Raw genomic sequence first — 72,089 nt, 5'->3', positions numbered from 1 at the left:
ACTGTCTCTAGTTATTCTTGATACCGGACAGCAGCTGCATATACCTATACTGGCCCACCCCACCAACCACCCTCAGGTACGGTACGAATATTTCATCTTGTCTGGTTTAAATTTAATTCAATATGGTATTACTTATACACTATTACCATTAGTTACCACACAAAATATAACACTTATCTCCTTGATTGCTAATACCCTCTGATTTTTGCTACCAGGACACTACCATCTCTCCCGGGCCCCCCACTGGGAACTTTGGACCGGACCCAGCCTTTATCTCTGGGACTCGTATACCAGGTACTCACTCCATGCTGACCGGGGATCCTCTGTTTTATGAGGGTGTCCTACTCTTCATCTCACTCCAAATTGTCAGGCCCCCCCCCCTCATATCTAACCTTCCCCTCCTCTTATTTCTGTCCAGACCTTGCTGCTCCCGAGTGTGGACTACCATTTATCTCATACCCATCTGCTACCGGGTTACCTACGCACAAGTTATTACTTATTTTACACCATTATATAATCCTTCACCTCCCCTCATAACCCCCCCCCCCCATCCTAACTTCTCCATCCTCTTTTCCTTATCCAGATCTTCTGAGTGGGAACTACCATCCACCAAGGATCTATCAGTCACCGGTTTATCTTTATACAAGGTAACTCCTGTCCACTGGTTACTCCCCTCCTATCACACACCTACTTATTTTATAGTCTCAGTGTATTACCTACCTCTTTATGCTTTATCCTAGATTATGCACCAATAACTGAACTGTCCAGACCTTTGTCACCAGATCACACAACAATTGAAGAGTATCTAATGTACGCACTCTCTCAAGCTTCTATACATGTGATGACACATAGCAACCATGTGTAAGGTCTCCAGTGACCCCTCTCTAAGTATTCCCTACTAGTCCCTGAGGAGCTACCTGTAGCAATACAGAGTAGCAAAACGCGTTGGTTTGTTGTGGTTTCAACCTTAAATGCATATGTATATCTTCAACTATGCTATACAGACAACTGCCCATGTCTGATATCTGAATACTATGCTACACCCCTGGTTATTTTCCACGGGTTTTTCTATTTTGCCTCTACCACATGTTTGTTCATTTTGGAAATTATCAGTGCGATTTATGCTTAACCCCCTACCTTAGGGACCATTCTCCTGCTGAATCTAACTGATGTATTATCAGATGTGAGTCCCCTCTTTAGCCTAGGGTTTACTAGGAGGTTCCGTTGTAGACCCAGGTCATTAGGACAGGGGACCTACAGTATTGCTAGGCAGGATACACAGATAAGGGATAAGACAAGTTGTCCCCATCTGATCTGTTCTCCTTAAGCATTGTCTTGCTTATACTATAAATACAGTACAATTGTCTTAAACCACTTTTACCACTATTATAGTGTTGTTAATAAATAAATATATTACATTTGGAATATGTTGTACTGCTCCTGCCACTCCAACCCTCCCCAGCAGCCATGGCAGTCGAAGGTGAGCACAGGGGGCCCTCTGAGTCAGAACTGCGAGAGGATGGACGATGGCACAGATGGGCATCGGCCAACTGACTACGTAGGATGTCTCTGTAGTAGGTCAGTTTGTCCTCCCTCTCAGTGGGTGTAAAAAAGGCCCCCATGTTGTGGCGGTAGCGAGGGTCCAATAAGGTGGAGAGCCAGAAGTCATCCCGCTGACGAATGGTGACAATTCGGCGGTCATTAGGCAAGCAAGTGAGCATGCATTGTGTCATTTGTGCAAGTGACTCGGAGGGACTCCCTGCCTCCATCTCCCCTGCATACTGCCACAGTGTGTCTGGGTCCTCTGTCTCGCCTTCCTCATAACCCTGGATCCACTACCAGCCTGCCGAATCCTGACAACCTTTACATCGTGCACAGGGCCAATTTCTCTACTTCCTATAGGTAACATTATTAATTTTGTCCAATTAATCGCTGATCCAACATATGACCCATATTCTTTAATGATGTTCATAACTCTGGCTAATGACCTACTTGGTTCGTCTGAAAATAAAAACAAGTTCTCATTCGCATATAAATACATTTTTTCCGTTCTTCCCCTCGCTCCGAACCCTTCCACAAGATGATCTGCTCTTATACAAGCCGCCAAAGGTTCCATGACTAATGCAAATAGCAGGGGGGAGAGGGGACAACCCAAATTCTCTAACCTACTACCCTCTATTGTGATTCTAGCCTCCGCTCCTGAGTATAATAATTTATTTAAATTTGCATACTCACTCTTAAATCCATATTTTTCCAGTACCCCCAAAGGAAAGCCTAATCCACCCTGTCAAATTCCTTAACAGCGTCTAAAGACAGGATGGAGTGGGATCCCCCCCCCCCCCTCACATAACTGGATATTTCTTAACACCCTATAAATGTTATGTTTAGTCATTCTTCCTGATATAAAACCACATTGATCTTCATGAACCAACTTACCAATTATTCTCTCTAATCTCAATGCAAAGGCTTTGGAAAGGATCTTTGCGTCTGTATTTAAAAGCGATATAGGTCTATATGACTCCATTATGGTTTTAACTTTATTTGATTTTAATAGAAGTACTACAGTATATCGGCCTCTCCCATTGATTTTGGAAGTTTACCTTCTTTGAATGAATTATTTATTGTTCTCAACAGTGCTAGTATCATTACTCCCCCAAATTTTCTGTAAAATTTCAAATGGGAACCTGTCCCCACCTGGAAACGTGTTCCCCTTGATCATGTTCAATGCTAACTCTAACTCATTTAATGTAAGGGGGTCACTAAACAGATCTACATATTCCTCTGGTATTTTAGGATTTTAGGTAACGCTATACCTTCCAAATATTTTACTATCTCCTCTTTAGTTCGCGTTACTTCTGATGTATATAGTGTTTTAAAATAATGTGCAAATTCCACAATAATATCCTTAGGTTCCTTACACATTTCTCCATTTCTTCCCCTTATTGCTGAGATGTGACAAGTATTTTGTTGACTTTGTATTATATTCATTAGTCTTATATTTGGTTTAACTGATTCCAAAATCTCATTTTATTCTTTCTTTTTTATCCTTAAATATTCATTTAGTCTGTCCTGATTTTCTCTCCAACTTCTCTCTTTTTCTCTATTCATTGGTTCAATAATGTAACTGTTTTCTGAGTTGCTGACCTCTGTTATTAAAGGAAATCTGTCATCAGTATCACCTGCACTAACCTGTCATACAGGCTTGTAGTGCGGGTGATACTGATCAAAATGATACTTACAATGTCCTGAATGGCCCAGCCATTGCGCTATTATGGCTGTTTTTCTTTTTATGTAAATTAAGTCCTTGGGGCAACTCCGGGCACCCCACATGATCCTCTTCTGGGCGGGCGCTCCGCCCGGCTCACCAATATGGATGGCCTCCCTCCCTGCTTTCGCGGCAGGTATTCGCCATGGCCCATGCGCCTCTCCCAGAGTACACCTGGAAGCGGCGTCAGTTTCAGCCTCATGAGGCTGAAACTGACGCTGCTTCTGGGTGTACTCTGATAACGGTGCATGCGCAGTGCCCCGAAAGCAGGGAGGGAGGCCATGCATATTGATGAGCCGGGCGGAGCGCCTGCCTGGCAGAAGATCACGTGGGGTTCCCGGAGCTAGCTCCGCCCATGCCCCAAGGAGTTAATTTACACTGTATGACAGGTTAGTGCGGGTGATACTGATGACAGATTTGCTTTAAATCATCCTCTTTTTTTTTTCAATTCTTTCCTTTTCTTTGAGATGGCCTATAACACTTCTCCTCTCAGGAACAATTTGTCTGCATCCCAGATTGTTTGGTCAGAGGATGTGTCCCAATTTAAACAAAGTATTTTCTCCATATGATCCTCTATATTCTTAATATTGATTAATTCTAACCAGTGTGGATTGATATTTTTTTACATCCTACTATTGACCACTAAGCCCGTATTGATAGCTATTTCCAATGGTGAATGATCTAGTAACATAGTAACATAGTTCATAAGGTTGAAAAAAGATCAAAGTCCATCAAGTTTAACCTATATCCCTAATGAGTTCCTACTGAGTTGATCCAGAGGAAGGCAAAAAACCCTCATACTAGAGGTAAAAATTTCTTCCTGACTCAAATATGGCAGTCAGAATAAATCCCTGGATCAACGTTCTGTCCCTATAAATCTAAAATCCATAACCTGTAATGTTATTACTCTCCAAAAATGCATCCAGACCCCTTTTGAACTTTTTCACAGAGTTCCCCATGACCACCTCCTCAGGCAGAGAATTCCACAGTCTCACTGCTCTTACAGTAAAGAACCCCCTTCTGTGCTGGTGTAGAAACCATCTTTCCTCTAAACGTAGAGGATGCCCCCTTGTTATAGATACAATCCTGGGTATAAATAGATCATGGGAGAGATCACTGTACGCAGGGCCGGCGTTAGGGCGGGGCAAACCGGGCAATTGCCTAGGGCCCCCATCCCCCAGGGGGCCCCCTGCCGGCTGCTCAGTAGTGGATCAGTAGCCCGCTGCAGCCCGGCCACTGCAACTTTAAAACAGTGACCAGCGCAGGGGCTTATCGAATGAAATGCTCCCTGGGTCCATTCAACCCAGGGAACATCCGTTGCTGGTCACGCACCGCTGGCTATTTGCAGAGCCTGTTTGAACTGCGTGCGCATGCACGCACACAGTTCAAAGACGGCCGTGATCGGGTGCGCCGGGCCGCTGTCCGGCCCCTGGTCCCCCGCACAAGGCCCCCTTTTCAGATTGCGCTAAAGGGGCCTCTTAGCTGGCCGCTCCTCCAGCCCAGGCATTTACAAAAGTGAACCGGGGCAGGGTCACTGCAACTTTAAGGGCAGAGGACGTCCGTGCGCAGGCACGCCTCTAACGTCACGCTACGTGTCCCTGCCCCGGCTTCTCCGCTCTCACCAGGAGGAAGAACATGGAGCTCTGCGTGCTGCAGCCTGCCTCCAGCATAAGATGAGAGGGCAGAGAGGTGGTGTCTGGGGGGAGGGAGGAGAAGAGGCATAAAAGGTAAAAGAAGAAGAATGATGGGGAAGAGGGTAGAAGGGGCACAAAAGTTAAATGAAGGATGACTGGGGGAGGGAGGGGAAGGTTGCAGAGGAGTCTGGGGGAGGGGAAGAAGGGTGCAGAGGGGTCTGGGGGAGGCTAAGAAGGGTGCAGAGGGCTCTGGGGGAGATAAGGAAGGGTGCAGATGGCTCTGGGGGAGATAAGGAAGGGTGCAGAGGGCTCTGGGGAAGATAAGGAAGGGTGCAGAGGGCTCTGGGGAGATAAGGAAGGGTGCAGAGGGCTCTGGGGGAGTTAAGGGAGGGTGCAGAGGGCTCTGGGGAAGATAAGGAAGGGTGCAGAGGGGTCTGGGGGAGGCTAAGAAGGGTGCAGAGGGCTCTGGGGGAGATAAGGAAGGGTGCAGAGGGCTCTGGGGAAGATAAGGAAGGGTGCAGAGGGCTCTGGGGGAGGCTAAGAAGGCTGCAGAGGGCTCTGGGAGAGATAAGGAAGGGTGCAGAGGGCTCTGGGGGAGATGAAGAAGGGTGCAGAGGGCTCTGGGGAAGATAAGGAAGGGTGCAGAGGGCTCTGGGGGAGATAAGGAAGGGTGCAGAGGGGTCTGGGGGAGATGAAGAAGGGTGAAGAGGGGTCTGAGGGAGGGGAAGAAGAGTGCAGAGGGGTCTGGGGGAGGGGAAGAAGAGTGCAGAGGGGTCTGGGGGAGGGGAAGAAGGGTGCAGAGGGGTCTGGGGGAGATGAAGAAGGGTGCAGAGGGGTATGGGGGAGATGAAGAAGGGTGCAGAGGGGTCTGGGGGAGATGAAGAAGGGTGCAGAGGGGTCTGGGGGAGAGGAAGAAGGTTGCTTGGCAGGCTTAGGTAATGCGGGGGGTCTTGTGGGCTGTGTGGATAATATGACGAGTCTCGCCTCCTGCGGCTCCTCTGCGTGGCGTCAGGGACATCACTTATAATTTTCTGCAGTGCGGGCTGCTTAAGTTTAGCAGTCCGGCCGCAGTAAATAATAAGTGACGTCCCTGTCGCCGTGCAGAGGAGCCGCATATTATCCACACAGCCCACAAGACCCCCCGCATTACCTGAGCCTGCCGAGCGTGGCCAAGTAAGGAAATATGAAAAATCAGGGGGAGAGGGGGGACCTAATGTGGCAGAACTATACTGCCAACCTAATGTGGGGGAGCTACAACCTAATGTGGGGGACTACACTGCCAACCTAATGTGGGGGGAACTATACTGCACCTAATGCGGGGGGAACTATACTGCACCTAATGTGGGGAACTATACTGCACCTAATGTGGGGGAACTATACTGCCAACCTAATGTGGGGGAACTATACTGCCAACCTAATGTGGGGGAACTAGACTGCCAACCTAATGTGGGGGAACTATTCTGCCCCTAATGTGGGGGGAACTATACTGCCAACCTAATGTGGGGGGAACTATACTGCCAACCTAATGTGGGGGGAACTATACTGCCAACCTAATGTGGGGGAACTATACTGCACCTAATGTGGGGGAACTATACTGACAACCTAATGTGGGGGAACTATACAAAAAAATAAAATTGTACTATTCTGATCCCTATAACTCTGTTATCTTTCTGTATATGGGGATGTGAGGGTAATTTGTGATTTGTAGTTTTTATTGCTACCATTTTTGTTTTCATGGGAATCTTCAATTGGTTTTTAGATCTTTTTATGGTATTTGAAGTGACCAAAAATGTGAAAATCTGGTTAGTTCACTATTACGACTTTGGGGCCCCTCATTTAATTTTGCCAAGCCCTAAGCCTAAAACCGGCCCTGACTGTACGGTCCCCTGATATATTTATACATAGTTATAAGGTCTCCCCTAAGCCTTCTTTTTTCTAAACTAAATAACCCTAATTCTGATAATCTTTCTGGGTACTGTAGTCCTCCCTTTCCCCGTATTACTCTGGTTGCTTGTCTTTGAACCCTCTCCAGCTCCACTGTATCTTTCTTGTACACTGGTGCCCAGTACTGTACACAGTATTCTATGTGTGGTCTGACTAGTGATTTGTACAGCGGTAGAATTATTTCCTTGTCGTGGGCATCTATGCCCCTATTGATGCACCCCATGATTTTATTTGCCTTGGCAGCAGCTGCCCGACACTGGTCACTACAGCTAAATTTACTATTAACTAAGACCCCTAAAAGACCCCCTGAAAAGTTCGCTCATCTCTAGAAGCGATCCATGACAACGATCAGACGCACGCTTTAATACGGATGTCCGCAATGCATCGGAACAGATGGAGAGCGGAGTTTCCGGACTTGCGCATACAGTTTGTTTACAAACAGAAACTTTGTGGCGTGGACGCAGCGGAAGGGGAGGTGAGCACATGAATGACGGCCCAGAGAGATCAATAGATACACATTATTTATGTATAATTTTTATCTATGGTGATGTGAATAAGATGTCTTAAAAACGGGATCTGTCACATATTGTAACACTGAAACACTTGATGTATCTGTATTTTAATATACTAATGTTGATGATGTACATTTGCACTTTATTATACCTTGTTTTGATATGTAAATTAAGCAGTGATGTCACACTGCTTGTGGGATAAAAGGAAGTGATGTAACACTTGTTGATTGCTTGAGAAAAGCCTCATTGTGAGGCTGAAACGTCGCATTTTGCACAAGATGGGTAAATAAACATAGCCATTTATTCATTTTAGAGTGCCGCTTCTTCACTTGTCTTTGGATTTCGTGGTTTGGGGTCAAAATCAGAGGAGCAGAGCACCCACCTGAGAGCTAGAAGCTCATTTTGTACAGTGCCGATTTTCCACCTTGGATGACTGGTTGGTCACCTGTCAGATGTCTTCCAAGTATTGATTAAACATGGGCTAAATGTCAAGCCATCCAAGTGCCATCTGCTTAAACCTCAGGTACACTACCTAGGTCATGTTGTCAGCGCTGAGGGAGTCCAGCCAAATCCTGACAAGGTGGAAATCGTCAAGAACTGGCCTACCCTGTGCACTGTGAAAGATGTCCGGAGCTTCCTGGGTTTTGCCAGCATTTACCACCGCTTCTTTCCTCATTTCGCCCAGATTGCAGAACCCCTCACAGCTCTCTTGTGGGGCACAGCAAGGATAACTGCAGTGGGAAGTTATTTGTGGAGTGGAGCAAGAAACAGCATTCCAAGCCCTGAAACACCTGTTGACAAAACCACCCATCCTGCTGTATCCAGACTACACTCAGCCATTCCGGCTATACACGGATGCCAGCTTTGAAGGGTTTGGGGTGGCCCTATCCCAAGTCCAAGGAGGACAAGAGCGAGTGATAGCCTATGCTAATCTACGAGGAGCTGAGAAGAATGATGCCAATTACAGCTCTTTCAAGTTGGAACTCCTAGCCCTCATATGGGTTGTGACTGAAAAATTTAAAGGGGGGTATTCCAGGATTTTTTTTTATTTGACTATGCTACAGGGGCTGTGAAGTTACTGTAGTTCATAATATAGTGTCTGTACCTGTGTGTGACGATTTTCTCACAATTCTTTTGTGATTTTCACTCCAATATTTATTTTTACCAGCATACAAAATGACTGTTGTGGCCGAGACCTGACTCACTAGTCAGCTGATGACAGGGAACCTGTCTGCTTCAATGGGTGGAGGGATCAATCTACAACTAATGCAACAGCTGCAGGTACCATGATTGAAAACCGCACTGATTGAATGGATGCAGCTCATTTATGTTTCAATGGGTGGGGTGGCTGATGTGTGGGAGGGAGGAAGATGAAATTGTGGGATTTGTAGTCAAAAAAATAAAAGTCAAACAGGAAATACTGGTTCACAGACAGCTAGTCACAGTGTTAAGGTAATCTCACAACATAGCCATTTAGCCCCAAGACAAGCGCAGATCCTTCCTAAGCTTGTCCATTACTGTCTGCCAAGTACGTACTAAAATCACCTTATGCTTAATAACCCCTTTAAAGATTATTTGGCTGCCACACCGTCCACTGGCCCACCTGAACACTGCAAAACTGGGTGCCATTGAACAGCGATGGGCCTCAAGGCTAGCCAATTATGATTTCACTATCAAGTAAAGAAGTGGCAAGTCAAATGTCAACGCCGATGTACTGTCTCGGATGACCCCCGGCGAAGAACCACCTGTCGAAGACAAGTGGGAAGACGTGGAGATGCACCCAGTCTACCAGAGATTCGTTAGTCAGAATACTGCGACCATCCTTGAAGGTCCTAGAAGGTCCAGGAAGACTTATATACCTGGAGGACTCTGCAAGACGAAAGTTGAGTCATGGGGGTTCTGTTAGACTACCTTCTAATGAAAAAGGTGCCAACCCATCTACACCGGGCTCAGAGCGACTACGAATTGAAACGTCTGTGGCAAAAAGTAAAAAAAATGGTATTTTACACCTCTTAACCCTCCTGTTGCACGGGATGTACGATACCTGTATCCAGCTGTTTAGTGAAAGTTGCACTACAGACATCTCGGCAATGAATAATTGCTGTATGCACCCTCGGCTTAAGATAGCAATGTGCCACCGGTACTTTGAGCTCATAGAGCGCGATGTGCGGGGACAGGGCAATGCTTTGTCCTGGTCAGGAACTGTATGCTTGTGACTGGGGTTGGAGAATCGGCAGGGTGTCAGATGATCTCCCCGCTCTATATCACAGGGATTGAAAGGTCACTGCCTTGTGGTTTCCCGGCGGGAGTTGGACCTGTCAATCACTGGTAGCGGTGTCGGGCCCAGCCGGGCCCTCTTGGGATCTGGGCCCCTTACTGGGGTACCGGTTGTAGCCCCCTGATGGCAGCCCTGCCTGCCCAGCTGAGTCAAGAGCTCCTGAAGAGATTGCTGTTCCTGAGAAATGGTGCTGTGTAGGTCCCAATGGTCCACGCAAGGGCAGATATCCGCGAGATACAAAGATTAAAGTACACCATTAATGTACACATAGTACAGTATACACAAGTCAAGTATACCTCAGTCACATAAAGTAGTACTGTATCACTAACATTTCACAGACTACTCAAAGTTACATGTCAAGTGTATGTAATGTCATATGTCATTCTGTTTGTGCACAGGATACTTTCCTGGCCAGTAAGTATTCCTGAAACTAACCTAAAGCATGTAGTCAGTAAAAGGTAATATAAATGTCAAAGAGTTATCTGTGTTCATTGTCTAGCTTAAAAATGTCTAGAACAATAAACTAAAAATAGTATTGTGGGGAGATGTGTTTTATGCCAAGGGACCCCAGTAGCCAAGGCATTGGGCTGAGAGCCTCCGGTAACCCAATCTGCAACAAAAAGTCTAAAGTTATTAGTCTAGTCATGTATACAATGTCTAGTAAATAATGTCTAGTATATAGTCTAGTCGTGTACATTATATCACATGCATAGTATGTCATATGCATGGTCAAAAATGTCATGTTATGTTTAGTAAACAGTTATGCAAGTCAGTAAATGCATAGTCCAGTTATAAAGTGCATAGTAAAGGTCCTTACAAGTAAAGTAAATGTATATGTACCAGTTATATTTAACCACAAATCCTGTTCACAATCCTGTTCAACTAAAAACAGAGCGTGTATGGACTATTATACAAAGTCTCTAATGTTATTCCTTATTTCCCCAGCCTGAAATGGACATTTGTGCATAAAATGCCTCAGGACTGTATCTGGCCCACGGACACTTCGTTCCTCAAGCCTGACAGAACCTTACGTCGAGGACAACTTATGTTAAGCAAGGGGGTTTGTGATGTCCCAGTACAGATACATGGTCCTGTACTACCTGTAGGCCCTGTCAGGTTGAGTCCCTCAGCGACCTGGGGGCTCCCCTGCAGGGTCTCCCCCTGTTGTCTCCCTGTTGTTTTATATGGTGTGTATGTCACTTTAATGCATAGACAGGATCCCTATGTAAAGATAGTGTGGGAGGTTTCAAGGATCTGTGAGTAAGCCTGTCACATATTATGTTATGCAGTCACATGATTTGTTGTCACATGTACTCCCAGAGAGCACCAGTTAAACCTATGACCCACAGCTTGACCAATGGGCTTTAGTGCAGCCCCCCACTATATAAAGGGGCGGCCATTACAATTCATGCTCTTAGACCCTACCATCTGCTCTGAGAACAAGACTTTGCTGAAGTAGCAACCACCAGAGATCTCAGGACAAGTGATCATGATCAGCATCTGGAAGGCCACAAAGCTACTGTCTGTCCAGTTAGTTTTAAGTCTATGTCTGCTGCCACTGAAACTAGTCAAGTCCTGCACATAGTCAAGTCAAGTCCTGCACATAGTCAAGTCAAGTTTATTACAAGTATTGGTCCAGCAAGCTGCGAGGTCCTCTGGGTCCTGGCCACCTCTCTGGGAAATCTGGCCTTAGCTATGAAGATAATTACACTTGTCTTCTACTCAGTAAAGCCTCCGTTTAACCATAACTGATTGTGGACTCTATATCCACTACTAGCCCATGGGATGACAGAGAATCCGGGTGTGTGGTATTCCGGGAACCCGCAGACCACACTGGTGTCTCAAACACATAGGGGTTAATACCATCCGACCCCGGGGGTTAATAACATCAGATCCCACCACTCCCACTGCAAAACCCGTGGTCCCGCCATTCACTTGTTGCTTCACCACAGTAGCATGTATCCTGACCTTTTTTGCTCCTTTTCTAATTATCAATAACATTGTTTGATCATTGTAAATAACCAGAAGTCTTGAAGGGAACAAAATTGAGAATTTGATCCCATTCTTATCTAGCCTTTTTTTTTTTTAAACTGTCTTGAAAATAATCCTTTTATTTTTTTTTGTCTCTCTCTGTTGCATAGTCTGGAAAAAACTTTATCTTGCTGTTATTGTACATGACATTTTTTCCCCCCGCATCACTTGCATAATATTATTAATAGCTTCAAAATCATTGCTCTCGCGTGGCTACCAGGCGGCAGTGAGTGATCTTTACCCCCCACCCCTTCTGGCAGGCCAACTATTCTTAAATTACTCCTTCTTGACTGATCTTCTAGGTCTTGGATTTTTTGACTCAGGGCTTTATTTTCCGTCAGAATTTTTAAAACTTCTATCTTAACTATATGCATCTCATCCTCTATGGTCGAGATCCTTTGTTCCATCTCCAAACACCTCTCTGATATTTTTTTTAATCATCTCTTATCAATGTTATGTCACCTCCTATTGCTCCAACTTGACTGGCCAGGGTATCTTTTGAGTGATTACATTTATTTATTGGCCCTAGTATAGTTTCCAGAGTAGTTGATGATGCCTCCTTGCCAGTCTCCATATTTACTTCTTCTGTAATCTTATCATTTATATTGCTCTTTCCTTGCCCACAATTCCTGGGCACAGACCCTGGGGATGCAAAAAAAAATCTCCATTTTCCCTGGACCTTTATCTTTCACCGGGCTGGTTATTTTCCTTAGCCTGAGACCCATCTTATATCAAGGCCACTATTCCCTCTATAGAGCAATATCCCCAGACTTTGTGCCCCTTTCATCAGGTACCAATCCAATCTTAAGTCATAAATTTCTCAAAGTTATCAATATGGAGAGTGTTAATAGATGGTGACTAAATATTAGCTACTCAGTCCAGCTAAACATAAGCATTTAGATCCATCAGATAGACAAGTAGCCCATTAGTAAGGTTAGTCAGTTATATAGTCAAGAAGTCAGGCAGGTAGTTGGAGATTTTTTAGTTAGGCAGTTAGTTGGATTACACAGTGAGACCCAATTATAATAATATTTGAACCAAAATGATCTTAAAAAGTTGAAATTAGTTACTCAGTCCTTCTGCTCAAATATAGACATTTAGATCCATCACATAGACAAGTGGTCCATTAGTAAGGTTAGTCAGTTATATAGTCAAAAATTAGGCAGGTGATTGGAGATTTTAGTTAGCCGGTTAGTTAGTTAGATTAAACACAGAGGCCAAATTATAGTAATTTTCAAACCAGAACGATCTCACCCAGTTGATGCTTCTCCCCTTTTTCTCTGCATTTGCAGTTTTTTTTGTATGTAGGAGCTCCAAACAGCAGCACCCAACATTCTCCTCTCTAGTTCCTGCCTTCTGCCAATTCTGTCTCTCTGCTTCTCCTCGTTTCAGGGTCCTCACGTTCCTGGGCCCGGCACCAGGCTCCATTCCAGCCTCAGGCTCAGTGCTGGGCTCCTTCCAGCTTCTGGATGCCAGCTCTCCGGACTGCCAGCGTCTTCGGAGTCACGTGTGGCAGCACGCTCTTCTGTCTGATCATGTGACCTCGGCTCAAGTCACATAATTCGCCTGCCAGAGAAGCAAGGAACCGTCGCACAGCCAGCACAATATAGCAAAGGCAACCTCACATCAGTGGCTCCAGCTTGCCGGGGTGAGTAAGGGGAGAACCAGTAGGCGAGCCCCCGCTTTCCTCAATCAGCATCCCTGCTCAGCCTCCAGTCTTCAGGCCAGGATCAGGGCCAGCATCAGAACCTCAACTACAGGGCATCAAGGTCAGGAGGAGGAGCTACCTTCCACTTCCTCCCATCAAGCTTCCCCGCTGCTTATCTATTCAGTGCCATTTTGAGTCCTGCATAGAAGTTTAGGAGTTACCAAGTGTGAGACTGCTAAAAGATGAACCTCCACCAGTAAAGTAAATTTCTGCACTCTCAATTGCTTTGTCGTGCTAATTAGGCCCCAAAAATGAATCACTATGTTTAATATGTTTCATAGCATAATAGCATGATGTCGGCCATTTTGCGTATAACCTAAGTAGGCCAAAATTTTTAAGTTCTCTGTTTAGGTGCCAGTCTGGGAGAAGAATGCTTCTTGTCTCCTTAGATTATTTATGGATGTTTAGAGAAGACTGATAAGGTCTAGTTACTCTCTCTAGACGACACTAATACAATTCAGCCAAAGGTAAAGGGGTTTGAGATAAGAAAATAATTATGTCTCATTCGAATGAACATTAGTTCTTTATATATATAAGGTAATCAGTAGGACATATGATATTGTCATATACTGTTAGTATTGTAAAGGACATCAGTATATATCTATTATCTTATATATGATTCTCAGGTATAGACTTTGAGAATAAGTCTTTGTTTAGGGCTAGTTTGCCAGTCTTGTGAATGTTATTGTTACTAACAATCAATTACCAAGACTGGACAGACAGAGAGATTCACACGTCTATGTGAAAGAGACCTCTGTGCGACTCTTTATCTCTCCAATAAATTTAAATGTCTAATTGGTGAATCTATGTTTATCAAGGTTTTAATTACTTATATGTCAAACATAATCCATGTTTTTGTTAATTATGGCTCCATACGTCAAGTGTGGAGTGTGGGTTTAAGACCAGTTATTGATAGTTAACCCTTAACCCCTTAAGGACACAGCCCATTTTCACCTCTAGGACGCAGCCCTTTTTTGCACATCTGACCACTGTCACTTTAAACATTAATAACTCTGGAATGCTTTTACTTATCAATCTGATTCCGAGATAGTTTTTTCGTGACATATTCTACTTTAACATAGTGGTAAATTTTTGTGGTAACTTGCATCCTTTCTTGGTGAAAAATCCCAAAATTTGATGAAAAAATTGAAAATTTCGCATTTTTCTAACTTTGAAGCTCTCTGTTTGTAAGGAAAATGGATATTCCAAATATAATTTTTTTTGGATTCACATATACAATATGTCTACTTTATATTTTCATCATAAAATTTATGAGTTTTTACTTTTGGAAGACACCAGAGGGCTTCGAAGTTCAGCAGCAATTTTATAATTTTTCACAAAATTTTCAAACTCGCTATTTTTCATGGACCAGTTCAGGTTTGAAGTGGATTTGAAGGGTCTTCATATTAGAAATACCCCATAAAAGACCCCATTATAAAAATGACACCCCCCAAAGTATTCAAAATGACATTCAGTAAGCGTTTTAACTCTTTAGGTGTTTCACAGGAAAAGCAGCAAAGTGAAGGAGAAAATTCAAAATCTTCATTTTTTACACTTGCATGTTCTTGTAGACCCAATTTTTGAATTTTTACAAGGGGTAAAAGGATAAAATTTATACTTGAATTTGTAGCCCAATTTCTCTCGAGTAAGCACATACCTCATATGTCTATGTAAATTGTTCAGCGGGCGCAGTAGAGGGCTCAGAAGCGAAGGAGCGACAAGGGGATTTTGGAGAGTACGTTTTTCTGAAATGTTTTTTTGGGGGCATGTTGCATTTAGGAAGCCCCTATGGTGCCAAAACAGCAAAAAAAAAAAACATGGCATACCATTTTGGAAACTAGACACCTTGAGGAACGTAACAAGGAATTAAGTGAGCCTTAATACCCCACAGGTGTTTCATGACTTTTGCATATGTAAAAAAAAAAAAAAAAATTTGCACTAAAATGTGTGTTTCCCCCCAAATTTCACATTTTTGCAAGGGTTAATAGCAGAAAATACCCCCCAAAATTTGTAACCCCATCTCTTCTGAGTATGGAGGTACCCCATAAGTTGACCTGAAGTGCATTACGGGCGAACTACAATGCTCAGAAGAGAAGGAGTCATATTTGGCTTTTTGAGAGCAAATTTTGCTCGGGGGGCATGTCGCATTTAGGAAGCCCCTATGGTGCCAGGACAGCAAAAAAAAACGACATGGCATACCATTTTGGAAACTAGACTCCTTGAGGAACGTAACAAGGGATAAAGTGAACCTTAATACCCCACAGGTGTTTCACGACTTTTGCATATGTAAAAAAAAAAAATTTTTTTTTACCAAAAATGCTTGGTTTAGCAAAAATTTTACATTTTTAAAAAAGGTAATAGCAGAAAATACCCCCCAAAATTTGAAGCCCAATTTCTCCAGATTCAGAAAACACCCAATATGGGGATGAAAAGTGCTCTGCTGGTGCACTACAGGTCTCAGAAGAGAAGGAGTCACATTTGGCTTTTTGGAAGCAAATTTTGCTCTGGGGGCATGCCGCATTTAGGAAGCACCTATGGTGCCAGGACAGAAAAAAAAAACACATGGCATACCATTTTGGAAACTAGACCCCTTGGGGAACGTAACAAGGGGTAAAGTGAACCTTAATACCCCACAGGTGTTTCACGACTTTTGCATATGTTAAAAAAAAAAATAAAAAATTACACTAAAAAGCCTGTTTTCCCCCAAATTTTACATTTTTACAAGGGATAATAGCAGAAAATACCCCCCAAAATGTGTAACCCCATCTCTTCTGAGTATGGAAATACCCAATAAGTGGGCGTGAAGTGCACTGGGGGCGAACTACAATGCTCAGAAGAGAAGGAGCATCATTGAGCTTTTGGAGAGAGAATTTGGCCATGTGCATTTCCAAAGCCCCCCCGTGGTGCCAGAACAGTGGACCCCCCCACATGTGACCCCATTTTTAAAACTACACCCCTCACGGAAGGTAATAAGGGGTGCAGGGAGAATTTACACCCCACTGGCATTTGACGGATCTTTGGAACAGTGGGCTGTGCAAATTAAAAATTTTATTTTTCATTTTCACAGACCCCTGTTTCAAAGATCTGTCAGACACCTGTGGGGTGTAAATGCTCACTGTACCCCTTGTTACATTCCGTGAGGGGTGTAGTTTCCAAAATGGGGTCACATGTGGGTATTTATTGTTTTGCACTTATGTCAGAACCGCTGTAAAATCAGCCACCCCTGTGCAAATCACCAATTTAGACCTCAAATTTACATGGTGCACTCTCCCTTCTGAGCCTTGTTGTGCGCCCCCAGAACACTTTGCGCCCACATATGGGGTATCTCCATCCTCAGGAGAAATTGCGTTACAAATTTTGGAGGCTTTTTTTCTTTTACCGCTTGTGAAATTTTAAAGTATGGGGCAACACCAGTATGTCAGTGTACAAAAATGTTTTTTTTTTACACTAACATGCTGGTGTAGACCCCAACTTTACCTTTTCATAAGGGGTAAAAGGAGAAAAAGCCCCCCAAAATTTGTTAGGCAATTTCTCCCGAATACGGAAATACCCCATATGTGGCCCTAAACTGTTGCCTTGAAATACGCCAGGGCTCCGAAGTGAGAGAGCGCCATGTGCATTTGAGGCCTAAATTAGGGATTTGCATAGGGGTGGACATAGGGGTATTCTACACCAGTGATTCTCAAACAGGGTGCCTCCAGCTGTTGCTAAACTCCCAGCATGCTTGGACAGTCAATGGCTGGAGGCTCCGTTTTGGAAACACTGCTGTAGGATACGTTTTTCATTTTTATTGGGGGGGAAGGGGTGGTGGTGGGGGGGGGCAGTGTACGTGTGTATATGTAGTGTTTTACTCTTTATTTTATGTTAGTGTAGTGTAGTGTTTTTAGGTTACATTCACACTGACGGCGGATTACACTGAGTCTCCCGCTAGGAGTTTGAGCTGCGGCTGCTCAAACTTGAAGCAGGGAACTCACTGTAATCCGTCGCCAGTGTGAATGTAACCTGTACATTCACATGGAAGGGGGGGGGAACTACAACTCCCAGCATGCACTGACAGAACGTGCATGCTGGGAGTTGTAGTTTTGCAACAGCTGGAGGCACACTGGTTGGAAAATACTGAGTTAGGTAATAGAACCTATTACCTAACTCGGTTTTTCCCAACCAGTGTGCCTCCAGCTGTTGCAGAACTACAGCTCTCAGCATGTACTGATTGCCAAAGGGAATGCTGGGAGATGTAGTTATGCAACAGCTGGAGGCACGCAAGTACAACTCCCAGCATGCCGCGACAGCCATTTGCTGTTCCTGAATGCTGGGAGTTGTAGTTTTGCAAGATTTAGAGGGGTTCAGGCTGGAGATCACTGACAGTGGTCTCTAAACTGTGGCCCTCCAGATGTTGCAAAACTACAACTCCCAGCATGCCAACACAGCAAACAGCTGTCAAGGCATGGTGGGAGTTGTAGTTTTGCAACATCTGGAGGGCGACAGTTTAGAGACCACTCTCTAAACTGTCGCCCTGCAGATGTTGCTAGGCAACAAACTCTGGACACGCGGCGTCATACTTACCTCCACCGCCGCCGTAATCACAGCCGCCGCCGCCGGGTAAGTGACCGCCACCGCTATTGCACGGTTCCCCCCACTGTGCCCGGGCACCGATGGGTGGGCATAGCGGGGGGAACCGAACTTTAACCCCCCCGCCCCCAGTCTGCTATTGGTCGGCCGCTCCGCCGATCAATAGCAGGGATAGGAGGGGTGGCAACCCTGCCACCTCACTCCTATCTCTTCAAGGAGGATCGAGGGTGTCTTGGACACCCCCGATCCCCCTTATTTTATCGCGGCGCCGCGATTGATGGGCAGGGGGAGAGCGCTCCCCCTGCAAACACCGTAGATGCCGTGATCAGAACTGGCAGCTGCGGTGGGACTCCGGCTGTGATTGACAGCTGAGTCCCACCCGCGATCTCCTGCGCTGGAGATCGCTTGGACGTATGCATACGTCCATTTGCGCGAACGTGTAATTCGCCTGGACGTATGCATACGTCCAATAGCGGGAAGGGGTTAATGGTAATGATGCTAATTACTTATGCAATAGCACCCCCTAGCGGATGGGTAGGTGACATCTCACCAACAGGAAAGGCATTATGGGTGATATGCTCAATGCATTCTGGGTAGTATAGTGATGTCATAGTCATTACCATATGTACACGCCCAACCTACATTTATTGGGGAATTCCAATTTAGGGAGGTGTGTCTAACTAATTAAAAAGTCTGGTAAACCAGATGTTGGGGACTTTGGACAGTAGGCTGTGAACTGTGTACTGTAGGCTGTAGAGAACACACAAAGACATAGGAAAGAGGTCCAACCAGGCGGGAAAGCCATGTGAGATCCCAGCAGACGGACTGATCACATGGTACCAGACCAATGGCTATCCATGATGATGAGATGGACCGTTCAGCGTTCCTAAGAGCCGAAGCGAGGTTTTTACATAGACTTGGTAAGAGACACAAAAATTGTATTCCATTTACTTAAGATTAATTGGGATAATGTGGATGGAATTATACCATTTAGATTGGCAAATAAATTAATTAAAATAATTAAATATCTCCATATTGAAACTTGTTTCAAGTTCTTCCTCCTAAAATATAGTCTAGCATCATATATCATTACTATTTAATTGTCTTAATAATCTTACCAAGATCATGTACAGAAAATAGTCCAGAATGGGGGGAAGTATATCAAATTTCTTCCATGTATATATTCTTAGATGAATTTTCCCATTCATGGAATCATGTGATTTGTAGTTGGTTAGAAGCGACGAAGTGTATTTAGCATTCCATATTGATATGTCTATGATTAGATATTGCCTATCTTAATATCATGAGGTTCCTCTGGATAGAGTGATATGTAGCTTTTGTTTTATTTTAACAAGCTACTTACTACTCACATGTATTGTGCTACTTTTATATAGTCAATTTACAATCTTGTACTGTTTACTAATATCTAATTGATATTAATTTGCATATATCATTGTGTTTATTACTCATTTATGTTTATAATCTTATAACAATAAATCTGCATACTTTTATAATACCTGTGTATTATTATTGTATATTGCAAAACTACATCCTTAACCCCTTAAGGACTTAGCCCTTTTTCACCTTAAGGACTCTGACGTTTTTTGCAATTCTGACCACTGTCACTTTAAACATTAATAACTCGGGAATGCTTTTAGTTATCATTCTGATTCCGAGATTATTTTTTGTGACATATTCTACTTTAACATAGTGGTAAAATTTTGTGGTAACTTGCATCCTTTCTTGGTGAAAAATCCCAAAATTTGATGAAAATTTTGAAAATTTTGCATTTTTATAACTTTGAAGCTCTATGTTTGTAAGGAAAATGGATATTCCAAATATTTATTTTTTATTCACATTTCCAATATGTCTACTTTATGTTTGCATCATAAAATTGATGGGTTTTTACTTTTGGAAGACATCAGAGGGCTTCAAAGTATAGCAGCACTTTTACAATTTTTCACAAAATTTTGAAACTCGCTTTTTTCAGGGACCAGTTCAGGTTTGAAGTGGATTTGAAGGGTCTTCATATTAGAAATACCCCACAAATTACCCCATTATAAAAACTACACCCCCCAAAGTATTCAAAATGACATTCAGTCAGTGTTTTAACCCTTTAGGTGTTTCACAGGAATAGCAGCAAAGTGAAGGAGAAAATTCCCAATCTTCATCTTTTACACTCGCATGTTCTTGTAGACCCAATTTTTTTATTTTTACAAGGGGTAAAAGGAGAAAATGTATACTTATATTTGTAGCCCAATTTCTCTCAAATAAGGACATACCTCATATGTCTATGCAAAGTGTTCGGCGGGCGCAGTAGAGGGCTCAGAAGCGAAGGAGCGACAAGGGGATTTTGGAGAGTACGTTTTTCTGAAATGGTTTTTGGGGGGCATGTTGCATTTAGGAAGCCCCTATGGTGCCAGAACAGCAAAAAAAAAACACATGGCATACCATTTTGGAAACTAGACCCCTTGAAGAATGTAACAAGGAATAAAGTGAGCCTTAATACCCCACAAGTGTTTCACGACTTTTGCATACGTAAAAAAAAAAAAAATTCACTAAAATGTGTTTCCCCCCCCAAATTTCACATTTTTGCAAGGGTTAATAGCAGAAAATACCCCCCAAAATTTGTAGCCCCATCTCTTCTGAGTATGGAGGTACACCATAAGTTGGCCTGAAGTGCACTACGGGCGAACTACAATGCTCAGAAGAGAAGGAATCATATTTGGCTTTTTGAGAGCAAATTTTGCTTGGGGGGCATGTCGCATTTAGGAAGCCCCTATGGTGCCAGGACAGCAAAAAAACACATGGCATACCAATTTGGAAACTAGACCCTTCGGTGAACGTAACAAGGGGTTAAGTGAACCTTTATACCCCACAGGTGTTTCCCGACTTTTGCATACGTAAAAAAAAAAATTTTTTTTTTACCTAAAATGCTTGTTTTCCCAAAAATGTTACATTTTAAAAAGGATAAAAACATAAAATACCCCCCAAAATTTGTAACACAATTTCTCCCGAGTACGGCGATACCCCATATGTGACCCTAAACTGTTGCCTTGAAATACGACAGGGCTCCAAAGTGAGAGCGCCATGTCCATTTGAGGCCTAAATTAGGGATTGCATAGGGGTGGACATAGGGGTATTCTACGCCAGTGATTCCCAAACAGGGTGCCTCCAGCTGTTGTAAAACTCCCAGCATGCTTGGACAGTCAACGGCTGTCCGGCAACACTGGGAGTAGTTGTTCTGCAACAGCTGGAGGCTCCGTTTTGGAAACAGTGGCGTACCAGACGTTTTTCCTTTTTATTGGGGAGGGGAGGGGAGGGGGGCTGTGTAGGGGTATGTGTATATGTAGTGTTTTTTACTTTTTGCTTTATTTTGTGTAGTGTAGTGTAGTGTTTTTAATGTACAGTCGCACGGGCGGTGGTTCACAGTAGTTTTTCGCTGGCAGTTTGAGCTGCGGCAGAAACTTGCAGCCGGATACTTACTGTAAACCTCCGCCCATGTGAGTGTACCCTGTACATTCACATTGGGGGGGAGGGGTGGGGTGGGGGGGGGGAACATCCAGCTGTTGCAAAACTACAACTCCCAGCATGCGCTGACAGACTGTAAATGCTGAGAGTTTTAGTTTTGCAACAGCTGTAGGCACACTGGTTATGTATCACTGAGTTTTTGACCTTACTCAGTGTTTCACAACCAGTGTGCCTCCAGTTGTTACAAAACTACAACTCCCAGCATATACGGTGCATGCTGGGAGTTGTAGTTTGCAACAGCTGGAGGCACACCGGTCGTGAAACCCTGAGTTAGGTAAAAAAAAACTCTGAGTTTCACAACCAGTGTGCCTTCAGCTGTTGCAAAACTACCACTCTCAGCAGTCACCGACAGCCAATGGGCATGCTGGGAGTTGTAGTTATGCAACCAGCAGATGCACCACTACAACTCCCAGCATGCACTTTAGCTGTTTGTGCAAGCTGGGAGTTGTAGTTATACAACAGCTGAAGGTACACTTTTCCATAGAAAAAAATGTGCCTCCAGCTGTTGCAAAACTATAAGTCCCAGCATGCCCATAAGGGAATGCTGGGAGTTGTGGTGGTCTGCCTCCTGCTGTTGCATAACTACAGCTCCCAGCATGCCCTTTTTGCATGCTGGGAGCTGTTGCTAAGCAACAGCAGGAGGCTGTCACTCACCTCCTGCTGCTGCTCCGCTGCAGGTCAGTCCCTCGCCGCGGCTGTCGCTCCTGGGGCCCCGATCCCAACAGGGACGCCGGGGATCGGGGCGGAGCGGGTTGCGGGAGTGACACCCGCAGCAGGTGTCCTTTACCGGCCGACGAATCAGAGCGATCGTGAGGTGGCACCAGTGCCACCTCACCCCTGCTGGCTACGGCTGTTCTGGGCCGTCAGAGACGGCCCCAAGCAGCCAGTAATTCCGGGTCACCGGGTCACTGGAGACCCGATTGACCTGGAATCGCCGCAGATTGCTGGACTGAATTGTCCAGCGATCTGCGGCCATGGCCGACATGGGGGGGCATAATGACCCCCCTGGGCGATATGCCGGGATGCCTGCTGAACGATTTCAGCAGGCATCCGGCTCCGGTCCCCAACCGGCTAGCGGTGGGGACCGGAATTCCCACGGGCGTATGGATACGCCCTGCGTCCTTGAGGACTCAGAATGCAGGGCGTATCCATACGCCCTGCGTCCTGAAGAGGTTAAGCGTTAATGTCATCCCGTCATAAAAAGAACTTGTTGATATCTGAGGAAATAGTCGGACTCAGATGTGAATTGTATTGATTAGCTTTGTCTACAATTCACCAGGTCATAATTTTGATCTTTTAATAATTTTCAACATTTTTAATTTTTCATAATTGATCATTTTTATGACCATAATTCATAATTGAGTTATTACCACACGACAGCTTAAAACGAGAATTCTTTATTCAAGCATTCACTGTATACAACTTAGCAGCACACGTTCCGGCATCACACGGAGCTTCAGCCTATCACCAGCTGCAGCGATGTCCCGCCTCGGCCAGTGATAGGCTGAAGCTCCGTGTGACGTCCCAGGCTAACAGGAAATAAGAAGCAAACAGCCCGGCGACCGAACACCTGTACGGGAGCTCTGAGGGTGCGTTGGCAGGTAAGAGAAAGATTGTTTTCTTTTTTTTTGCAGCCTGGACCGAATAAAATAAGAAAAGTGAGCACCGGACTACTCCTTTAAGAATAAAAGAAACAATCTGGTTATTATGGGCAACTGCTCTACTTTTCCTCTACAAAGGTTTTGATATATCTCCCCCATAGTGTTTTGCACTAAGGCAAGACAGTTCAATTTTTGTCTCATCTGACCAGAGCACCTTCTTCCACATGTTTGCTGTGTCTCTCACATAGTTTGTGGCAAACTCCAACCTGGCTTTCTTGTTGCTCACTTTCAACAAGGCTTTCTTCTTTCCACTCTTCAGTTTTGTGGAGTACACAACTAATATTTGTCCTGTGGACAGATTCTTCCACCTCAGCTGTTTATTTTTGCAGAATTGCATATAAGATTTATCTTCTTGTGGAGACTTCCAAAGTGAGGGACTGGTGTAGCACAAGAACAATGACTTGGGACAGTAGTATGGAAAAGTTATTATTTGTAATCTGCCATGTGTTCAGCACGTTATTGTTGTGATGTTACTGTATGACCACAGCAATTTTTGTTTTTGCATTTTATTTCCATCCTCAGGTTCTAAAAGAGCAATTGCACTGTGCAAAACCAAATTAAGTTTGTGTGTGGTGAAATAAATAATAAGCAATTCTACAGCTTTTTCATTTTTTTATTTTTTTGTTGTTTTTAAGCTTTTCACTTTGTGGTAAAATTTTATTATTCTGAGATTCAGTATACAACAATCTCATTTATATAGTCTATGTCAACCTAATTTATATAGTTTATGTTGCTTTACTACTTTATATACGGTATATATATATATATATATATATATATATATATATATATTTTTTTTTTTTTTTTTTGTCTACAGAGCTGTGTAAGGTTTAGTTTTTTTACACCATTATCTGAGGTTTTTTTCTAGTACCATTTCAGGGTTTACTTTTGATAGCAGTTTATTCCCCTTTTTTCTGTGATGAGAGGTGATAAAAACACTTATAGAAAAGGATCTGGTTGTACTTATGGTTCATAGACTACACAACAGCATGCAATGTCAATTAGCAGCAGAATATTGTCATGTATTAAAAGAGGTATGGACTCACACAACAAGGACGTAATATTACCGCATTATAAAGCAATGATGCGGCCTCACCCTACCTCCCCATACACATAAACGTTTGGCACAGTCCATTTGTGGAGGGTCGGGTAAGCTGTAGCCAGACAGATCTGGTGGCAGCTTCTCTCTCTAAACAATAAGGACAGGTGTTAAAAGTCCAAAACCCTTCTCTTCACCGACATCATCTATCAGTGAAGAATTATTTATGTACAAATTATTTATGCATGGGTAAATCTATACAAATTGATATACTCCTTTTCTATATTTACCAAACCCATTCCTTTCATTCATATTCTCCCTTTTAGAGATAAGCAAGCCGAGCTGGAAAAACCTGGTCTCGATCGCGGTCAGAACTTTGGGGTTTCAAACTTTGCCAGGCCCAGAGGTAATTATAGCAAAAGGTATAATGAACACATTGGCCCTTCTTTACTAAGAGTGTTGTGTAGGTTTCTTTGTGGGTTTTAATTCCCTAGAATTTGTTTTCACTGTATTTACTAAGGTTTCCCTACATTTTCCACTTTCCCTACACTTTGCTTTTTTTTACACATGCTCTGATCTGTCGGGTTTTCCTCAGCTTAAATCCACCACATTTTATGTGGAAACCTTAGTAAATATGTTGTTTTTTTGTGAAAATTTTGGGAACAGGACCCTTTTCGGAGACCACGCCCCTTTCCTCAGCAGACACGCCCCTTTTTTGCTTTTCTTAGCAAAATGGAGAGTTAGTCGGGATTTTTCAATTCTGGCGTAAAATCAGGCACAGACAGAATTTCTGGTGCAATGCGACAGAAACTGGCGCACAACCAGACAAAACATGTTGGGTTTGTGTTAGGTTCGACCCCAAAGGCCGACGTCTTCTGTCGGCGGATGCCCAATTTGTGCGTGGAAAGCCTGTATGGGGCTTCAGTCACCCAACGTTCCTTCCAACACTACCTGCCATTCAAAATCACGACACAAACACAAGTGTTGTCTCTGTAAGCTGAAGGCAGAACTGGCCTGCCCTCTTGCAGTGTATTTTCTTATATAGCCCATTTTCAATAAGGCGTGCTCAGTAAGCTTTACATTGTACAAACACAGGAAAACCATAAATCTTTCACATAGTAAGAAGAAAGTTAAATACAAAATATACATTGCTTAAGCTCAAATATAATGAACCATTGTTTCAAGGACATATCTGGGGTAGAAAAAGATAAGAGTGTCTGCATTCTTGAAGATAAGATGCCCACCGTCTAGTTAGTTATGTAGAATTCACAAGAAAGTTAGAATATAGTCACTTAGATCGAGAATAATCAAGTCTTCATACAAGATGGTCTCTACCCAATTCCATCAGTTTGCAATAGTAAATGAGGGCCATTGTGTTTAGCACCTGAATGAAAGGAAGAAGTACAGGGAACATAGAGATGAAGTTAGGGTTGCCTCTGCTAGCAGCAAGATCATATGACCCCAGGTTATCCATTATTGCTTGCATTTATGTGACATACAGCTCCCAGGCCAATCAGAAGACAGCATGATGGTCAGTTTAAGGGGCTGATAAAGCCCTCTACACTGCATTGCGGCCGCCATCTTGGAGAGAGAAAGCTGAGAGAGCAAAAGTTGACTAATAGTTGAGTGACAAATTACCCCAAAAACACAAAAATAACCTCCCAATCTTGTCCAATAAAAAAATATTTCTGGTAAAGGAATTTTTGGACTGGTTAGAGAACTGCAATGCCCTCTGCCAGTAAAAATGTTGGTGGCAGTACCAGTAACAAGTAGCAGCAACAAGTAGTAGATGCCTGGTAATAGTAGTAGCAGTGGCAGCATCATCATCAAGCAAAAGCTGTCACTTTCTTCAAGGGGTTGTTTCACAGTTTTGGAGGATAGTATGGCCAGTAACACTTGCACTCCGGCCAGACATGCCAGCTGTGAGTGCTCTCTGCTTATGTCCCCGCTGCCGGCGTAGCTGAGATTTGCATCGCGGGATGCGCCTGCATGTGAATCCCAGCCCGTCACTCACCTCCCTCCTCTTCTGCCTCTCCGTGTTCTTGCACTCCTGGCGCTTGTACCCCCACCTCCTAGGGCGCGCACTCGCCGGAGCTCTCACTCTTAAAGGGCCAGTGCTCATTTAATCAAGTGTCTACACCTGCACCTTGTTCATTAAATATCAGCTCCTACCTTGTTTCCCTGCTGGATCTTTGCCTTGTGCCATAGTGAAAGCTCTGTGTTCTTGTTACCGTGTACCAGTTCCTTGCTACCTTACCTGCCCTTCACCTGTGTTACCTGCCCTAACCTACTGCCATCTTGCCACGTCCTGCCAGTCTCCTTCTTTGCCACGCCACCTCCCAGCTACATGTGTGGACGAGTCATGCTGGGGGTAGCGACCTTGGTGCCGCCTGCCGCAGCAAGACCATCCCGCTTTGCGGCGGGCTCTTTTGAAAACCTGCGGCACCTTAGACTCCGCTGCCTTGCATAGTTCATGTCATCATCCATACAGGCCCAGAGGATCCACCACCTGCCATGACCCGTTACATGGCCCTTGTGATCTGGTTGACTGATTGAAGAGTCTGATGATATGACATTGAGCCAGGTGTCAGTTGAAGCAGTGGCCGAGCATAGCACTATTGGGACTGGGGGCTAGCATACATAATGGTGAGATTGTAAAGCATCATAGTGGATATGATAAGAGGGAGTTTGATGATGATTATATCAGCAGGCCTATTGTCTGATAAGCTCAGGCACAGTGCCATCTGGACAAAAAGAAAGTAAGTCATAGTCAGGGGCTTATTTAAACCCTTTGCTATGACACTGAAATTGAGCTCTGGGGGCCCCAGTTTTCTTTTTATCATCTTTGAACTGTTTCTATACCTTGATTTTATTACAAGACTGGAGGCTCCATTTTGCAAACTCTTCTTTACTACTCATGGATAGCAGCAATGAATAAACATAAGGAATACAGAAAAAAAGGTTACATATGCAAATAAGGTGTACCATATAGCCAATCAGAGGCCAGCACAGGTGATATAAGGTATGACCAGGAGCATTACTTCCTCTTATTTGCTGCTTCGAGCTGCAGATAAGTTCATCATTACTGTTACTCTCTCACACATTCAATATATATATATTTCTCTTCTATAATAATATATTTTTTCACATTTGTCTCCATCATAAGTTTCTTTCCCTATTACTTAAGTATATCCCCTCTGTTCATTATACTTCATGCATATCTTATACCTCATGCTTATTCATTTTTTCTCCCCCCTTTTATTTTTCATCCTTACTTTTCATATTATAATCTCCTCATAGCTTCTCCCATCATTTCCGTTTACTCTTACCTTCTATCGCTTTCTTATTCTTATTGCGGCGTCTCTATTTGTTTCCCCTCTCCCTGTTATCGCTATCTCTGCTATCTCGCTAGCGCCGGAGTTCTCGCAATAACTGCCAAGCTGGTTATCAGCTGTTCGCACTCTCTTTTCTCCCGCTCGCTGTTACTGACTTCACAATGCGTTCTGTCAGTCAGCTGGGATGCGCCATTTCTCCGTACCTCCTTCGGCAAATTATAGTTTGTTTCATTCCCTCATCTTTGAAACATTTATCAGCCTCTTCATTATTTGTACTGTCGCACCATCTACTGGTGCGTCTTCTGTATTTTTCCTAGCTCCATTATCCCCTATTGAGTTCTATATACCTCATTATTCTATACCTCATGATATTCCTATATATCTATCTATATATATATATATATATATAGATTAATTAGTTTGACCTCTTATTTTATATATATATTTTTTCAGAGTCACTATATACATATATATATATATATATATATATATATATATATATATATATATATATATAATGTTTTTTTGTGTAATATTAAATGGCTAATGTGGAAGCCTCTAAGGTCACTGAGACCGCTAATTGACTGATGGTAATGCCATTCAATCCATGGTGGACTTATCTGTCCGTAATGCCATGGCCAGTATTCCGGATATTGTGGCTCAGTCTGTTGCTTTGGTCATGTCTCATCATAGACCTCATAAGTCTCCCAAAGCTGGTCCCTCTACCCCATCACTTTTGGTCTGCGGAGGACTCTACTCAGTTAGCAAAAGGCTGTATTATATATTATACTACCTACCGTCCCGCAAAAATCATATAAAAAGCCTAAAATGCCTAAGGACCAGGTCTCTCATGTTTTTCAAAAACAAGCTTGCTAATGCCAAAAAGACGCATCCCATACCCTCTACCGGAGAGGAGACAGATAATATTCGGTCCAATAGAGTCTCTCGCAGGAACAAACCAGACTGTTACGATACTTCCCCTGACCAATCCTCCTCTGAGGATGGAGAAATTTCTGAGGCAGAATCTGACTCCAATTTTGAATACATTTCGGATAATGAGGACCATACATTAACCTCTGAGGATCCTAAAACTGTCATTACTGACAGCTCAGGCATGCCATACTTCGATTCGAGTCTTCTTAAACACCCCCGTTCAGGGGAATTGGTTCCTCACCATAATGTTTCCCAGTTCTTAAGTGCATGATTGAGAAAACCAATAGATAAGGCCACTTGTAATAAATTACGGGCTGAATGCCCCAGGCCCACCATTCCACACAAATTATATGTCATTCAGACATCGATCCCTCCCTAGTTAAATATCTTAATAAATCTGGGAAGAATTCCAAGAAAGGAGTGGATTGATCATTCCGCACTATCCAAGACCGTTTCCTGGACCTGTTAGGTCCTTTAACAAAGATTCTAGACCTAACTGAGGAAGCAAGTTCATCATGTACTACAGTGAACTTGGATACTCTTAAAGGTTGGGCTCAAAGAGCCCTCTGCATATTTGGTGGAATAAATTCCTTTATTTGTACTGAACGCAAAGTGTCCATCCTTTTAAAACTTGACCCCCAACTTATTAACTTAGCTTCCTCTGAACCTGAATCCCCTACGTAGGGCCTACTTTTCGGGGATACATTCAATATAGAAATAAATAAATATGTATCCCTATTCTCATCTCTGGACAAAGCCCAGACGTCCCTCAAGTAGGTCTTCCAACCCTGTGTTTTTCCCAAGGCTGGGAAAAGAAGGGGCAATTTTCCCAGCCAATTTGTCTAAGAGAGATGATATACATGTGCCTCCCCCCCCCCCCCAAACCAGTTAGGTTTCCAAATCCAACTACTTCATATCAACCCAGCCCCTTCTTCCTTACAAGTGAAAGACCCTGGAGAGCCAGAGGACACCGTGGCTACCCTAGATCCAGACCCAATACAGGTAAGTCTACAATTGATACCTTCTTTCCCACTTCCACTGGGAGGAAGGATTGCATATTTTTCCCATGTCTGGGCTATGATAACCACAGACTCTTGGATCCTAAACACTATTCTAGGTTACCAAATAGAATTTATTTGTCTTCCACCATTCATTTTTCGGAGGAGAACAAATCCCTCATAGAAAAGGAAATCAAGGAACTAAGTTCCAAAAATGCAATTATTCCAATACCCTTTCATACCCCAGGTTTTCTGAAAAATCTCTTTCTTGTAAAAAAAGAAAGATGGCGGATACAGACCAGTCATAAATTTAAAATCCCTAAACAATTACGTATGTTACCATCACTTCAAGATGGAGGGCATCCATCTATTGAGAGATCTTCTATTACCAAACGATTGATTAGCAAAAATAGATCTCAAAGATGCTTACCTGACGACACCCATGCATCACCTCTCTCAACCTTACCTCTAATTTTTATGGAAGGATCAGAAATGGCAGTTCACCAGCCTACCTTTTGGCCTATCTTCCGCCCCTTGGTGTTTCACCAAACTTCTTAGACCGGTTGTTGCAATTTTAAGAGCCTGTGGTGTCCGTCTCATTATTTACTTGGACGACAGCCTTCTCATGGCTCAATCGTTATCCCTGATTTGCAAACACATTCAGTGGACTATATCTCTTTTCTCCAATCTAGGCTTTATTATCAACATGGAGAAATCAGTTCTCTCCCGTTCAAAAGAGATAGAGATCTTGGGGTTCTTAGTAAATACTCCCTCCCGGAGATTGAAAACCATTTGGAGAGAGATCTATTCCATATTGAACAAACAAACAGTTTCTCTTCATTCAATTGCCCGAGTAGTGGGCCTTCTCTTTACCTCTATTCATGCAATTTTCCCAGATCCGCTACATTATCGAGCTCTCCAACGTCTGAAAGCTCAACATCTTCGGAGAGGCCTAGGATATTCAGACAAAATAACCTTAACTCCGAATACCAGAGAAGAACTTCTTTGGTGGCTAAAACATCTTCAAGATTGGAATGGAAAAACTATTTTCAATTCGGTCCCGGATCTGATCATAGAATCGGTCAGTCTCATAGGTTGGGGAGCTCGATGCGGTTCCTCTTCAACAGGAGGAAAATGGTCTCCGGAGGAATCTCTGTTACACATCAATTGTCTAGAATTATTAGCTGGTTTCTTCGCCCTCAAGAGCTTTGTGAAGAACAGATCAAATTGTTGTATCCTCTTACGGATAGACAGTATCTCCGCAGTTCAATATATCAACAAACTGGGAGGTACCAAGTCTTTACCCCTAGCCAAAAATCGCAAAAGATTTTTGGCATTATTATCTCAACAGAGACATCATCATCAAAGCAGAATGCTTACCCGATCTTTCCAACACCATTGCAGATTGGAACTCTCGTTTCCTCAAGGATTCCAGCGATTGGCAACTGGATCCCAAAATTTTCAACCGCATCAATTCTCTTTGGGGTCCTCTACATCTAGATCTGACCGCATCTCATCTGAATCGTCAGGTCCATCATTTTTACAGCTGGCACCCGGATCCAGAAGCGGAGGCCATAGATGCTCTTCTCCAACATTGGCCCCCGGACAATCTTTATGTGTTTCCTCCCTTTATTCTAATTCCGAGAGTCCTTCTTCTCATCAAATCTCTGAGATCAACTGTAGTCCTTATAACCCCTTTGTGGCCAACCCAATCTTGGTTCCCCCAAATCCTGGAAATGATTATAGACTTCCCTCGGCTAATTCCATCACACCCATTTCTACTTCAGGATTCCTTGGGGAATTCTCATCCTCTCATAACTTCCAACAGTCTACAACTGATAGCTTGGTTTGTTTCGGGTCAACAAACTTTGATCTCGAACTTTCAAATACATCTAGAGAAATACTCTCAGATGCTTGGGCCCCAGGTACCAGATCTGCCTACAGATCAGCCTGGAAAATTTGGTCTGATTGGTGCATGCAGCGGGATCTGGATCCCATACATGCATCTTTAGGACACATTATACATTTTTTTTATCTTCATCTTTCGATTTGGGCAAAGCTTACCGTACCATAAATGTCTACAGATCAGCCATTTCGTTCTATCACTCTCCTATCAATTCTCTTTCTGTAGGTAGACATCCCTTGGTTTGTAAATTAATGAAAGGCATTAAATTCAGACGTCCTCCCTTACCCAGGTATCATTCAACCTGGGATGTTAATTAACTTTTCAACAAATTATTTCAATAGGCGATAAGGAGTTTCTCTCCCTAAAATTACTATCTTTAAAACTCACTGCTTTATTATGTCTCATCTCTCTGAAACGGATTTCAGATGTTAGAGCCCTTGACGTTTCTCACAGACAATATTTACCTAATGGGGTCCGTTTTTCTATATACAAACGGACTAAGACTGCTCTTCATTAATTTTTTTTATCCTTCTTTTCCTCAACAAAACCACCTTTGTGTGGTTTCTTGTCTTCAATCTTACGAGCAACGAACTGCTTCACTTCGCAACTAAATTTTCAATTACTGATTTAATTCTGTAAGCCCTATCCCCTGTCTCTCCTCCCTCCTTAGCCAGATGGATAAAACAGATCATGCAATTAGCTGGTATTGACATTTCTATTTTTACGGCTCATTCTGCTAGAGGACCCATGTCTACTAAATTACAACAATCTGGAGTATCCTTGTCAGATATCTTTAAAGCTGTTAATTGGTCTTCTGAATCAACCTTTAAAACATTTTATTTTAGACCAGAGCCTCATGTTTCTACAACAATTATCTGACTGATTATTTACATTGAATGTTATATGAATTTTTTTGTCTTTTTTAGCTTTAAACTTGCAAAATGGAGCCTCCAGTCTTGTAATAAAATTTGAAATTTCCCTAGTCTTTATGACGGAAAATATGGATTTTATTAAAGACAGGAGACGAACATTCCCCCCCCCTTTTTTCCCTACCCTTTTCATATTGTTATAATTTTTCTTTTTCAGTACAATCTCGACAGTTGGCAAAGACCTTCACTACAGAAGACGATCTTCTGTTCAGTTTTTCCATTGGTTTTCCAGTTCATCCGTTGGAGAAGTTTTAACATTCCCTCATTCTTATAGGATATTACTTCATGACCTTCAGACTTTCGGATTTGACATCTTCCATCCATACATCTTCATTGAGGATCACAGGATATATGTTCTTGTCTTCACAGTTTCAGTTAGACGTTCTGGACGTTTACTTTTATTCTGTCTTAGTTTATAATAATTTATTGCATCAAAGTAGAGGAAGTAATGCTCCATACCTTATATCACCTGTGCTGGCCTCTGATTGGCTATATGGTACACCTTATTTGCATATGTAAAAAACTTTTCTGTATTCCTTATGTTTATTCGTTGCTGCTATCCATGAGTAGTAAAGAAGAGTTTGCAAAATGTTCGTCTCCTGTCTTAAATAAAATCCATATTATTCATCATAAAGACTAGGAAAATCTCAAATTGGAGTCCATCTGTAGTAAATTCAGTTGAATTGGACATGATTTGGTAGTGACACACCCCTATCTATATAAGGTGTCACAGCTGACAACTTACATATCAGAGAAAAAAAAACAGACCTTGAAGTATAAAAGAACTGCCTTTAGAACCCAGCAAGAGGTGTGTGTGGAGGCATATATCTAGAGAATGGTACAAAAAAAATCTGCTGCACTAAAAGCTCCTACGAGCATAGTGGCCTCCATAATTTTTAATTTGAAGGAATTTGGAATAACCAGGACTCTTCCTAGAGCTGGCTGCCCAATCAAACCAAGGAATTATGGGAGAAGGGCCTTGGCGAGGGAAGGGATAACCCAATGGTCACTTTGGCTAAGGTCCAAAGATCCTGTGTATAGATGGGCGAAACTACCAGATGGTCAACTATAGTGATGGTGGCAGTGGCATGCTGTGTTTTTCAGTGGCTGGGGCATGGAGACTGATCAAAGTTGTAGGCTGAATGGAGCAAATTACAGAGATATTCTTTAAAAAAAAATCCTGCTCCAAAGTGCTGTGGGACGAAGATATACCTTCCAACAAGACACTGACCCTAAGCACTCAGCCAAGACAACACATATGTGGCTTATTGACAAGTTTGTAATAGTCCTTAACCCCTTGGGGACGGAGCCCATTATAACCCTAAGGACAGGAGCATTTTTTCAATTCTGACCACTGTCACTTTAAGCATTAATAACTCTGGGATGCTTTTACTTTTCATTCTGATTCCGAGATTGTTTTTTCGTGACATGTTCTACTTTATGTTAGTGGTAAATTTCTGGCGTTACTTGCTTCATTTCTTGGAGAAAAATTACAAAATTTGATGAAGATTTTGAAAATTTTGCATTTTTCTTACTTTGAAACTCTCTGCTTGTAAGGAAAATAAACATTCCAAGTAAATTATATCTTGATTCACATATGCGATATGTCTACTTTATGTTGGCATCATAAAGTTGACATGTTTTTACTTTTTGAAGACATTAGAGGGCTTTTTCAGGGACCAGTTAAGTTTGAAGTGGATTTGAGGGGTCTTTCTGTGAGAAACCCCCCATTATGGACCCCATTATGAAAAGTGCACCCCTCAAAGTATTCAAAATGACATTCAGAAACTTTGTTAACCCTTTAGGTGTTTCACAAATTTCTTTTCTAATTTTTTTACACTAACATGTTCTTGTAGCCCCATTTTTTTTAACTTTTTACAGGGTGTAAGGAGAAAAAGAAATGTGTAGCCCAATTTCTCTCGAGTATGGCAATATCTCATATGTGGATGTTAAGTGCTCTGCGGATGCACAACATGGCTCAGAAGGGAATGAGCAGCTTTGCGATTTTGGAGAGAGAATTCTGTTGGAATGGTTTTTGGGTGGCATGTCGCATTTAGGAAGCCCCCATAGTGCCAGAACAGCAAAAAAAAAAAAAAAAAAAACACATGGCATACTATTTTGGAAACTACAACCCTCAAGGAACGTGACAAGGGGTATAGTGAGCCTTAAAGGGGTACTCCGCCCCTAGCATCTTATCCCCTATCCAAAGGATAGGGCATAAGATGTCAGATCGCCAGGGTCCCGCTGCTGGGGACCCCCGGGATCTCTGTTGCGGCACCCCTCTATCATTACTGCACAGAGCTAACTCGCGTAATGACAGGCAATACAGGGGCCGGAGCATCGTTACGTCACCGCTCCACCCCCTCATGACATCACGGTCCGCCCCCTCAATACAAGTCTGTGGGAGGGGGCATGGCGGCCATCACACCCCCTCCCATAGACTTGCATTAAGGGGGCGGGCTGTGACACCAGGAGGGGAGTGGAGCCGTGATGTCACGATGCTCCATCCCCTGTATCGCTGGTCATTACGCACAGAGCAAGCGTGCTCTGTGCAGTATAGATATTGGGGTGCCGCAGCAGAGATCCCGGGGGTCCCCAGTAGCGGGACCCCGGCAATCTGACATCTTATCCCCTATCCTTTGGATAGGGGATAAGATGTCTAGGAGCGGAGTACCCCTTTAACACCTCACGGGTGATTGACGACTTTGTGTTGAAGTTGAACGTGAAAATGGAAAATTTGGTGTTACCTTAAACTTTTCTTTTTCACAAGGGGTAATAGGAGAAAATGGACTCCAAAATTTAAAGCCCAATTTCTTCCGATTAAGAAAACACCACATATGTGGACGTTAAGTGCTGTACTGGTATAGCTGCACTACAATGCTCAAGGAGCAAAATTTGGCTTTTTGAAAGAGAATTTTGCTTAAATGGTTTTTGGGGGACATGTTGCATTTAGGAAGCCCCCATGGTGCCAGAACAGCAAAAAAAAAAAAAAAAAAAAAAGACATGGCATACTATTTTGGAAACTACACCCCTCAAGGAACTTAATAAACATTACAGTAAGAACTTATACCTCACAGGTTTATTGAACATTGGGTTGTAAAAGTGAAAATTTTTATTTTTAACACAAAAATTGTGTTACCCCAACTTTTTCATTTTAACAAGGTGTAATTGAACAAAAATCCCCCCAAAATTTGTAGCCCAATTTCTCATGAATAAGTAAATACCTAATATGTGGACGTAAATTGCTCGGCGAGCGCACTACAGGTCTCAGAAGAGAAGGAGCGCTGTTTGGTTGTAGGAGAGGTTTGGTTGTAGGAGAGAATTTTGCTCTAATTGAAGTTGGGGGCCATGTGCATTTACAAAGCCCCCATGGTGACACCATTTTGGAAACTACACCCCTCAAGGAACGTAATAAGCATTACAGTAAGAACTTATACCTCACTGGTTTATTTGAACAGTGGGTTGTAAAAGTAAGGGAAGGAGCGCTGTTTTGGCTGGAATTGTAGTTGGGGGCCATGTGCATTTTCAAAGCCCCCATGGTGGCAGAACAGAGGATCCCTCCAAACTGTGCCATCTTTTTGGAAAGGAAACCCCTCAAGGAATGTAACAAGGGGTACAGTGATTATTTACAACTCACAGGTTTTTTGAACAGTGGGCCGTAATAATAAAAAATCAGATTTTTAACAGTGAATTGCGACTGTTACACAAAATTTTTCATTTTTAACTGGGATTATAGGAAAAAAAAGTCCCCCAAAGTTTGGAGCCCAATTTGTCCCGAATAAGGAAATACCACATATGTAGATGTAACGTGCTGTGCGGGTGAACAACTGGGCTAATGAATGAGAGAGCACTGAGCACCTTTGAGGCTCTGACCTAAAATAAAAATAAAAAAAATCTGGCAAGTGACCTGAATTTTGAAATGACACCCCTTAAGGAACGTAACAAGGGGTACAGTGAGTATTTACACCTCATAGGTTTTTTTGATCAGTGGGCTTATTTTTCACTAAAATGCTGTTGTTACCAAAAATTTTGCTAATTTACAAGGGTCAATCAGAGAAAAGTCCCCAAAAAATGTTAACCCAATGTCTTCTGAATAAAAAAATACCCCATATGTGGACGTAACATGCTGTGCAGGCACATAACATGGCTCAAGACTCATAGAGCAATGTTCGCATTTGAGGCCTATGGCATATCAGTAGCTAATGGTTACATACATTCAGAGGAAAATAAAAGAAAGGAACACCCACATGTGACACCATTACAGGAAGCACAACCCCTGAGGAATCTTTATAGGGGTAAAGTGGACATTTGGAACAGACGGTTGTTTCTTAAATTTATTTTCCAGGTATGGAGGAAATGTATTTTTGGGAAAATGAAAATTGCAATTTTCCAACTGATATGCTATCTGTGTGTGGAGTATGATGACCCAGAGCATAGGCAAAAGTAAAACATGTGCCCACCACAAATCCTATGCTCTGCTTCATTATTATGAGAATGTTTTTTTTTTTTTGGGTGGCCATCCCTGAGGCCTGACCTGAGGCCTGACAGTTACATACATTCAGAGGAGAATGAAAAAAGAAACAGCCACATGTGACCATATTTTGAATGGGCGGGAATTTCCTAGATTTATTTTCCAGGAATGGATGAAGGGTAGTTTTTTGATAAATTAAAATTGCAATTTTCATAATTTCCAAATTGGGTACCCAGAATGATGCCCCAGAATATAGCCAAAAGTAAAAATTATGCCCGCCCCATCCCTATACTCTGATTCATCATTCTGGGAATGTGATGTGTGTGGCTGTCCCTATTCTGTTATCCCAAATATGCACCCTGCTCAGGTGTAGAGAGAGAGCTGTGCATTTGAGGCAACCTGAAAAACCCCGATGCAAATGACTCTGACACATGACCCAATACCACCAGAGGTCTTATCAGGGTATTATGTTATTGTTTATTTTTTTTTAAATTTTGGGGGGAGGGGGTTAAATTTGGAGGACAATGTACTCTGGACAGGTACATTAGGGTTAAATCAAGGGGAATTAAAATGGGGAAAGATGATTTTAAAATGTAGTACTCCATGAAAGTGTGATACTCCCAGAAGCAGTTTTTAATGCAGAGGCCTGGATGATCGGGGCAAGTGTCGCACTGAGTGGTGGTGTCTTTCCGATTCCCCCTCCTGCGACACACTCTGCATTTTTTCTGGGATCGCCCCTTCTTTCCAGTGTGGGGGATCTCACTTGGCAACTCCAGTTCCGTAAGTGCTCGGGACCGCTCCCCCCCTGACAGCCAAAGATCAGGGCCTTTATGAGCACCTCCTGGAACTTGAGAAATCTCCCTGTGTTGCCAGAGCTCCGGTATAGTACAAATGCATTGTACATGGCAACCTGGACCATGTAGATTGCAACCTTTTTCTACCATGCCCAGGTTTTGTGCAAGGCATTATATGGCTTGATGACTTGATCAGAAAGATCAACTCCCCCCATATACTGATTGTAGTCAAGAATACAATCAGGCTTTAGGACCAGTGCCACGGTACCTCGCACAGGGACAGGGGTGCTTCCGTTCCCATGAATTGTGGTGAGCATAAGGACATCCCTCTTGTCCTTATGCCTGACAAGCAACAGGTTTTCATGGGAAAAGGCACGGGACTCACCCCTGGGGATTGGCGTCTGGAGGGGATAGGTCGGGAGGCCTCTCAGATTTTTCCGCACGGTCCCACAAGCGGACGTGGATCTGACGGCGAGGGATTTGAACAGAGGGATTCTAGTATGAAAGTTATCCACGTAAAGGTGGTAACCCTTATCTAGTAGTGGGTGCAAAAGGTCCCACACGATCTTCCCGCTGACACCCAGAATGGGTGGACATTCTGGGGGTCCAATACGGGAATCTTTACCCTCGTATATTCTAAACTTGTAAGTGTACCCGGAGGTACTCTCATAGAGTTTATACAGCTTCACGCCATATCTCGGCCGCTTGGATGGGATGTATTGGCGGAACATGAGTCTCCCCCTAAAACTGATAAGAGACTCATCAATTGAGACCTCCCTTTGGGGAACGTAGGCGTCCAAAAACTTGGCCCCAAAGTGATCTATGACCGTCCATATCTTGTACAGTCGGTCATAGGCACAATTACCTTGGGGAGGACATGCTGCATTGTCATTGAATTGCAAACATTTCCTTATGGCCTCAAAATGTTCCAGTGCCATGGCCATACTGTAGAGTGTGGTCTGGTAGAGAATGTCCCCCCTCCAGTACTGCCTGACACTATGCTTTTTGACCATCATGTTGACAAAGTCATCACTGAAATAATGACTAAAAAAGTCTATTTCAGTGAACTTGGCGATGTCAATTTGGATTCCTGGGTTGCCAACAAACCCAGGAATCACGGGCTCAAAGTTCTCTGGGGTAGTCCAGACAATTTCACCGGTAGAGGGCACGGGTGGACTTGCCTAGTGGGCCACCATACTAGTACTGGTGACAGGATCGCTGGTACTAGTATGGGGCACAGGGTCAGTTGCATGGGGGAGTCATGGGGGAGTCATCATAAGATGATGAGGAAAGTGAGGAAGAGACCAGGAAAGTGTCTTCCTCGCCCTCACTGACGCTTTCAGAGTCGGAGGCAAGTAAGGCATATGCCTCCTCCGCTGAAAATGCCCTGCGAGCCATTGCCTAACACTTATGGAAATGGGGGGGGGGGGGGGGGGGTTATATGTGTGTTAGTGTTTTACTTTGTGTATATGTGTGGGGGGTTCTACTTTATACCAAACCTAACAAAGAAAAGAAAAAAAAAGAAAAAAGAAAAAAAAGGGTGTGCTTCTAACGCAAAAAACCCAGCGCCAAAGAAAGTATATCTAATCAGTTGTGTGCACCACTGATTAGGGCTCAGTGGCAGTAGGGGGTGCAGAAGACACCAAAAAGAGGGGGGGAATACAAAACCACCTGCCTGAACCCTAAAAAAAAAGGCTGATCAGTTATATATTACTGTCAGTGGTCAGGGCAGGTGCACACAGGGGTACGGTCCATCCACAGAGCAGGGACCTGCTGCTGGTGGCACTGACCGCAAATCCCCAAAAAAGGTTCTATAAAATAAAAAAAAATAAAAAATCTTATTAACCCCCAAAAAACGCTGTACCCCCCCCAAAAAAACGCAGTGGGGTGGGCGATTCGCTAACAGTGGCCAGATGCTCTTTATAGGGAAGTTATCAGCCAAAGTTAGCGAATAAGGGAAAAAAAAAAAGCTTACACCCCGGAAAAAATATATGGGGGTAAGCCGCAGTGCCCCTGTAAGGGCTGGAGCACGGGGAAAAAAAAAACGGACGCAGACGGAGGACTCTGCAAAAAAAAATAATTTTTTTTTTTTTGTTATAGGAAGTGGTCTCTGCCTAAGGCTTCTTTCACACTATGACGTTCACCCGTTATTAAGCGTCTGTTTTCTGTGTAAAAAATGGACGTTTAACGGATGAAATAACGGGTGCTAACGGCTGAATAAATATTCATCCAATAAGACCCCCTTATCCCTCATGTATGGCCGATCACCTCTGCCTACAGACTCCCACAGCCGGGACTACTACTATTCCCATCATGGAACAGACTTGTAGTAATTCCCTGGCTGCGGGAGTCTGCAGACAGCTGGGGAGGCTACATTAGTGTTTGTACTACTGCCCCCATCACGGAACAGAGTCGATTCCATGATGGGGGCTGTAGTACAGGGGCTGAGGGATTGATCACACTGGGTTTCACTTCTGAGACCTGATGCGATCTGAAGTTATTAAGCAGGGGAGCGGGCGACATGCTCTGCAACCCTGCGAAGTATCAGTGTGTTTCAACTTTCATTTTTGAATCTCCCGCGTGGAGCCCTGAATGGCCGGTACCGTGGAGCCAATAAGGGCTCTCAGAGGGAGATTAAAAAATGAACATTGTGGCTAGAAGGGCCATATGTATATTAAAAGCATTGTGGGGGCAAGATATATTGCACTGCAGGGGGGGGGGCAGACATATAGCCTATATATCTAGCCCCCCAGCAGCGCATTAGATATGGCCCCGTCGGTGCATTGATAAATATATACCCCCCTCCGGCGCATTAAATATATACCCCCCGCCAGCGCATTAAATATATACCCCTGCAGCGCATGTATAATGTAGCCTCGCAGGGCTTCTATATACCTATGCCACTGCAGCGCTATATGTGAAAAGCATTCTAGCAGCAGCATGGGCCGCCCGATGCTGCTGATAGAAATACTTTTCATACATAGCGCTGCAGCGGCATATGTATATAGAAGCGCTGTGTGTGTGTGTGTGGGGGGGGGCAGATAACGCTATATGTCTGCCCCCCCCAGCGCTTCTATATACACATATAACCCTGCAGCGCTATTAATAAAAAGTATTTCTATTAGCAGCACATAGTGCCGGCAGCCGTCTCCTGACACTATGCGCTCCTTATAGAAATACTTTTGATTCATAGCGCGGTGGCTGCATATGGATATAGAAGCACTGTAGGGGGCAGATAACGCTATATGTCTGCCCCCCAGCGCTTCTATATACATATATCCCTGCAGCGCTATTAATGAAAAGTATTTCTATTAGCAGCGCATGGTGCAGGAGATGGCTGCTGGCACTATGCGCTGCTATAGAAATACTTTTCATTAATAGCGCTGCAGGGATTTATGTATATAGAATATAGAAGCGCTGGGGGGGGGCGACATATAGTGTTATCTGCCCCTCACAGTGCTTCTATATACATATGCAGCTGCCGCGCTATGAATGAAAAGTATTTCTATAAGGAGCGCATAGTGTCAGGAGACGGCTGCTCGCACTTTGCGCTGCTAATAGAAATACTTTTCATTAATAGCTCTGCAGGGATATATGTATATAGAAGTGCTGGGGGGGTGCAGACATATAGCATTATCTGCCCCCCCCCACAGCGCTTCTATATACATATGCCGGCACTGCACTATGTATGAAAAGCATTTCTAGCAGCAGCATCAGGCGGCCGATGCTGCTGCTACAATGCTTTTCACATATAGCGCTGCTGTGGCATAGGTACGGTATATAGAAGCGCTGCAAGGCTACATTATACATGCGTTGCGGGGGTATATATTTATTAATGCGCTGGTGGGGGTCATATCTAATGCGCTGCTGGGGGCCTAGATGTATAGGCTATATGTTTGCCCCCCCTGCAGCGCTATATATCTTGCCCCCCACAGTGCTTTTAATATACATATGGCCCCCTTCTAGTCACAATGTTCATTTTTAAATCTCCCGCTGAGAGCCCTGATTGGCTCCTCGGTACCGGCCATTCGGGGCTCCCCGCGGGGGATTAAAAAATGAAAGTTAAAACACACTGATACATCGCAGGGTTGCGGAGCTTGCCGCCTGCTCCCCTGCTTAATAACTTCAGATCGCATCGGGTCTCAGAAGTGAAACCCAGTGCGATCAATCCTTCAGCCCCTGTACTACAACCCCCATCATGGAACAGACTCTGTTCCATGATGGGGGTAGTAGTACAAACACTAATGTAGCCTTCCCAGCTGTCTGCAGACTCCCGCAGCTAGAGAATTACTACTCCCATCATGGAAAAAAGTCTGTTCCATGATGGGAGTATTACTAGTCCCTCACCACTGCAGGAGTCTGCTGATGTCACCTCTTCTGAGCATGCTCAGTAAAACTAAGGACGTTATTGTAACGGGCATTAACGGGTGTATTTCCTAACGTATGTCAGCCATAGACTTCAATGTTATAAACAACAGACATTAATTTACACGTTTCTTGTGTAATATAAAAACACCATTGTTAGCCGAGCGCTTCGGGTCCCTGCTCTTCCCCGGAGCGCTCGCGGCGTCTCTCTCTCTGCAGCGCCCCGGTCAAACCCGCTGACCGGGAGCGCTGCACTGACATTGCCGGCGGGGATGCGATTCGCATAGCGGGACGCGCCCGCTCGCGAATCGCATCCCAAGTCATTTACCCGTCCCGGTCCCCGGCTGTCATGTTCTGGCGCGCGCGGCTCCGCTCTCTAGGGCGCGCGTGCGCCAGCTCTCTAAGATTTAAAGGGCCAGTGCACCAATGATTGGTGCCTGGCCCAATCAGCCTAATTAGCTTCCACCTGCTCCCTGTCTATATTACCTCACTTCCCCTGCACTTCCTTGCCGGATCTTGTTGCCTTGTGCCAGTGAAAGCGTTTAGTGTTGTCCAAAGCCTGTGTTCCAGATCTCCTGCTATCCTCATTGACTACGAACCTTGCCGCCTGCCCCGACCTTCTGCTACGTCTGACCTTGCCTCTGCCTAGTCCTTCTGTCCCACGCCTTCTCAGCAGTCAGCGAGGTTGAGCCGTTGCCGGTGGATACGACCTGGTTGCTACCGCCACAGCAAGACCATCCTGCATTGCGGCGGGCTCTGGTGAAAACCAGTTTCAACCCTAGAACCGGTCCACCGACACGGTCCATGCCAATCCCTCGCTGACACAGAGGATCCACATCCAGCCTGCCGAATCGTAACAACCATAGACTTGAATAGGGTTGTTTAACGCACGTTTAAAATGGCTTTTCGAACGGGCGTTTATAACGGGTGAACTTCTATAGTGTGAAAGGAGCCTAACAACACTATCACTCACAGGACAATGGGACATAGGGCTACAGGGGAGCTAAAGGGGGGCTCCTAGGGCACAGTATAGGGGGGGGATTTCACAATTTATTTATTTTTTACTTTTATCTACTTATAAGAAGCTGTTCCTGCCTAACACCCCTATCCCTCACAGGATAACGATACAAGGGACTACAGGAGGGATTCTAGGGCACAGTATGGGGGGATTTTAGTAGATCACCTTACAGTCTCTGCTCTGCTCACCAACTACAAGCTTTTGATGGGCAGAGCAGGACTTTGAGGTGATTTGGGGGCATCTGGAGGGCAAGGGGAGGGTGCTCCCCTCCCGCCAATACATTTGATTGGACGGTTGTACCGACCATCCAATCAGAGGGCTGTGGGAGGATCATCACTGATTCCTTTCACAGCTAACCTTGAAGCGAGCTAGGTCACGTGTGCTACACTACACGTGACCCTTTACATCCTGGTCACCGGGTCTATGGAGACCCCTGAATGACCAGAAAAGCTGCAAATCGCCAGTCTGTATAGAGCGGCAATTGCAGCCGATATGATTTCAGTAGGCATCCCGTTCCGATCACCGCCCGGCGAGCTGCGGTGATCGGAAATATGGAGGGCATACAGGTACGCCCTCCATACTTAAGTGACGGGACGCGAGGGCTTAGCCATACGCCCTCTGTCCCCAATGAGTTAAAGGGGTATTTCAGTTTTTTTTTCATTTGACTATGCTACAGGGGCTGTAAAGTTAGTGTAGTTCATAATAAAGTGTCTGTACCTGTGTGTGACGGTTTTCTCACAGTTCTTATGTAATTTTCACCCCAATATTTATTTTTAACAGCATATAAAATGACTCTTGTCTCAGATTTTTCCCAGGTTGCAATGTGGACGAGACCTGACTAGTTAGCTGATGACAGAGAGATCAATCTGCAACTAATGCAACAGCTGTAGGCACCCTGATTGAAAACCACAGGTCTTTTGAATGCAGCTAATTTATGTTTCAATGGGTGGGATGGCTGATGTGTGGGAGGGAGGAAATTGGAATTTTGGGATTTGTAGACAAAAGAAGAAAACTCAAACAGAAAATACCAGTTTACAAAAAGCTAGCCACAGTATTATGGTAATCTCACAACACAGCCATTTAGCCCCAAGACAAGTGCAGATCCTCCCTAAGCATGTCTATTACTGTCTGCCAGGTACGTACTAAAATCACCTTATGGTGGATAACCCCTTTAAGTGGCTTTGCAAGAGACCGAACTTGAATATCTGGAGAGACTTGAAAGTGGCTATCCACAGACAGTCCCGATCAAACTTGACAGAACTTGATAGAATATGTAGAGAAAAAACCCCAAGCCTGGGTGTACAAACCTTGTGGTATCATACCCAAGGAGACTGGAGGCTGTAATTTCTGTGCTTCCACTAAAGGTAATTCAACTAAGCATTGAAAAATGTTTCTGAATACTTATGTCAATTAATTATTTTAGTTTTCCTTTTAAATTAAATTAATTAGTAAAGATTTCTAACATCTTGTTTTCCCTTTGTCATTATGAAGTATTGAGTGTAGAATCATGGGGAAGTTTTTTTTTTTTTCAGTCTGCAACATAACAAATGTGAAAAAAAGGAAAGAGTCTGAAAAATTGTCAGAATGCACTATACCTCTCTTGCAGGGTTATAGCTGCAGTGGAGACCAAGCATGATTAAAAGGGTTGTCCAGGATTAGAAAAACGTTGCTGCTTTTTTGCACAGAACCTCATGTCGTGTGTAGTACTGCTGTCCCATTCAATTAAATGGAGCCAAGCTGCAATGCCAGACCCAACCTGTTAACAGGAGTGGTGCTGTTTATTCAAAAAAGGAAGCAGTGTTTTTCTAATCCTGGACAACCCCTTAAAGAAGAACTCCAGCCAAATGAATTTACCTTTATATAGCTGCACATGTTAATGTTGTCCAAGTGTAATCTTTGCTGAGCGCATACCCTGTTTCTCTCAGCTCTCAGTAGCTCAGTAGTGATGACTGTTGAGCACCAGCTAGCCGGGGTCAGCACGTCCCTTTGTAAGATCACACTGCCTTCTCCTCAGTGCAAAGAGCTGAGAGCTTCAGCATGCAGTGTGTATTTGTCCCTGAATGACACAACACACTTCCCTCATCTATATGAGGGAGTCCTGGGACTCCTTTGCACGAAGTATATTTCCACTGATTGGTATCATGCCTTATATGCGTCTTTAGATTTGCATCATAGGCTTTTGTTTTATTATGGCTGCATCACATTAAACTTTATAGTTTCACAATTTTATACAGATGTATAGCCACTTTCAAGTTGTATATTTTTGTATGTCATTTGCATAATATAAGTGTTTGTATACCTTTTCTCTATTTATATATTAGTCCCGGTGATGCCGCTTATCTTTTGCCCATTCCTCATTTTAATTGATTTTAATAGTGAGTATTATTTTTCCAATAAAGATTACCGGTATATATTTTTTTGCATGATTTCTGAGTAGCTCCAATCTTCTTTTGGTTCAAAGTCAAGAATTGCAGATTTTTGGTCACTTCATATAACAGAAAAATGAATAAAAAGGCAACCAAAAAGTACCATCAAAACAAAATTGGTACCAATGAAAACTATAGATCATGAGCAAAAAAATGAGTCCTCATATACCTCAGCATATTGTAAAATAAAAGAGATATAGGGTTTAGTAGAGGACAATTTAACATTTTTCCTTACAAAAACATATTTTTTTAAACGAGTAATATAAAACAAAACCTATATAAATTGGATATGGTTATAATGGTATGGACCTATAAAATAAAGATAACTTGATAATTTTACTGTAAAGTGCTCTGCGTAGAAACTTAACCCCATAAAAGTTGCATAATGGCTTTTCCAATTTTGCAAATAATTTTTTTTTACTTCATTGTACATTTTGTGTTAAAAGAAGTGATGTCATTACAAATTACAATTAGTTCCACAAACAATGGAAAATTGATAGAAAATTCTGAGTTAAAGAGGTACTCCAGTGAAAATCTTTTTTCTTTGAAATCAACTGGTGGCAGAAAGTTAAACATATTTGTAAACTACTTCTATTAAAAAATCTTAATCCTTACTGTACTTATTAGCTGCTGAATACTACAGAGGAAATTATTTTCTTTTTGGAATGCTCTCTGATGACATCACGACCACAGTTCTCTCTGCTGAAGTTATTATAATAATAATAATAACGCTTTATTTATTGCTGTCCTTAGTGGGATTTGAACCAAGTCCCCAGCACTGCAAGACAGCAGTGCTAACCACTGAGCCACCATCCTGCCCTTAGCATACATCTGAGCATACAGAGATGTCAGCAGAGAGCACTGTGTTCGTGATGTCATCAGTGTTCCAAAAAGAAAGGAATTTCCTCTGTAGCATTCAGCAGCTAATAAGTACTGGAAGGATTAAGATTTTTTAATAGAAGTAATTTACAAATATGTTTAACTTTCTGCCACCAGTTGAAATGCAAAAAACTTAAAATCGCTGCGTCATTAAGAGGTTAAAGGGGTACTCCGGTGGAAAACTTATATTTTTTTTTAAATCAACTGGTGCCAGAAAGTTAAACAGATTTGTAAATTACTTAATCTTAAGCCTTCCAGTACTTATTAGCTGCTGAATACTGCAGAGGAAATTCTTTTCTTTTTGGAACACAGTGCTCTCTGCTGAATCACTAGCACAGTGCTATCTGCTGACATCTCTGTCCATTTTAGGAACTAACAGAGCAGCATATGTTTGCTATGGGGAATTTCTCCTACTCTGGACAGTTCTTAAAATGGACAGAGATGTCAGCAGAGAGCACTGTGCTCGTGATGCAACAAAGAGCTCTGTGTTCCAAAAAGAAAAGATGTTCCTCTGTAGTATTCAGCAGCTAATAAGTACTGGAAGGATTAAGATTTTTTAATAGAAGTTACTTACAAATTTTTAAATTTTCTGGCACCAGTTGATAAAAAAATAAAAAATAAAAAAAGGTTTTCACCGGAGTACCCCTTTTATCCCTTCAGTGTTGTAATAAGTGTGAAAAACAAAGGCAATTCATTTACCTTCACCTATATGAATGGCTTTAAGATTTTAATTTGTGGTTCTCTAATAATCACTTCAAATATTAAAACAAAATCTTAAACCTATAACAGTACAAATACATGTTTTAAGCTCACTCTAATACTCACACCCTTGTAGAAAAAAATGTCCTTCACCCTATCCTTTGTTATTGTAAAATACTGCAGGAAGCATCAGCTCAAAGTCGGCTGTTGACAATCAATGGGCATTAAATTGGACATAACAATATCTAGGCAGGTTTGGTGACAAGGATACAGTACACATGCCCACGTTACTATAATAATTAGGACATACTTGCTATATCCTGTGCAAATATTGCAGTTTTAAAATAGTCATGTCTTTGCCTGTCACAGTCAAAATATAAATTGTCCTGTAAATGACCCCTTATCTGATCATCTTTTCTTCGGCCTTGTCACTAGTCTGACTTAAGTCTGTTATAATGGTGATGGCTTGGCTCTAGGATGTTGCACAATGTTCTCCTTTCTCCTGGCCCGCTGGGGCTCTTTTCATAAGACCTTCTCCTGTAAGCAGCGTGTTCATCTCATTCTGCCGGTGCTCCTTATCACGGTATGAATCCCCATGCCTCTGTCTTCTACGGCTACAGGCCTTAGCAATGAGAAAGAAAACTTCAGCTACATTTAGAACAATGCAGAATCCTGAAGCGGAGAGCATGAAGACAGTAAAGATCGTTTTCTCTGTGGGACGTGACACAAAACAATCCACTGTGTTAGGGCAGGGATATGCGCTACATTTGACAAGTCGTATCATGGCATAACCAGGGTAGATGAGGTAGAATATGTACATGAAAGCTGCTTCAAAGACAATTCTGAAAACCACACTCAGTGTATATGTCCACCACAGAGTGCCTGAGATTCTGATCTTGTGCTTTTTTACTTCTGCTAGTTCTTTGGGATCATCGTGACCAGACATACGTAAAATCCTTTTCTCCTGGTGCTGCAGATGAGCCACATGCATGGCCACAAGAAGAGCAGGTGTGGATACAATAATGAGCTGAAGGGCCCACAGGCGGATGTGAGAGATAGGGAAGAAGTGATCATAGCAAACACTGTTACATCCAGGCTGTTGTGTGTTGCAGGTAAATGATGACTTTTCATCTCCCCAGACGCTCTCTGCAGCCACTACAAGAACCATGATACGGAAGATGAAAACCACAGAGAGCCATATGCGACCAATCCCAGTGGAATAGCGGTTGACGCCGCTTAGGATGCCATATAATCCTGCCCAGTTCATTGTGTGTCAGCTCTGTAGACGAAAAACAGATAGCAACATGAATAGATTTAAAACATGCTTAGATGCTAGATTACTATTATATATTTTTTTTATGTTTTATGAATTATTCTTTTACATATTTTGCAAAAATAATATCTCAAACATTGAGATAACCACAGAAGATCATAATCAATGGGTTCTCATGTTCCAGAAATTTATAATGAAATGAGAATCGGGAGGGGATTGGCTGATTAACATAAATCCCTTCCTGTGGGCTTTATTCTGTATTGCTGTGAAATACCGTATTTATCGGCGTATAACACACACTCTTCAAACTAAAATTTTAAGCTCAAAATCTATCTGCGTGTTATACGCTGATAAACTCTTTCTGGTCCAGCAGAAGCCTCTGCAGTTCAATGATTTAAAGTGGCTGCTTTAAATTATGTAACCTCAGTGGCTTCTGTGGGGCCAGAGTCCCGCAGCCGCCCAATTCCCACATCCCACCCCATCCCCGGCTTTCATATTAACCTGTCCTGTGGGCACACTCCTGCAGGCTCTGACAGCGTCTTGCGCTGTCACTGTGCACTGACGAGCAATGTCCTCAACGTGACGTCACTTGTCAGTGTGCAGTGCACAGCGACAGTGCAGGACGCTACCGGAGCCTGCAGGAGTGTGCCCACAGGACAGGATAATATGGGACATGGGACTCTGGCCCACAGAAGCCTCTGCAGTTACATGATTTAAAGCGACCGCTTTAAATCATTGAACCACAGTAGCTTCTGCGGCACGAGAAAGAGTTTATTGGGGTTTACACGCATTTACAAGCGCCCTCATTTTAACAAGGATATTTGGGTAAAAAAACTTTTTACCCAAATTTCCTTGGAAAAACGAGGGTGCGTTTTATACTCCTCTTTATTATTTTCAGATAACCTCAGAAGATTAATACCCTCAAGAAATGCTTTAATCCCCTCCCCTCTATTATTGATCTTGGATTGGTAAATTCCCTTATACTATGTAACTAATTCCTTTTCTATCAACCCTTCCTCACAAATTAAGTTATCTCTTTCATCCTTATCTTGATGATTTTTTACCATGTTGGCTTGGAATTTGTTGGGCTTACCCCTCTCAACAGAATTCCTATATTCAATGAAACATTATTTATTTTGAGCTTTTTCCAAAACGGGTACTATGGGGGAGATTTTTCAAAACCTTTCTAGAGAAAAAGTTACTGAGTTTCCCATAGCAACCAATCAGATTGCTTCTTTAATTTCTGAAAAGGCCTCTGAAAAATGAAAGAAGATATCTGATTGGTTGCTATGGGCAACTCAGCAACTTTTCCTCTGGACAGGTGTTGATAAATGCCCCCCTAAGTATTTATCTTGGGCGTCTTTTAACAACTTTAATAAATTACTACAGCATACATTCATATCTCTTTCTATCAAGAACTCCCGACCATTCTCCTCGGCAGCAAACCTCCTTTTCTCTTTCCAAATTTTTTCTCAGTGGGTACAAAACAATTAATTAAGTCTAATTTTTATTTATTTTCCAGAACTATTCAAGCTTCCTGCTAAACCATTCATCTCAGGATCCTGAGCCAATGTGGGCTTAATTTAAAAACAAGTGTTTACAATGTTCCTCTCCATAGAACTCTATTAAAAGAGGAGAATGGTTTGGGATATGGTTTTGGGTTCATAAAAGGGTTAAAGGGGTACTCCACTGGAATTTTTTTTTACGGGTGCCGGATCTGGCTGGGGGAGGGGCAAACCGGGCTCTCCCGTACCCCAGCCGGACCAGCGCTGAAATCCATTTACTTTAATGAGCCGACCGGAGTCAAACGGTGATCCGGTCGGCTCATTAAAGTAAATGGAGTTCAGAGCTGGTCCGGCAGGGGTACGGGAGATCCCGGTTTGCCCCTCCCCCAGCCGTATCCGGCACCCGTAAAAAAAACGAAGTGGGAATGCAGCCTAACAGAAGCAGCATAGCTAGTGCTGGTAGCTAGTCCTGTGCTTTTTACGCAACTCCCATAAACTTCTATGGGAGTGATGTAAACTGCATAAGGGCTCGGCCACACAGGAACAAAAATCTGCTGCGGAGAGCCTGCTCCCATTTAAACTCACAGCGATATGATCTCGCAATAAAATCTGCCCAAGAGAATAAGCACTTTCGACTGTGTTTACCCTTCTGACCACCTCTGAGGCTGCAAGCAGGCTGAGGTCATTGCTGTTCCCAGAGGTGGGATCTGCATCCACTGGACATTTATAATGTATCCTGTGGATGTGCCATGTATGTTCAGATGCAAATGCCTCTTTAATGCCAGCTGAACCAACTTAATCTGCAAACTAATGTGTATAATGGAGTCATGCTGTCTGCCACACGATGGAGAGATGACACAGAACTTTATCTTGCATATTGTGTACAGAGCTATTGTCGATATAAGCCTGTCATAGGTGGGATATGTACCCAGGCTTTAAAGGTCTGGTCCTACATCACCAAGACATACATCACTTTAGCTACAGTATGTGTGAAAATATATTGGGTATGTGTATGTATGTTGTTAGATTTCATAAAAGCTATATTCCTAACCTGCAGTCTCGTACAAATAGCCATAATACAGACATCTTCAGTGTCCTGTTTATTTTTGCTGTCACTGGCAAAAATGTTAGACCAGGAGTAGATAGCAGCCAGTGTGGCATGATACAACTTTCATACAATCGTGTGACTTTTTGTTCCCATAAAGTTATTTGAAAAGCAACACTTTAATTATAAGACATGCACACATACCATAGAAGTTTATGAAAAGTAACATTGTTTTGAGTCTAGGAACAGCAATGCAACTTTTCCATTGACTCTGGTGGGGGAGAGAGAATGTTGTGCAAGAGGGCATTGACATCACGTTTTGTTTGTAGGCTGTGCGTATTTGCTGGAACATTATCGGCCTGGGGTGCCTAGAGTTTACCAGTAGAATTGACTCTGGGGGCTTACCCCTAAGTGCAAAGTGTGTAGTTCTTTCCAGTCTGATCACGGTGCTCTCTGCTGCCACCTATGTCTGTGCCAGCAACTGTCCAAAGCAGGAGAGGTTTGCTATAGGGATTTGCTTCTAGCCTGGATAGTTCCTGACATAAACAGAGATGGCAGCAGAAAGCACTGTAGTCAGACTGGAAAGAACTACACAACTTTCTCTTGAGCATACAGCATCTGATAGTAATATTGAAGTACTGGAAGTCTCAATATTTTTAAGCAGAAGTAATTTACAAAGCTGTTTAACTTTCTGGTGCCAGTTGATTTAAAAAAAATATATATATTTTCCATTGGAGTTCCCCTTTAATGCTATGGATGTTTTGTATTGGGACTTTTCAAGTGATACTGTGCCACGTAAAAGGATGTCAAATGAAATGAGGATGCTGGGCCTAGGGGAAATGATATCTAAGTGGGTTAGTAACTGGCTCAGTGATAGGAAACTGAAAGGTTATTGATGGCAAATACTCTGATTGGCTCACAGGGGTCAGTATTGGGTCTTCTTAATATGATTATTAATGACCTTGTAGAGGGATGACAGAGTAGAATTTTTATATTTTCAAATGATACTGAACTCTGTAAGGTAATTGAAAAACAGGAGGATGCTATCATACTACTAGACGTAGACTATTGTAATCCCATTTTGGTATCTGTTTGTAATAGACCATCTAGAGCACTGTTTCCCAAGCGTTATACCCCCAACAGGTCATGTTTTCAGGATTTAAGTTGTCTTTCACAGGTGATATAATTATGGACATGGCATCAGGCATCACCACTATTATATTATATGTGAAAGATTAAGGAAATCCTGAAAATATGAGCTATTGGGTGTACTTGAGGACAGTTCTTAGGGAACACTGATCTAGAAGAAATAAACAGACAGGGATTCTATACTGTAAGAGTAGTGAGACTATGGAACTTTCTGCCATGTGATATTGTAATGGTTGATTCAGTGATCATGTTTAAGAGGGGCCTGGATGTCTTTCTTGAAAACATCCAGGCCAAATATTACAAGTTATGGTTAATAGATTTCTGGAGGTAGGACATTGATCCAGGCATTTTCTCTTATTATGGAGCTATCTGCCTCCATAAGGCTTTTTTTTTTGCCTTCCCCTGGATCAACACAGTAAGACTATAGGTTGAACGTGATGTATATGTGTGTTTTGTCAACCTTATGAACTATGTAACTATGTAACATTGAAGAGAACTATTAATAATTAAATACAGGCTGGCATGTTTTTTTGTAGCATGGTTTTATCATTACCAGATCAGCTCTTCACTTTAGATGACATTCCGTTATTGCTATGGAGCACTTGTAATACTCACACTTTGGTATTTTAATAAGTTGTTACATTTAACTTAAATACAATACAAATAATATATAAAATAGCATCTGCAGATCTAATAGGATTACATTTTCCACCTAGATATACACTAAAAAATGGTAGAACCTACCTTGTACTGATCACAGCATCTAAAATACCCCCAAAACGTCCAAACAATTGTACTGTTCCATACCATAGAAAAGTAGGCAAATTACATACACCGAAACTCTGCTTTCAGCTCACATGCCTCTATGACAAATTAAGAAGTATTCCATAATGTGACTAACTATCTAAGCATTCACAACTAAAGTGTCTCATGAATGCACTGTTGACCAGTTCACGATATTTGACTAAAAAATGTTCTGCTTTCATTGACTTAACCCTCCCCACAACGGCTGTAACCCTCCACTCCCTAGCTTTTCATATAGTCAGTAAAGAATGAAGAATTGCAGGTTTTAGTGGCTTTGGTGTGAAATGTCACCAGTACAAAACTTTGCAAGATAAATTAGAATGAAAAGAACCTGTCCAAATATTATTATGTAGATTTGCTAAGAAATCTGGAAACATAGGGCCAGAACAAGCAAAATTCTATACATAATACTATTGTGATATGTGCTATGATACAATTATGTCCCTAGTACTATAGAATGTGACTGAACGTAAATGTAGGATGATTTGCATAAAGACATCAACATAAATTGCTAATCCATAAGAGTATACAAACACTGGTTGACAATAAAAACCCGACACATATATTGTGTCGATCAACTATACATAGGATGTAATAAATGTCTCTTAAGAGCCCAACTAAAGAAGCTATTTGATACCCTTTGTGTTATCTGACAATTTATACCAATACTATCACTTACCAATTCAGTTAGGAAAGTACTTGGTTACAGCTTCTCATTGGATTTACCTTCTTTTTCCTTGCAGATTCTATATTTCAGTAATTTTCTATGCAGGTGGATTCAGACACTGTCACAATTTTTTTTCTTAAATTTCTCTCTTAAATTGTCCCTTCTTTATACTTGTCCAGTCATCCTCTTATCCCACTGTTGCTTTCTCACCTTTATACTTTCTTTACCTCAGTATTACACCCCCCCAGTCTTTTTTTGACAACCTTGAGAATTTAGTCTGTCACCTCCAGTCCCTTCTCTCTGTATGAGAGTTTCTCACTACTTCTCCATTCTCTTGCTCCCCCTGTCACACTGTCTTTCTGCTAGGACTCCACACAATGCCTTCTTTCTCACTTTCGGTAACATGCTACCATTCATTCTGCTCAGACTTCCACCCACCGGATAGTCACAATGCGTCTTTTTCCCCAACAGGACAAGAGAATCATAAGCTAATTAGCAACCCCCCCCCCCCATCCTCCTGATTTTTCTGTCAGCCCTCCAGTCCCTTCACTGGCTCATGATCTCTTGAGCTCAATTCCCCTTTTCATGTTTTCCCTCTTTATCCATCTTCATCTGACTAGGCTGATGGTAACTTGGCTGTGTTTTGTGAAGCGAATGTCATGTAAAGGAATTAATGCTATGTGCCCATAATACTAGCTGGTGTGGCATCTTCAGATTAACAATGCATACATGCAAGGTCTAATACAATAAGCCCCCTTTTCTCTCAAAAGATAAATCAAAACCTAAAAAGCAATTTTTTTCTTACCTGATCTTTTAGTGTTTAAATGTCAGGCACCAGGATACAATGGTAGGTCAGATACAGCTGGGTTCTTGGCACACTATGCAAAATGTAGGCAGCACAATGGCACAAATCAAATGTCTTCTCTTGTCCTGACACTGCATTTCTTCCCTGGACTTTTATACCCTTGGCTGTTAATTAAACTACACACAGGCCTGATAACCCAATCTACCCTTTGTTTACTTAGCTTAGTAGGAAAATAGGGGCGTTACTTTTCTGTGTCATTCATGAGACAGATACACTTCAGCAAAGTTTGTCCACTTCCCCCACAAACTTCAGTCAGGTGATGTCTTTTACAGCTGGCATTCCTTTACTCCACAATAAGATTCATCTACATGAATGCCATCATTTAGTTAAAAACATGAAGCCGCACACGTTTGCTTGGAGATTATAAGGTTCAGGCTGGGTTCAAAGCATTAAGAATAGAGATTGTCTGTCCTCAAGGATGCAGTGGAAATGTATATGGAGATCATGATCTTATCTCAGATACACAGTGAGAGATACAGTATGTAACATTAGTAATGTCTGATAATTAGACCTAGTACATAGTAAACAAAGTAATGTACAAGCTATATGAGTATTTTGATTAACAAAAAAGAATAATAAAATAATAAGATGTTGCGTGTTTTGTAGGTAGTTGAAAGAATGGTAAATAAAGTAAAAATAAGACTGAGCAGTTAACTCACAGGGTGAGGCTTTGTTCACATTGCAAAATTTCCTGGCACAATCACAGCGAGCGCTTGCAGAACATGCCGACGCTAGGTCTACCCGGAAATGCACCATCTCATAGATGCAATGCATTTCCTAGCGTAATCTGCAGAATAGTCAAGACCCTTCTGCAGCAGAAAATTTGCTGAGAGCACAATGCAGAAGAATCCCTTTGAAATAAATGAGACTGCTGCAGTGGAATGTCGGTGTGGAATTATTTTGCTGAATTCTGAGAGAGATTTAGCGGAAGATATCACGACAAGTGGATCTCAAGGCAGGTGGATCTCCGAAACGGCAATTTACAAGATGGATTGCAAACAATTTTTGCAATCCATCTTCTAAGTTGCCGTTCCTGAGATCCACCTGCCTTGAGATCCACTTGCTGTGGTATCTTGGCTCCCTGCTGACACTGCCGCTCCTGTGATCCATCTACCGCCAACACTATCTCCCGGCTTACATCAGACGCCGCTGCCATGAGGGCTTGCCATCTCAGCCCGTGGAACACTGTGCGACATGCATTGAGTCCAGCGCAGCCTGGACCAGCTGCACCTAGTGCTTGTCAAAGCGCAAAGACCAGCCGAAGCTCTGCAAGAGCACAAGTACCGCACCGCAGGAGTCAGTACTCGGAACTGGTAACAAGGAGTAATATATCTTAAAAATATAATTTCATTCATATAACCTATGTTAATATATAAACATTGAACCATTATCACATTACTAACATAGACTGAATGTCATACCGGACTATCAGAAGGCTTTACCAATAGCATAATTCACTACCTCCTATGTTCGAGATTTTATTAATATTTTATTGATTTACTTGTATGTTATATGCAATATTAATTTATTCCTCCCGCAAGGGCCCTGTGTGGGGAATATATGCCATATATATGTCATTTTATCAAATAAAAAACTATGTTTATTTGAAGCAGGGTCTTAGAGATATATGATTCAAAAGCATATCTAGCATTTTACTTTCCTTGAGGTTTGGGTTATTTTTTATACAGTTTCAGAACAATAATTTCACACCTTGGGTATAGATGTTTGCCAAGTTTACCTCGGTTAGCAATTAATTGTGAGCTGCACCAACTTTTGTTATTTTTCAGTTTGTAATCTAGCTAACTTTCTTCTGTATTTGTTATATCTGGCATTTTGAACCTTTGGCTCCTCTCTCTGACTATTCTCTCTGGTATTAGCAATTTTGTACTGTGACATCTCCTGGCTTCAGACGCAGATAGTTGATATTGGACTTATTGGCCCTCATTTACTAACAGTGGAGTGTCTGTTTGTGTTTCTTTTTGTGTTTTCAACTTTTTTGCACTTGGTATTTACTAATCTGTTGCACTTTTCCCGATATTTTTTGTCGCAGGGAAAAATTCTGTTGAACGGGCATTTCTGTTGCATGTATCTGTCGCATGATAATTTCTGCCGCAGGTTTTTCTGTTGCAGGCAGGTTTATTTCTGTTGCAGGGTTTCTTCTACAGAAGTACAGATGTGGGAATCCCAGCAGGGGTTTCCTTGACCTTCCAGTGAATATCCGACTTCGACACTGGAGCGCTACACCGGCGTGGTGACACAGGAGTCGGGTATAGATTCGGAATTGCTTTTTATTGAAAATATAAAAAGTAACAATACATGGTAGGACTACGCGTTTCTGAGGGCTCCCTCCTTCCTCTGGTCCGAGTTACAGTGTGTGGATACAGGACTTTATACATACATATTTCCATGAATACATTAACCCATTAAACATATGAAGTTTGCCGGGTTTGAATGCCATTGGAGTATGACGTCAGCCTCCAGGGTCTATAGGAATGTATGGGCTAGATCTATAACATTGTGATTTTTTGCCCATTGTGGTCTATGGAGATCTTGTCACAAACGGGGAGAAAGCTAAACAGCAGGGTCCTGGTAGGGTAGTAACATGGATGGGAGACCCTGGTGTAGGTTCAATTCACTGGTTGATCTACAGTGCTGTGATTATACTTTAATTAGGATAGATATGATTTTTTGAACTGTGGGAAATAGGTCAATCAGATAACACACATTATTTCCTGTTTCAATTAACCTAGTTGCCCATTTATGGTATCCAATTGACCTAGTTCCCACGGTTCAAACACTTTCTTAACTATCCATTGACCCATATATGTCTATCCTAATTAAAGTATAATCCCAACACTGGATATCAATCTGAGAATTGAACCCACACCAGGGTCTCCCATCCACATTACTACCAGGACCTTGCTGTTTAGCTTTCTACCCTGTTTGCCACAAGATCTCTATAGACTAAAACAGGCCCATTGATTTCAATGGGCAAAAAAAATCTCAATGTTATAGATCTAGCCCATTCATTCCTATACACCACCAATAGACCCTGGAGGCTGACATCATACTCAGCCTCCAATGGCATTCAGACCTGGTAAATTTTAAATGTTTAATGGGTTAATGTAGTCATGAAAATATGTATATCTAAAGTACTGTATCCACACACTGTAACTCGGACGTGAGGAAGGAGGGAGACACATATAGATAGATGTATTGAATGAGTGTATATATATATATATATATATATATATATATATATATATATTTATATATATATATATATTTTTTTTTTTTCTTTTTTTCTTTTTTTGGAATCACCATCATTACTGAAACGATAGGGGGGAAAAAGTGTTGAAAAAAATAAAGTTAAAACCTTGCTTAAAAATTTCATTGTGCAAAAAAGAATTAAAAATTACAAGGCAGGCAAAGGAGCAGTTTTCTGAAACTTTATACATGCTTTAAAGTGTCAGTTTTTTCCCAGATAATTCACATGAAATTCAGAGTGGTTTTAGGAAAAGATGAGTGATTTTGGCTGAAATGTAGGGAACACGCCCCTTTTCCCGAAAACAACGCCCATTTGGAATTTTTTTTTTTTTAACTCTGAGTGATTCAGATGCTGTCAGATTTTTTCTGTTGCGAATTTAGGCGCAAAACCCAACAAAAAGAGTCGGAATCATGTTAGTAAATGAGGGCCATTATGTGAGTGTTTAGTCTTTGTTAGTCTGTCTTTGTATCCTACTGTCCCCTGACTTGAGTCTGTGTTATTGTAGTTTATTATTTTGATAAATACGCCCCTCATGTATATAGGAAGGGACTATCTTCATGATTACGGACCTGTTGTTTAGGGCAGGTATGTAAGTAGGCAGAGACAGGGGAGTGGGTGAGTGTAGTGTGCACCCCTTCCCGGCCCATTCCTGACACCTATCCCATGAATGCTTAAACTCCTTCACCGTGTTTGCAGCTTCCACTTCTGCAGGAAGGCTATTCCATGTATCCACTACTCTTACTACTCCATGTATCCACTAATCTATATTGATTCCCTTTATGTATTTTGAAGTTTCTATCATATCCCCTCTGTCTCGTCTTTTTTCCAAGCTATACATGTTAAGGTCCTTTAACTTTTCCTGATAAGTTTTATCCTGCAATCCATGGACTAGTTTATTAGCTCTTCTCTGAACTATCTCCAAAACATTTTTATCCTTCTAGAGATACAGTAGATACACTGATCATTATTTGCAATCTAATGATTTCAAAACGTTTTCCCCTGTGGGGGCTAAAAAGCTGTAGAAATTAAGTAGAAAAATGTTTTTAATAATAGTGAATAAACCCCTCCCCTAATAAAAACAAAGAAAGAAACCTTCTTTTGCCATTTTACATACTCTCTTTTCCCATTTTACAAAGAAAGGAGTAAAAGAAAAAAATGAATCAACATTTTGGTATTGCCACTTTCGGAAATGTCCGATCTATTAAATTATTATGTTAATAATCCCGTACAGTGAAAATAAAAAAAAATATCAAAGTCCAAAAATACAGATTTTTAATCATCTATCAGAAAATGAATAAAAATACCAAAAAGAAGAATCAAGACAAAAATGGTACCGATTAAAACTACAGGTCATGGCATAAAAATGAGTCCTCAAATAATCCCCATATACGGAGAAATAACATTTTTTTTATAGGGGTCATAAGAGGACAATATTAAATATACTAATTTTGGTTTATAAAGCTTGACTTTTTATAAAAATAGTATAATAATAGAAAAACTATATACATGGGGGATTATTTTTGATCGCATTGAGCTACAGAATTAAGGGGACATGTAATTTTTACAATAAAGTGCAAAAACTGAAATAATACTTTTTTCATCATACATTTTATGGTAAAATGAAAGGTGTCATTACAAAGTACAATTGGTAACACAAAAAACAAGCCCTCATATGGGTCTGTGGATGGAAAAATAAAAAAGTTATGGCTCTTAAATGCGAGGAGGAAAAAGTGAAAACGTAAAAATGAAAATGTCCTGTGTCCTTAAGGCCAAAATGGTTGAGGAATAAGAAAAAGAGAAAAGAGGACAGTGCCTCGTGTAATTCCGTGAGATAAGGTGGACCCTAGCTGTTAGGGTGGAAAAATGCTCCCCTTGGGTGAACCTTGGGTTAATGCATATAACCCCTCTGTGTTGGGGTACAGATGTGCAATCCAGAGCTGCAGCCTGCTGATGCGGCCGATGTCCTTGAGGGGGTCGGCAAATGCAGTAGGAAGATACTTGAAGAAAAAACACTTGCGATGGTGCTGCTCGATCAGGTCAAATTCAGGGGAGTCCAGATGTAAAGGGTATAAAAATTTTATTGACACAAAATACAAAAGGACAGGACATTACATAGTACAAGACGTGTTTCGGGAGTAAATTCTCCCTTTGTCAATTGTGGAAAAATGGCTGTCTGATGTGGTGGGGTTAGAGGCAGGAATATGAATAGTTGAAACTGGCGCCAAAGGCAAAGTCAAAGTTCACATGGGTGGTCATATTGAGTGGCTATAACAAGGGTTAATATAGATCTTTTATAAAATATTTGGCAGAAGGTATCAAATATAGTGAGAAAAAAAAGTGAGTAAACACATATTGAGAGGAAGTGTATGGAAAATTGAGGATGAAAACTATTGTAATCATTCCAAGGGGTCTTCAGCGTTCAATTCGATGGAGAAATGAAAACGAGGCTTGGTTTATGGGAGCGGGGTCCCGGTGGTCCAGGTATGCGTGCTGGGGAATGTCCGCCTTTCTTTCATATGAGGAGCGACTAATGAGATTGTAGGGCTGGATTGACGTATGAGATTCTTTAGTACGGTGTATGCCCGCTTGTTCCATTCATAAATTGAGTGGCCAGTCGGATCTGGGTACTGAAGTGACGTCATGCAGTATGATATGAACTGCTTGGCATGTATAGTGGCAACCAATCAAAGTGCTTGTTGGGCGAACGTACGACCAATCACGGTTTATCTACTGTGCCGTAGTAGACGAGAAGCCCGCAGTAAAATGTCTTTTTAAATACGGATTGTGGACCAATCCTCATCATCTGTTTTAGGTTATAGTCGATAGGTTAGAAACATATGAGTTTGTAACCAATCAGAAATTGGTCTCTCTTTCAATGATAATACATGGGGAAAGAAACACCATGGCAAGGCGTAAGTGTGATAGGAGGAGACTGAATATGTATTTGGCCAATCAGGGTATTTGAGGTGCGCCATACTATTTCTGGTAGAGGCGTCTTAGCGGAGTACAATGACGTACATTGGTTGTGATTGGTTACAATGTGATGTGGCACTAGCCAATCAGGTGGGCACCTACATTGAATTGTGATGTACGGTGACGGGGTTATGTAGTACTCTCGATACATTTGTTTAACCCTTGGGGGACCAGTGTTTTCAGCTTGAACATCCAGAAATTCTCTCTTCTACACAGTTGTGTGTATCGACGGTGGATTTGTTCAATCTTGCATTCAATGACTGGGTGGTTTGTCCTATGTATTGCAGACCGCAGGAGCATTCGAGGAGGTATATGACAAATGATGACTTGCAGGCAAGTAAGCTTTTTATCTGATGTGTTTCTCCTGTAGTTTTGGAGGTAAATGTCTTACAGGGATTTTTTTTATTGTGGAACAGCATTTGCAAGTGGAACTGCCGCATTTGTATGAGCCGACTAATCCTTTGCTAAGGAAGGTCTCCTTTTTTGGATTTTTTAGTTTGCTTGGGGCGAGGATGTTCTTGAGAGATTTGTTTTTCCTGAAGGTAACATGGAGTTTTTGAGGTATTACATCCTTGAGAAAAGGGTCCATCAATAGAATTTTCCAGTGTTCTTGTAGGATTTTTTTGATGGTTTTGTGGTCTGTGGAAAAGGTTGTGAGAAAGTTATATTTGTACTGTTGGTTGGTGGGTTCTGGTTCAAATCTCTCAAGAACATCCTTGCCCCGAGCAAACTAAAAAATCCAAAAAAGGAGACCTTCCTTAGCAAAGGATTAGTGGGCTCATACAAATGCGGCAGTTCCACTTCCAAATGCTGTTCCACAATAAAAAATCGCTGCAAGACATTTACCTCCAAAACTACAGGAGAAACACGTCAGATAAAAAGCTTACTTACCTGCAAGTCATCATTTGTCATATACCTCCTCGAATGCTCCTGCGGTCTACAATACATAGAACAAACCACCCAGTCATTGAATGCAAGATTGAACAAGCATCGTTTCAATGTCAAAACTGGGTACCAGCTGCACAGTGTGTCATGGCACGCCTCCATCCTGCACGACTGTATCTTCCCCGAATTTACGGTGACCCCTATTGAGCAGATCCCGGAAACAATCCACCACCGATACATACAACTGTGTAGGAGAGAGAATTTCTGGATGTTCAAGCATAAAACACTGGTCCCTCAAGGGTTAAACGAATGTATCAAGAGTACTACATAACCACGTCACCGTACATCACAATTCAATGTAGATGTCCACCTGATTGGTTACAATGTGATGTGGCGCTAGCCAGTCACAACCAATTTACGTCACTGTACTCTGCTAAGCCGCCTCTACCAGAAATATTATGGCGCACCTCAAATATCCTGATTGGCCAAATACATATCCAGTCTCCTCCTATCACACTTACGCCTTGCCATGCTTTTTCTTTCCCCGTGCATTATCATCGAAAGAGTGGAACATTTCTGATTGGTTACAAACTGATATGTTTCTAACCTTTTGACTATCACCTAAAACAGATGATGAGGATTGGTCTGCACTCCGTATTAAAAAAGACATTTTACCGCGGGCTTCTCGTCAACTACGGCACAGTAGATAAACCCTGATTGGCCGTACGTCCGCCGCTATACATGCTGAGCAGTTCATGTCATACTGCATGACGTCACTTCAGTACCCAGATCCGATTGGCCACATAATTTATGAATTGAACAAGCGGGCATACACCGTACTAAAGAATCTCATACATCACTCCAGCCCTACAATCTCATTGGTCGCTCCTCATATGAAAGAAAGGCGGGCATTCCCCAGCATGCAAACCTGGACCTCTGGGACGCCGCTCCAATCCATGAAAAACCAAGCCTCCTTTTCATTTCTCCATTGAATTAAACGCTGAAGACCCCTTGGAATAATTACAAAAGTTCTCATCCTCAATTTTCCATACACTTCCTCTGAATATGTGTTTACTCACTATATTTGATACCTTCTGCCAAATATTCTGTAAAAGATCTATATTAACCCTTGTGATAGATACCCACTCAATACGACCACCCATATGAACTTTGACCTTGCCTTTGGCGCCAGTTTCAACTATTCATATTCCTGCCCTAAACCCCACCACATCAGACAGCCATTTTACCACAATTGACTAAGGGAGAATTTACTCCCGAAACGCGTCTTGTACCATGTAATGTCCTGTCCTTTTGTATTTTGTGTCGATAAAATTTTATACCCTTTACATCTGGACTCCCGTGAATTTGACCTGACGAGTAGCGCCATCGTTTTTTCTTCAAGTATCTTCCCAAGGACAAAATGGTCTGAGTCCTTAAGGGGTTAAATACATTCTTTTCATTGTATTCACAGAGGAAAAAGCACATTCCAGGTAAAGTACAGCGGGAAACGATAGACTCACCTGTCTAACCCAGGAAGAAATACAGTGTCACTTAAACAAAAATGATAATAGACAAATCACTAGTTCCAGATGACATTCACCCACAACCACATGTAAAGTAATGTAATAGACAGACCCGTTTCTAATATTAAAGGACTCTATAGTGACATGGTCTGTTCCCCAGGACTGACACATAGCAAATGAGGTGCCAGTATTTAAAGGGGTACTCCGCTGTAAACATCTTATCCCCTATCCAAAGGCTGTCCAGTCTCCAGGCTGGCAACGGCCGCGTCCGGAACACAGATACTTTCAGCTTCCGCGTTCGTGACCTAATGCCGCACCCCCCCCTCCATTCCTGTCTATGGGAGGGGGCATGACGGCTAGTACATAGCCGTCATGCCTCCTTCCATAGACGTGAATCGAGGGGACTTGGCGGCTGGCATCACCAGTCATCAGGCATGGAGCACCGAATGACAGTGGTGCCGCAGCAGAGATCGTGAGGGTACCCAGCGGCAGGACCCCCGCGATCCAACATCTTATCCCCTATCCTTTGGATGTTGCTGGATGTTGTGTATATCTTGATTTTTTACTTCAGCTGAACCTGGTAAAAAGGTGTTAGCACCATGGAAGCCAATAATACCTTGCATACAACTCCCAACCAATCAGGAGGCAATAGGGGTTGTTTGGAGTCATTAGAAAGGCCTATGCATGTACTGCAGTGGCTATTTTAAGGAGATTGTCTCCAAGGGGCAGATCTGTGTGAGGGACAGTGGTGTGTGCCTGGGCCGGACTGGGGATAAAAAGCAGCCCTGGAAATAATTTCCTACCATCCCCACAGCATTGCGGCACTGTCGCAGCCGCCGCCAGGGCTGCCATCTGAAATTTCGGGGCCCCATACACAGCTTAAGGCATGGGTCCCTCCACTTGACTCATCCCCCCCCCCCCCAAGGGCTTGCCCACTATTTTCCCCAATGATCAATAAAAACATTTTTTAACCGCAGGACAAGAAAAACAAGAGCCCTTTAGTTCAATGGAGAAAATGGAGAAAGACGGAGGAAATATTATCACCATACATATTACCATCATATTGTTACTAACCAAATCCTGTATACTGAGACCAATATTACCAATAATACCAGTATACAAGGAGGAATATTATCAGCATACATATTACCATCATACTGTTACTCATCAAATCCTGTATACTGAGATCAATATTACCAATACCAGTATACAAGGAGGAATATTACCACTATACATATTACCATCATACTGTTACTGACCAAATCCTGTAAACTTAGACCAATATTACCAGTATACAAGGAGGAAATATCCCCCTCATACAGTGACCATATAGTGGTAGATATTAGCTCTACACAGGCTCTGCAGACCATGTAAGGGATTACTTACAGTTACATCAGATGACGTCTTCTCTGATTGGAGGCATTCACTTTCCGTTTTCTTCTCCTTCTGGCCCAGACCATCATGACGACTTCTTCCTTTCACAACACTCCACAGAACCTGCCAGACAAACATTTTAGGCTCCACACTTTTCCTGCACCAATAACGTTCTATACAGTAATATTAGAGTGGCTAGATAAGAGTGTTGGGGAAGAGTAGTTAGGTCCGTCCCCCATCCATTAGGTAGTTAGGTCGCTCCAGAAAGTAGGGAGAAGGGTAGGGAGGTACCACCTGTAGGTAGGTCCCTGTGTACATAGCTGCCCCCTGTAGACAGCTACACCCTGTATGCAGTAGCAGCCCCCTATAAGTAGGTGTTACTCGCTGTATGTGGATCCCCCTGTATATAGTTGCAGTCCCCCATATACAGTATTATCCTCCCCTTTAGGTGTTAGTCAGATGTACAAATGCTGTAATCACAGCAGAAAAAGGTGTCCTTGCGGCGCTCCTCCCGTGGAATAAATTAATAGTAACCGTAGGCACGCGCATCCCGCGCTTTTCTCAGCACTCAGCCCTCCTTTTCCGCCAGATCACGTTGAGCTCTCTCCCTGCCTTCTTGCTCCTTCTCCGCAGTGTCCTCTCGCCCTCTCTCCCTGTGAGTCTCCCCGGTCTATCCCTTCCCCTGGGTGCTCCAGGGCTCCGCCTTTGTTGAGTCCAACCGAGAACTCGGCCCAGCCTCTCCTTATATGACTGAGGACTGACGGCAGCAGTGTGGAGGCTGGTCTGAGGGAAGGGAAGCCCACCTTACATTGTTACTATCCCCTGCCTGGAATGTGATGTCTGAGCCCTGCACTGCAGGGAAGGGAAGAGAAGGGGGAGACAGAGGATCCGAGCAAAGGAAATCGCTTCTCTTGGGGACTGTACACTCTCTGGCTTGGGATTGTTGAGCTTTCAGGGTCCGAGGGTCCGTGCCTACAGTTACCATTAATTTATTCCACGGGAGGAGCGCTGCAAGGGCATCTTTTTCTGCTGTGATTACAGCATTCATACGTCTGATCCTCTATACCGCCCCGAAGGAAGGGATTGATGTCGGCAGTACCCCAGCTCCAGTAAGCCACATACCAGTCTGGCTGTATGCGCTTAATGGTGTTGCACCCAGAGTACAACACAATAAGGTGAGCATACCCCACTACAGCACACCATTTACCCCACACTCTCGAGGATTAACCGCACATAGTTGCGCAATTTTCTGTCTCACTTTTTTCCTATATATATCCTTTAGGTGTTAGTAACAGCCCCCTTTAGGTAGTAACAGCCAGAAGCATCCCCCTTTCGGTAGTAATAGCCAGCAGCAGCCCCCTTTAGGCAGTGATAGCCAGCAGCACACTTTAGCTAGTGATAGCCAGCAGCAGCGCCCTTTAGGTAGTGATAGCCAGCCGCCCCCTTTAGGGAGTGATAGCCAGCAGCAGCCCCCTTTAGGCAGTGATAGCCAACAGCAGCCCCCTTTAGGTAGTGATTGCCAGCAGCAGCCCCCTTTAGGTAGTGATAGCCAGCAGCAGCCCCCTTTAGGTAGTGATAGCCAGCAGCAGCCCCCTTTAGGTAGTGATAGCCAGCAGCAGCCCCCTTTAGGTAGTGATAGCCAGCAGCAACGCCCTTTAGGTAGTGATAGCCAGCAGCAGCCCCCTTTAGGTAGTGATAGCCAGCAGCAGCCCCCTTTAGGTGGTGATAACCAGCAGTGCCCCCTTTATGTAGTGGTAGCCATCAGTGCCCCTTTTATTTAGTGGTAGCCAGCAGTGCACCCTTTAAGTAGTGGTAGCCAGCAGTGTCCCCTTTATGTAGTGGTAGCCAGCAGTGCCCCTTTTAGGTAGTGGTAGCCAGCAGTGCCCCCTTTATGTAGTGGTAGCCAGCAGTGCCCCCTTTAGGTAGTGGTAGTCAGCAGAACCCCCCTTAGGTCGCTATAATTAACCCCCTTAGGAAGGAATAGAAGAAAATAAAACATATTCACCTGGCTCCCGCGTGGTCCATGGCCTCTTCTCTTCTGTCTTCTTTACCAGTCTGTGATCCGGCACATGATGATGACGACATTCATGTGCCGGAGCGCAGAGGACGGAAGCCCGGGCCTCTTGTCGGCGCCTGCACAATGTGGGCGGCCCACAAGAGTGATTGACAGTGTGAGGAGCCAATGGCTCTTCGCTCTGCAAATCAGAAGAGCCCGAGCGCCGCATTGAACTATAGACGTGTCTGTAACACGCGTTTGTAGTGTACTGTGTCCTGGACCGGACATGGAAGCAGGAGACTGCTGTGTATACAGCGGTCCCCTGCTTCTGCGCTGCGGCATCTGCAGGGGGGTGCAGCGGCACCTGGGCCCCTTACTGGAGTACTGGCTGTACCCCCCCTAACGGCGGCCCTGGCTGCATACAAGGTCCTGATACTAGTATGCAAGTGTGCATGGGCGGCCCGACCGCGGTCCGATCTATAAGAACGGGTCAGGTCGGTGACTGAGCACAGGCCGGCCACTGCGGCCCCAGGGTGAGCGGCCTACCGGGAATTTTCCCGGTATCCCGGTGGGCCAGTCCGGCCCTGGTGTATGCAGTGTGGTGCACACATAGGTTGGAGAACTTATCAAAAAAACTGGATTTACATGAATTATGCAAACTCATTGTTTAATCACATATTAAGCATTCCATTTCTAATAGTGGTACACAAATATGTGGAGAAAAACAGTGGAACATGGGTTCAGTTAATTTTCAAAATTGCTATAAAAATGTTTGGAAAACAAAAGGTGCTCTGCCAGTAAGCATGTTGGTGGCAGTGTCAGCACTGTGGGCATCAGTCATGTGACCAGGCACAGTAGAAATAGTGACTGCCATGTGACTGGGCCCAATATTAGTAGTGGCAGAACTAACAAGCCAGAGTGGACCATCTCCTTCAGGGAACATGTTTTTTTTTTTAGGTTACAGCCATTATTAACCAGTTGGCTTGTTCTCAGTCATCTCTGGAGGAGCAAGATTCTGACTTTATGATGCTGAGCCAGGTGTCAGTGAAATTCTCCTCCCCTACAGATACTCGGCACAATAAAGAAAAAGCATTTCTGCCCTTTCCATTCCATCATCTCAGTTTTCACTGCCCCCTCCTAGTGGGGCCTGACGTTTTCTCTAAGAAGTTAGCACCCCTGGTGCTAATGACAAGGATAGTAATAAGGAGGAGTTGTGTGAAAACAGTGAGCTTTTGAAGTTTGTTGCAGAGTTTGTGGAGGTGAAAGCACTGACCCAGCATATCTGTGATAGTAATACTGGTGGTAGGAGGACTATGATGATGTGGTTTCGGACAGGACATCATCAGGGCTGAACTGTAGTTTTGGCACTGGCAGTGATGAAGAGTCGAGCCATGGTAGAGCTAAAACATTTGGTATGGTCAGCTCAGCAGCAGTTGATGGTGACACTGCTGCTGCATTTGTAGTTTCCTGATTCCAGAAAAAAAGCCTGCCATAGGATGGCCATGGTCAGTTGGTGTACATAATAGCTCTTTAAGACACAGGGAGCAACATGACAAGGCAGTGTGGACAATCTGGACTGTCTCAGCCTCAATATAAGTTTACGATGTCTGATTCCTCATAATTATATTATAGTGTAACACTGTAAGAACATACTTAGAGAAAATTTATATAGTGGCATTAACCCTTTGTCGTTAAAATTAAGTCATTTTAGTCATAATTCTTTAAAAATGACATGGCAGATTTGGACAAGTGTAACATTGTAATTACTGGTGATTCTTAATATCAGTCATGTGCTACTTTGTGTAATCTTTGTTCATTCAGCTACTTGTACCAGTGAAGACTTGTTTTTTGCAGAAAAGGTTTTTTTTAGTGCTATTTTGGGGTAAAGATTATGTATAGCCGAATTGCTGCACATTATTTTGTCAATTACCCACAGATCTGCAGCAGTCTAAAAAAAAAACGTTGAAAAGAAAAGAAAAGAATAAAAGAAAAGAAAATATTGCTAAAGCTGAAGTGTACAGAGACCATTATAGATTCATATTGGGAATCTTGAAAACCATGAGGAACCTATACAGAAAGTAATAAAAAAAAAGTGTATTCATCATCCAAAGAATGTTATAAATGCATACTTACCAGTAATTTTGCTTGCCATGCTTTCCATAAGTTTGAAGGCAGCACAGGATTATAAAGCTTCTCCCAGTTCTTTCCAGGACCACCTATCTATAAAAATAATCAAGAGATTTACCCAATCCCAGGCTATGAACCTCCATTAGATCCAATTCCCCTTGTGTTAAGGAATAGAACTAGTTCTGATGCAAAAAAAAAGTATATTTAATAGTGAGGGTATATATTTGCTGCCTTCAGACTCATGGAGAGCTAAATTACAGATAAGCATAAATTTCCACTTTCCATATATGTCTTCCGGGAGAACAGGAGGGGGCTGCAAAGCAACTGTATAGTGTGGTGAGGGTGATGGATGAATGGCAGATGTTGTAACCCTTAGGGCAGATGTTATTAACCCTTGGTATTCATGATGAAAGGGCGTGTTTATCCTCTATACCACCCGAGGTTTGGCAGCTAATTCCTGGGCCAGGCGTGGGGCAAATAATTACTCCGATGCAAGGTTACGCAACAATGGCAGCTTTACTGCGGCAGACAGATGTTAAAGTCTTTACAGCTCAGTTTAGGCCCAAGGAGATGACCAGTGGACTTTAGGAGACTTGTGGGCTCGCTCGGACTTGTAGTTGACTTGGACTCAATTATGCAGTCCAATGCTGACTTTAGACTTGACAGACTTGACTATGCTGACTAGACTTCTCCCCTGTATTTGGGCTTACTAGGCTTTGACTTTCACCTGTAGGGGGTTCCACAGAAAGTGGCTGCATGGTTAGGCCTTGGTCTCCCTCAGGAACACCAGACACTCTCAGGTCTTCACTTAATTGTAGCTCAGCAACAACTCAGAAATGGCTGGGCTTGCTCATCCCTGCTATATAAGGGAGCAATTTGGAGGGGTCCCCTAGGTCACCAACAAGTCACCTGGTCACTGGCACCTTCCTTGGTTACACAGGCTTGGCAACAATACTTACAGGCACATTAGCATGAATATAACACATTAACTCTTTACATGACAGACTGGGTGAGGAGAGTCCTGAGGAGTGTGGACGCCAGGGGACTGGGACTGAGTCCACCTGATAGGACCACTAGTGTACAGAAGGGCCACTTCTGTACTGGGTCACCACAAACTCCCCCTCTTAAATAAAGCTGGCGTACAGTCCTTGAGGGCTAACGAGGAACAAGGCCACTGGCCTAAGATGAGGGTAAACAGTTCCTTGGGCATTGTACCAATGTCCTTCACAGGGCTAATAACTAGGGAAAATAGTTCATGTAGCATTTTGAACAATGTCCATACATGCTCAGATAACCAGGGTATTGAAACTGAGGTGTAATCAACAATAATATGAGTAAGATCTTTTGACATTACAACTGCTTTAGTGGAGGTTAGTGTGGATCAGGCTGCCTGAGGCTCTCTACCCTGATACCTGTGCTCACGGGGCCCATCGGCAAGTGCTACTTCTCCCGCAACAGTGGACAAGCAGTTATATTGACATTTTTACAATACGTGACAACAATTTATATACACAATAGCTGTGCCACTTTTCATGTGATCTCCATGTGATCTCTCTGGCCACAAGAGAACCCTGTGCACAGTGGACAGAAAAACAGTAGGCATTAGACATGACAAATTTTTATAGACTATTATGGACTGAGTATACACTGACTATTAGGCTACAGTCCTAACTGAATATTGTACATGACTATCTTCTGTACATTAAATGTAATATTTACATTACTCACTAGTGTACATATACAGTGATCCCTCAACATAGGATGGTAATTCGTTCCAAATGAACCATCGTAACTTGAATCCATCGTATGTTGAGGGATCCATGCAATAGTAATACAGTACAGTATAGAAAATTATACTCACGTGTTCCTGTCGTTCCGGACCGTCACCGCTGCCCTGGATCGTCGCTGTTATCACGTACCCGGGGTGTCCTTTCTGCTCCTGACTTTCACCACTACCCTGGATTGTCAATCTCCATCGCCGTCATCACGTCGCTATGCACGCCGCTCCTATTGGATGACGGGATGGCGTGCGTGGCCAAGTGATGATGACGAAGGATAGTGATGGCCATGCAGCGGAGTCCGAAGAGAGATTGTCAGGGATAGGTGAGTAACACTCACCGGACGACACGGGGAACCTTAAACAGCTATCCGGCAGCAGCTGAAGCAGTCTGCGCTGCCGGATATCCTATTATGCGAAGGCTCCGACATAAAAAGCATCATATGTTGATGCTGCCTTCAACATGCGATGGCCTCTGAGAGGCCATCATATGTTGAAATTATCGTATGTCGATCGTATGGCCATCGTAGGGGGGATCACTGTGCACTGACTAGCATTTACTCCCTATATCTAGCAGGCTGTTGACCTTGGGTAGACCGCAGGGACCTGCACAGCACCACAGGTACTTCTTCACTAGGCACTGGAATTCGAACTTGATCGGGAACTGGATCCAAAATTGGCTGTATAGGGACTGCTGGTACTGTGGGAGCTGGTGTATAGGCTTGAATTGCAGTGATTACTTCCAGAGCTCTTGGAGCCGGCAAATAAGCCCAAGCCAATGTAGCCAATAAGCCAAGAGCCAGAGGTTGACAGATATATGTGGGTTGAGTGGCATAGAGGGATGTATCCCATCGCCAGGAACATATTCACACACTGGCCTGGCACATGGAGGCGGTGGTGGTGGAGCTGCCAGGAGATATTCTTTTAGAGAGATTTTGATACGGTTTCTATGGACGACCTGTGGCTCATACCCAGACTTCTGGACTTTGTAGACATCGGACTCAGGGTAGGGAATAGCCGTCATCATGTAAGGCTCCGTTTCCCAGATGGAATCCAACTTTCTTAACCAGACTTTGTCGCCCACTTGTAGTGGCTTAGCTGTGGCATGACAGTTTTAGTCATCCTGTTCCTTTGTGGGGCCTCGTCCATCTTTTTACTGACAATCTCTTTGGCCTCTTGAATCCGCCTTTGGCGGTCAGAAACCCACTCGTGATGCTTGAGGAGGATTGTTGATCGGGCCTGCAATCCGAATGTCCGATCTTTAGGTAGTTGTCTGTGCCGCCCCATCATCAAATAGAAAGTAATATACCTAGTAGAACAGTACGGTATTATTATAAATCTCCAGCAACTCAGGTAGTAACCGGGGTCATACTTCTTGTCGGGACACCGAGGCTACCCGCAGCATATGAATGAAGACTTGATTGATCCGCTCGCAGAGCCCATTTCCTTGAGGGTGATAGGCGGTGGTTCGGAGTTTCTTGCAGTCGTGTAATTGACAGAGTTCTTGGAAGAGTTGGGCCTTGAATGCCTTTCCATGGTCAGTTAAGACAGACTCGGGACATCCTAATGTTTGCATCCACTTAGAGTAGAACATCTGGGCCGCCGTCTTGGCTGTAAGATCTTTGACGGGGACAACAACAACCCACTTGGAGAAATGGACCACCATGGTAAGAGCATAGGTATACCTGGTAGGAGACAATTTCACATGGTCTAGCGCTACAAACTGATTGGGTCTGTCACTCTGGATGGAGTGGAGGGGTGCTCTTGCGTCCTTGCGCACATTCTTGGTGACGTTACAGACAGAGCATTCACTTCACCATTTCTCAATGTCACTCCACATTCCAGTCTAGTAGAATCTTTGTTGAACAGTGGCTTCGGCCTTGTGGACTCCAAAGTGTCCCAACTGGTCGTGATATGCGATAAGACCATGGCT

At 43.0% G+C, this 72,089-nt stretch overlaps 1 protein-coding gene across 3 annotated transcripts; it reads right to left on the bottom strand.

Moving 5' to 3' along the window:
- Positions 1–46,545: 46,545 nt before the first annotated feature.
- On the bottom strand, positions 46,546–54,378 carry GJB1 (gap junction protein beta 1). Of its 3 annotated transcripts, none has more exons than XM_056538424.1 (2): positions 54,174–54,378; positions 46,546–48,204 (listed from the first exon to the last, which is right to left on the bottom strand). In XM_056538424.1, exon 2 carries the CDS (start codon positions 48,190–48,192, stop codon positions 47,398–47,400), a length of 795 nt encoding a protein of 264 aa, XP_056394399.1. In that variant the 5' UTR covers positions 48,193–48,204; positions 54,174–54,378; the 3' UTR covers positions 46,546–47,397. The 3 variants fall into 3 exon arrangements, with proteins under 3 accessions (XP_056394399.1, XP_056394400.1, XP_056394401.1); XM_056538425.1 differs by lacking the exon at positions 54,174–54,378 and adding an exon at positions 53,381–53,819; XM_056538426.1 differs by lacking the exon at positions 54,174–54,378 and adding an exon at positions 52,642–52,806.
- Between the last annotated feature and the right edge of the window lie 17,711 nt (positions 54,379–72,089).

The sequence above is a fragment of the Hyla sarda genome, chromosome 9 (assembly GCF_029499605.1).
Source record: "Hyla sarda isolate aHylSar1 chromosome 9, aHylSar1.hap1, whole genome shotgun sequence".
Classification (NCBI taxonomy): Eukaryota; Metazoa; Chordata; class Amphibia; order Anura; family Hylidae; genus Hyla; species Hyla sarda.
Note: the sequence above shows the minus strand (reverse complement) of the source record. Positions and strands in the feature narration are given on the sequence as shown.

Bases quoted from the DNA above. Each gene is read 5' to 3' on its own strand.
- GJB1 (XM_056538424.1), bottom strand. From the start codon at position 48,192: ATGAACTGGGCAGGATTATATGGCATCCTAAGCGGCGTCAACCGCTAT.